A 72,089-nucleotide genomic window follows, 5' to 3' on the forward strand; every position below is an offset into this window, starting at 1 on the left:
GATCTGCCCTTTTTGTCACACGGAGACGGCATTTTGGGGTACTTAAACGGCTAATTTTGAAACTACCTTCCAGAGTGGGAAAGTTTGGAGACGCGACTTTCACATCTCCGTGTGTATAGCAAATGTCGCCTAATTTGCTGAAACGGTGATGTCATAGTCCCATCGCCCCCTCCAAACTATAGTGTTAATGGTTTATTTCACCATAACCACTTGCATATAAGTATCACAGCTATTTTATATTTGCACATAATGTCTATAAATCTCTTATCCAAAAATAGCCGATCTGCAGGCCACATGCGGGCTGCATATCGCATGAGCTTGTAGAGGTTGAGCATGAGCTTGTAGAGTTTCTGTAAAAAATAACAAGTCTACAAGCTGTGAGCTTGTAAAACAACAATTGTGATTTGGTGTAGAGGGGGAAAGGAGAGGGCCCAGTATTGACCCGTTAAGGACTAAGGTCAGCAAATTACATTATTACAGTATGAGTGGTTTCAATGTCCAGGTGTCAATCTACCATCTTTAGTCAAAAATAAACCTATACTGTTGGGGCTAATTATTCAATACAGACATTCTACTGCAGCTGTAGTCATGCCAGACATGCAACAGCACTCCTTCAGTTAACAATGTTTTATTTGTCCTTTGATGTTGTTATAGTGAACAAAGTGTGAGCTTGTGTTGGGGTGTGGCAGTGCATGCCAGCAAGGCAATGGTCATGAACACTGAAATAGCTGTTTTTCTATATTTGTCCTCACGTTAAAGTCTCAATAAACACGTACGCATTCATGTTCATAGCATCTGGCTTGGTTGTAAAAAAGAAAACAAACCTTAATTGTGAGATAATACATTTTGTTTTGTCAGTGGTTTACCAACTTATTTTTAGGGCACCCACTTTTTTCAAAATTATATATTTTTTCCTGTCCAAAGGACTGTAAGAATTCTCATGCCCTTCGGCCAATAGACAGTCCTGGCCAGGGTCCCTCCAAGGGATGACCTTGATGACCTCCTCACCAGCATACTTTGAAGGAACTCTGGCCAGTGGAGCTTTTCCAAGCCATTTGTAATGCAGGCCAGTGTTGTTTTTGGCAGCAAATTTCTGTTTTAATTTTAGTCATAGTCTCTTGAATAGTTTTAATTTAGTTTTAGTCACATTTTAGTCACCTGGAATGTTTTAGTGTTTAGTCTAGTTTTAGTCAACTAAATGTCATTAGTCGACTAAATCAACTGTAGATTTAGTCGACTAAAATCTTATGACATTTAGTTGTATTGTAGTTGTAAAATGTATTTTGGCGCGCCTTGATGCCGTCGTAATGACTGGTTTTACACTTGCTGAAAATAGCCGATCTACAAGCTCAATCGCGTCGCAGCGTGGCGCGTTGTGAGCTTGCAGATCGGCTATTTTCAGCATGCAACCAAGTGTAAAATGACTTATACTGGATCTCTTGTCCACTAGTCCCCTTCCTAGGATTTTAGTTTTTAGCTGTTGACAAAATTGTCAATACATTTAGTCTTAGTTTTAGTCATCACAGCTTAGTTTTCATTTAGTTTCCATTTAGTTTTTGTCAGTGAAAAAAGGTAGTCGACGGACATTTTTCGTCTTAGTTTTAGTCGACAACACTGATGCAGGCCTCCGCCTCCTGGCCCTGGAGAAAGAGAGCAAGGTGTATAACTCTCGGTGGGCCAGACTTGCTATCCTCAACATCTTGTTGTACAGGATGGAGAGACGCAGCAGCCCTGTGGTCTACAGTGACTGCAGGTTGTTTGAACATGTTTATGCTATCAGGACATGGCACGCCACGTACCTGATTGCTAAACATACAGACAGGCTGGTCATGGCAGTTCAAGTTCCCTAAAGGTTATGGCCGTTGAGGTGGTCCCCAATTTTAAAAAGGGAAACTTTTTGGATTTTTATATAGTAATGTTTCGTATGTTTCTGTTCCCTCAATCCCTAACATTGTTATTTTAGCCAAATTAGGCCCTATGTTCCCTTAGCCCTATGTTCCCTCATCACATTTGGGTTCAACTTAATTAAGTTGCCCGTGACCAAGGTTTTTGTGGTGTTGTGTGAATTTGTAATTTTGGCCTATTTGGCGTTATTCAGGAACAAAGGGAGTCTATTCAAGCCTGAAGAGGACACTGGAGCAGCACAGACATTTAGAGCCTTTTATTAGGTTACTAATAATTAGGTTACTACTTTTATTAGGTTACTAACGTTTCGACCTTTGCGGTCTTCATCAGAGTCATGATGAACAGAGTCAGACTCTGATGAAGACCGCAAGGTCGAAACGTTAGTCGTTCTGTATACTTAGCACCTAATAAAAGGCTCTAAATGTCTGTGCTGCTCCAGTGTCCTCTCCTCCTTCTTAATCAGTTATTCCTTAGCCTATGACAAACTCACACAAGGTTATGTCTTTTAGATATCTTGCTAAAAAATATCTGATGACAGACAGACAGACAGACAGACAGACAGACAGACAGACAGACAGACAGACAGACAAAACATTACATATGGCTGAGGGAACATAGGCTCTATTTGGGGATGGGGGAACATAGGGTTGAGGGAACATAGGGCTGAGGGAACATAGGGTTGAGGGAACATAGGGCTGAGGTAGCTCTTGTTCAACTTTTAGTTCGCTATGTATGGACCAGAGCTAGGGCTGAGGGAACTTGAGTACTCCCGTTTGTGAAACATAGCCTTTTCTTGTTTTTTTTTACGCATAGATGTATTTTGTATTCTATTAGATTTTTCTTTATTTTTTAAAAAGACCATTCCCGCTTTGAGGAAACCAGGTCATATCATTCATCATGGATGAATGACCAATCTTCAAATCACCACGTGGAGTCAGCGGCCTCATTGAACTGGATGACGATACCAGTTCTTGAATGTTGGCCGATGTCCCAATTGCCTCTGTAGCCCGGCCCCTACATGAACGAACTAGTATCAGGTAATGATTTGTGTGACAATTAGTCTGTTTAGCCAGACTCTCACTAATAGATTGTATCATATGGATAATGTGCTACAGGGAGAACAATATAATAATTATTTTAACAACAAATTGGCCACCTTGCAAAGAAGTTGTTCTCATCCTATATTAAAATTACCTAGAGGGTGGGTTGGACGGTGGGGTCGACTGTTCAGGGGTCTGCCATGCAAATCCACACACACCAAGCTGGGCCATGTTGTGCACCCCAGGGGCACAGAACAGATTCATGCCAAACTTCGCAGAAACACAGTTCAGGGGTCTGGCATGGCATGATATAATAGTCAAGAAATTCCTTGGGCCTACAGGTGATTATTTTGTGGTATAGTGTTGGAGTTTTAGTGCTCGTTGGATATCACTCAACGGCCCTGCGAATTTGCACATAATGCAGGAGGCAGCAGGACGTTGCTTTACTGAAAGCGAGCGCTTCCAAACTCCATGTTTTTATAGGCAATGTGAAATTAGGCTGCCTTTTTTTGGCCAGGGCCCACTTGGTGGTGGTTATAGGTTACCCTAGTAAAGTTACACAATTATGTTAATTAAGTGGGTAGAAAAAAGAATGTAAGCCAACTCGGCTGCAACATAAATATCCAACATTGTAAATATGAAATTGGAATGTTATTATTAAGGGACCTGCAAGCCCGAAGGGACTTTTGGTCGTATTTGTCTGTATTTTTCTTCTCATTCTTCCACCACAAATAGCAGTTCTGGCTTAACCGTGCAGTAGTTTTTTGCAAATTTGGCAACATGGTAGAGGGATATGCCAAATGGTGAGGACGCGAAGCCCACGACCATTGGCCAAAGGTAAGTGTGCCGCTATAGCAATCAATTGAAAATGCAAACTTTGAACAGGCATATGTCATAAACTGTTTGACCGTCAGCAATAAAACTTTGATACGCATATTGCGTCTCCTCATGTCGAACAACTTTCGTGTTCTGACTTTTGACCTCTGACATTTAGATCTCGCAACATTTTGAATTATATGAAATACAGTTCAAATCTATCTCCTCCCAGGATCTTTGATCAAAATGCATGACATTTCTACATGCGGCCTGGGCCAGCCGAGCGGTCCAGGCATCTAGGCTGGTAATCCAGCCTGAGAGCATGTCACGGGTTCGAGTCCCGATCCCGACGACCTTTGCTGCGTATCTTCCCCCCATCTCTCTCCCCCTTTCCTGTTTAACTACTGTAAAATCTATCAATAAAGGCATAAAGCCCCCAAAAATATCTTTAAAAAAATATACATGTATATATTCTGCACGTGAACTTTGGATCTATTTTGACCAAAAATCGGGAGTACATTTTTTTAAGTGACTTTTGAATGAATATTGCAGTTTTATGAAAATTCTTCTTCTGCCCATAATACATGCATGCAGAGTCACATGTTTATGAAACTTTATAGTATGGTATAGGATCATGCCAAATAGCACTGAAACCAGTCTTACTCCAATTCGCCAAAGGGGGGCGCTATAGCAATCATTTAAAAATGAAAACTTTGAACAGGCATAACTCATGCCTCGTTTGGCCAAAAGCCAAAGCACTTGTTTCCACATGTGCCTTGACTCATGGGGAACACATCTGCCACTTTAACCAGTAAGCTCCATCCTCAGATTTTGCACCATTTTGAGCAGAGCAAAAACGCTTATACCTGATTTAACTGTGCAGTCGGTTTTCGCAAAACTTGGCAATATGGTAGAACTTAAGGCTAAGACACGAAGCCCACGACCATTGGCTAAAGGAAAGGGTAGCACTTAACTGAAAATGCAAACTTTGAACAGGCATAGCTCATAAACCTCTCCTCATGCCGAACAACTTTCGTGTTCTCCTCTAACCTTTAGATCTCCCACCATTTTGAATGATATGAAAAACTGTTCAAATCTATCTCCTCCTGGGATATTTGATCAAAATACACGGAAATGTAGACCTACACTTGAACTTTGGACCTATTTCGATCCAAAAGAGTACATTTTTTAAGTGAAAAATGTTTCACTTTTATGAGCCTGTCTCTCTGTCTGTATTCACAGTATGTAGAATAGGTACATTTCAAACGAAAGCACAAGTCAATACAAAAACTGTTTTCAACAGGGTCCACCATGCATTTTCAATTCATCAGAACATTTCTCGTACAAATATACACTTCTATCTGTATGTAGGCCTATGTTTGGGGTACGAACAGCTGCAATACCGCTGGGTGACCTAATTAAAGTGGCACTGTTGAGCAGCCTAAAATGGCTTATTGCTTAGTCCCGTCTTATCACGGCTTGCAGCTATATTTTTTATTATATTATTATTATTCCAATCTAATTTGTCTAATTTGACAAAAGGACAGGCACAGTACAATAGGCCTACAAGGTCTGCTAAAAAGATGAAACCATTGGTGTCCCCTCAGGTATTCAATAGATAAATATATGCAAAAACATCATGGGAGAGGAGGTTACTGGGCCAGTTCAATTCGGCACTCGGCAGTTCCGAATGGCAGCCACCTGTGTCCTGTGTTCTCAACTTCTTTCAGAGCAGTTTTAGAGAAGCCTGGTAGAAGCGTGTTCAGAATTATCTCACAGACACAGACTCATGCTGGAGCATGAGCTAGCCTACGGTCTGCAGACCCTGCAGTGCTCCCCTCACTCCTGGAAAGAAACAAGACACTGGCCCAAGAAAGACACTCCTCCCCTCCTACTTGCACATTTGGAGCTTTCTCTCACTTCAACTAGCCTATGTTCTGTGATCCCCCGGTCTTCTTCGGTGCATGTTTCACTTCATGGGAGGATATCTCGTCGCTTATTCTTACCATGACACAAGCCCCTGTAGGATCGAAGACGTGGTGGTCGCCAGACCTCTAACGCAAGTGGAACTTCAATGCCTAATAATCTTTTCCAGTTTTTTTAATTTGGTTAGATGAAATATGCAATGTCCGCAGGAGAGCCGGGTTCTTTTTCTGCTACATCTTGTTTTCTTTTTGGCTTCCATCCACGCCGAAACCTCCGAGTCTGGCACAGTCCTCAACCCCCCCAAAGAGAATAAAGGTCAGTGAGCTCAGCTACAATTTTAATGGGGTTTGCAGTGCACGCGTGCAAGTGCATTTGATACAAATGCATCACTTATGTCATGTGTTGTTCATATTTTGTAAGTGCATATGCATTGGAACTAAATGTTGAAGCAAAACCACAAATTCTATTCAATTCTATTCTAGGTAGCGTGTTGCAGGCAGAGTCAGATGTGTCCATTGTCCATCCAGTCAAGATTGATGAGGATGGACAGTTCATTTCTCACTCCCTATCTCACTACTTCAAAGGTGGGAGAGTCAAGCGTGACCTGGGACCATTAGAATCAGAGGGACAGGTTCATTACAGGGTCAACTACAACGGCCGGGTTTTAATTTTCAATTTAACTGAAAACAATCACCTGGTTTCAAATGACTACATTCTGGAGAGAAGGAACGGGAGTCTGAACAGGACAGAGCATCGTTTCTCTGTGAAAAACTCCTGCCACCTCCTTGGCACCGTGAAGGAATCTGATGCGCATGGAATTGCTGCCATCAGCACTTGTAAAGGATTGGTAAGGAACCCTATATTCTGTTACACTGTACATGCATAAGTTACAGCCAACACCTCATTCATTAACTTCAGATTTGTGTGAAACTTTATTTCATGTTCAATGCAAGCTTCCTAAAAGCTATAGCAATATGAATACTGTACCTCCCTGAAAGCCCCGTTGTTCCTGGCATGATTGTTTTGTTTCTTTTCATGGAGAGAGGGGCATCACATTGGGGAGGCTGGTATGTGGTTTAGCCCGTCACAGTCTGCTAAGCAAACCCTTCCAACTGACAGTGCCCTGTCTGTTAGTTTGCCCTTCAAAGACTTCCTGAGACTGTTTGCAGAACGATTCTGCTGCAGACCCACTAACGGCTGTCGCCTCTCGTCCGACTGTGAGCTTGCATGTTTCTCTATCCTTCATTTCTCAGTGTTTCACCTATGTTCCTTTATTCCCTTCAGCCCCTTCATCATCTCAGTGAAAGCTAGTCAGCCGAGCACTCACTGACTCATTCATTCCTTCACTGACTCAGTAACTTTCACCATTCATTCATCAATTTTGTTTGTTCTCTCACAACCTCTTAACTTGCTCCTTAACAACTACCCATGTGCATAGATTTTTGCACTATACTTAGATTTTTTTAAACATTTTTTTTAACACATTTTATTTGGAGAAAATCCTGAATCCCCCAAAAAAGAAGACAGACAGACAGACAGAGGGAGGAGCAGGGGATATTAGCCAACCCCCTTTGTTCTTTCCCACTTTTACTTCCAATGTACTGCTTCAAATAATAAAAGCACTTTCATCTACAAAGGAGAGGAAGACAGCTGGTCAGCAGAGAGCGAGAGAGGGAGAGTGTGGAGCACACTGACCATAATATCCAGAGAGAGTGATGATGTACAATAATGATTAGAAACATCCAACTAGGAAGAGGATGTGGAAGGAAGGACTTCCCCCTCTGAAAGGATCAGACGTGTCAGTTTTTAGCTCACGGAGAATGCCTCTGTGTGTCTGATTCAGTCACAGCAGGAATGCCTATCCTGCAGGGTCTTGCCTCCTGCCCGTCAGTCATGTTTGTTTGGCTTGAGGTGCCTCATTCTGCCAAAATCTTGTAAATAGACTACATCTGCTGCAACTAACTTGCAATTCAGCCTGTTGACTGAGCAAAACACACACACACACACACACACACACACACACACACACACACACACACACACACACACACACACACACACACACACACACACACACACACACACACACTGTAATTTATATGTGTGACCTACTTTACAATCTCTCAAGTAATCCTCAATGGAAACTATTACCTTCACTCAATGGTTCTCACAGCGGTGTGCTGCCGTTGTCGGAAGCACAGAGGGGTTTGCTCTATAACCCTATAAACCCGCCCACCCCCCTGATCCACTAGGGAAACTACACCAATTCATTAAGGCATTTATGTGCTCATTGGAAGAAGATTCATGGCAGTGGAGACCACAGTGAGGCTGCTGAGCAGTAAGATGTAGCCAGCCAGATGTGGGAGTGAGAGGAACATTGCCAGCTGCTGTTGAGGTCAGTCACCCCCTTGGTTTCAGATAGAGATGGAGTGCTTGGAAATATGAAAATAAACCCAAGCCTCACATACCAAACCTTACTTCCAATACAGCAATACTTTAATGCTGCATGCATGGTTGAACTGATCCCCCTGTAATGTTTGCACAACACATGTGCCTTGAGAGTAACGGCATACGTGCTTTATACAGCCAGGCTGTGATTGGACAGAGTTGGAGAAGTGGTGTTGGCAGTGGATGGGAGTCAGCTTAGGTGAGCACCACAATGTTGTTGCCGTTAATAAATTACCACAGTTGAAACTTCTGTTTCCAGCACACTGGTCTGGCCAAGAAAACTGTTGCGCACCGAAAATAGCCAATCTTCAAGCTCACAACTCTGCGTCACGTTGTGAGTTTGTACATCAGCTAATGTGCACGACACCCAACTATAACTCTGGGGCTTAAGGTTGAGAACTGCGCTGATATCATCGCAGCTCGCCCGTGGGGAGCTGCGTTGACTTGCATTCAAGGAAAAGTTCACCAGCAGCATTATTGTGTAGAAAACGATGGCCAGAATATCTGGGCGGTGGTTTACTGTGTCAGGATCTCCTTTCAGTGTAGGAGTCCTTGAAAACACGTTTTCAATGGGGAGGGTTGGGAAACCCTGAGGCGACGCACAAAACAAGTAAATGCAAGTTCTTCTTCTCATTATTTTGGCATTAGCCTATCCTTTTCTGAAATGCATACTTCTTTACTCTGTCCAGATGTGAGCGATGATACTGTAGCTCTTAGCTGCAGGGTAAATACATAATCATCATGCTCACTTAATCTTTTTCTTTTTAGATTTAGTATGATTTCTTACAAGTGTTATAAGAAGTGTCTGAATGCCAAGGGCCTACGAGAACACACGTCAGGTTTGCCGTTATTGTTGAAAAGCTCTGTGTTTATATATAATGTGATGATCCTAGGGAATAAGAGCCATCCATGTGTCCCTGTGATCACTGCTCCACTGTGCAGCTAGGGAGCTGTGTGGCCTGGTTGGCCTAGACTTACAGAAGCAGGAAACAGCGGTAAAGCAGTACCACATGGCCTACCGAATTTAGCACACAGGCCTTTGTTATGGTAACCTCCCCTAGAACTGCCACCTCACATCCTAACACGCTTCCTCTGTGTCAAAAGGAGGGGAGATCCTGGTCAATTTATTGTAGGGTTTAACCCCTTTAAACCTTATATACATAGTTGAGTCCCTCAGTGGTGTATACTAGGCCCCCACCTGTTTTTCGGAAGCGTTGTGAGCTTGTAGATCTGCAATTTCTGGCTGAATGCTTGCCCCACAACTGTCATGAAGTGGACTCTGTGCGCCCATCTCATTCTATGTCGGTTTTAGTTGGCAGAACACTTGGGATTTGGAATGAAATTTCTCAGACCGCAATAATCTTCCCTACTTTGTTGTGGGCGCCGTCAAAACTCAAAACAAACTCTGGTTGCTGTCCTATCAATTTGCATGCCATCGCTGAGCATAGACATCACTCAGCGGTCCCACGGATGGCAATTTCGGGCTCACAAGTAATACCGTAAGTATACCGTACAAGTGAAGCCAAACAGGAAGCAGTGTTGCACAGTGTGACTGCGTTTGGACTGCAGCTCATGTACATCATCCAAAGCAAATGAATGTTTGGATGGATTGGTCTCTCCCTGGCAGTCCTCCATGGTTGATCTACTTTCTACCACCTGGTTGTGTCTTTCTGGATTCCATTCAAATCATAACATTTGAAAGTTATGGGAGTTGGAGGCAAAGCTTTCTGCACAGATTCAATGTCATGATCAACATCTTTGTATTAATAAGAGAAAACATGATTTAGTGGATAGTAGAACAACATGCTAAAATCTCATAACATGATACAGTGTTTCCCCTAACGAGAAACTGATAGTGTGGGGGGAGCTTTCACGCATGCCATGCACGCTTGTGAGTTTTTTGTGGTCTTTTGCAGTTATTTGCCTTTTTTGGGCCTATTCGCAGCTGCCTACTAAAAATCATACTGTGGTGGCTGGTCATGATTGTGTGGTGGCCCACCACACAATAATGCATATAGGGGAAACACTGATAGCTTGTCATTTTCTGCGGAATTGTACAATAGATGAGATAATAAGCAATGAAGAACACAGCTGAACATTTCTTCACACAGGCTTTGTGTAGCTGTCTAACTAGCGACAAGCATATCAGCCTGCATGCTTTGTGGATGAGTCCATTACACAGCCTTTGGATGCCTGGCCATAAGCCATGCTCTGAGTCAGTGCTGTCCTGGAGAACCCTTTCTGTCCCATCTCAAGCATTATATCCAAGCCTTAGAAAAGAAGAACACAAATTCAGCTATATGGACAGGACTTTGTGATGCACAATGCTTCACACAAATATTGCAAGAGGTTGCAGTTTGCTTTTCACGAAATGAAGTGTCTTTCAGGCAATTTCCCAAATAAACTATTCTGGCAGAATCTCTGTGCACAATCTCATTGATTTCAGACCCTTTGCAATCATTCTCAAATGTATTATTTTTTAACACAAAAATATTGTGCAGGCCAAGTCATATTTTAATATCTTATTTATTTTGATAATTGTATTCCAAATTCCAACTATTGATTCATATCCCCGAGTTAGCCATTAAATTAGAAACACTGGGACAGGTGTTGTACTGTAGACCATCCAAGGGGACCACTGCACACGAGTTTGCACTTTGTGAACTCCCTGTATGGAGAAACAAGAAACCCTCCCAGACCTCGGGAGAGTCCTAAATAAACGTTTAGAGAATACAGACTACATGTGCAGAGCAAGAAATTCAAGCATAAAACTCAGGTTGACCTAGAAACAAGAGCAGTGCATAAATTCAGTGAACACTGAAACAGCGAGGCAGTGCCTGGGACAACCACAAACGCTCTCTTGGCATTGCTTGGCTTGTTTCCTCCACATCTGTCCTTGGCTTCTTGACCTAAACACTGGAGTGGAATCCATGCTACAACAGCCTCTGGCTGACACTCGCGCTTCTAGACTCTAGAGTTCTGCAGAATTCTTTGCAATACCCCAAAACTGCAATAGTTTTTTTTTGTACTTGTACATGTGTCTAACTAGGTCATACTGTGTAACTTTTTCAATTAAACAAAAGTTAGTTTTGATATAATCTTTTACCGGTAGCCTATATTTTTCACAATAATCATTTCACATAAATATTTAGTAATAAGTATAGCGGAAACAAAAGCGAACAAGCGACATAGCAGCTAGAAGCGCACAATGCGGTACATCATGATGAATTGAGAGATTGATGAGCTATTTTTGAAAAATAAATGGAGATTTCTGCCTATAATCACATGCCCGAAATAGGTTTCGGCATGCAAGTGTAAGGATGTAGTGCACATACTCGATTTTTATTGAAAGTAAATAGCAATAAAATCAAATGTGTGTCCCTTCCCACCGGCAACCAGCCATTGTGAGCTGTGCTTTTGCACACCTTCCCTCCCATCTGTCTCTGCGTTGCAACAAAAGTAAACCCTGAAATCTGTCCTTCTCTGGGACTGTGCATTAGTCCGACATCCCGTTAGTCCGACTACGTGGCCGGTTAGGACTCACCATGTGGCTTCCATGTACGGTTATGGTTAGTGATTGGGGATAGGGTTAGTATGGTCGGACTAATGAGCGGTCGGACCAGTGCCATGTTACCCCTTTCTCTCCTCTCTTTACCAAGTTTGTTTAGTGAATGAGGTGGAAGCTGATCCTTTCACAGCCTGGACTTGTTCTGACATAACTTGACACACACGCACACACGCGCACGCACACACACACACACACACACACACACACACACACACACACACACACACACACACACACACACACACACACACACACACACACACACAGAGCCACTTAAGTTTGGCCCCTCTTAAACCGTATATACTTAGTTTACCCCAGGGGTCTATACTAGGCGCCTCCTGTTTTCCCTCTACACTAATTGTCTTTGCTGTAAATTGCCTATATCTACAAGCTCACAACGTTTGGGAACGTGGCAACGTTTTTGCTGAATGTTTGCCCCAGAACAGGGACGCAAGGGTTCATGATGTGGTTAAATTTGCCTGACTAAATTAATCACTGTGGTTGAGCAAACCTGCAAAGGGCAGGAGAACATTTACAATGCATGTGGATGTCTTGAAAAAGTAAAGACATGAAAGGGATAGGAAATACCCTGCTATTAATCTCTCTCTTTCCATGTTTATCTCTCTCTCTCTCGCTCTCTCTCTCTCTGTGTGTGTGTGTGTGTGTGTGTGTGTGTGTGTGTGTGTGTGTGTGTGTGTGTGTGTGTGTGTGTGTGTGTGTGTGTGTGTGTGTGTGTGTGTGTGTGTGTGTGTGTGTGTGTGTGTGTGTGTGTGTGTGTGTGTGCGTGCGTGCGTGCGTGCGTGCGTGCGTGCGTGCGTGCGTGCGTGCGTGCGTGCGTGCGTGCATGTTTATCTCTCTCTCTGTGTGTGTGTGTGTGTGTGTGTGCGCACGCGCGTCTTAATTTTTCAATGCTCACAATGAGCTTGTAGACACGCTATGTTTGAATGATGAAGTATTGCAAGTTTCATCAAAAGTAAAAGTGAGTGCTTCTCACACACCACTGGTGTTTAGTGGAGATCATAAAGGCCTGCGCCAGTAGGAACATGCATGGCATGCATCAGAGACAGACTGTGTAGCACTCCTGCAGCAGACAGAAAGAGAAAACGTGCCTCAGGGAGTGTGGGCGGGGAGGGGAGGGGAGGGCACGTTGGGATAGATAGATGGATGCTCACTCTGCTCTGTTCATAAAGGTATGGAAATACTGAGTGACTAATGACGGCTTCCATGCTGATGGAAATTACTCAGGAATGACGCGTTATGTGGGTGCTGCTAACAAGAGAACTCCTGCCCTCCAGCTTTTAGGGTTAGGATCATGTAGTCAAATCCTTCCCTCTACTTTTACCTTAAGAGTTTGCTTGATGGATTATGGTAATTATTCTGCCCATATAGGCTAACGACACATAATCCAACACTGCTTTGGTTCTGTCATAGGCTGGTCATTTCAGCATTAAAACCGGGAAAGCATCCGTGTCATTTTATACTTTGGCTATTCAAAAATAGCAAATTTGGTGAAAGTGCCACGATCATGCCGCGATTTGAGCTTGTAGATTTATTTTATTTTTGAAAAATTGTGAACGTGTGTGTGAAGCTTTGAATATATTTCTTTGCTGCTGGGGGTCCCTAGAACGTTTGAGATGGGGGTCGGCGGCCAATACATATAATTTTTGGGGGTCCTGCTCCTTGCCATGAAAAGGTTTGCAATCCACTGACATAGCAACCTAAGTTTTTCAGAAAACATTGGTGCAATCAGCCTCAGGTCTTAAATTGCTTAATGACTATATGTAACACTTTTTTCTGCAATGCTACTCTTTCCTTGATTTTAACCCCCCCCCCGTCGTTAGCCTCATAGCATAATTGCCTAAGTAATTTGTGGAATGTAACAATCATTCTGATAGGCTAAGGACATGTCATAGGCAATTAGGCAAAATGAAGCAGCAGTGTTAGGAGAGTAGAATTTGACAGAAATGTCGATTTGGTCAAAAGATAACTTAGGCAATTATGCTATGAGGCTAATGTTATGTTACTCTTTTCACATTTACAGCGGGCCTTTGGCGTATACTGTTGTATGCACCTTGATTAGGGCTGGGCGATATGGACAATATTTTTTACCAAATACCTGGATGTCAATATTGTGTGGATGACTTGTTGCCTTCACAAATTATTTACACAATGAGTTGTTTGATATAAAATAATAGTCAGTAATGCCTAATAAAGGCAAATAATCGAACAGCTGGAGCAGTCAGGTTCGTTCAATTATGTTGTAATGTAGCCTTTCAAACCAGGAAAAAACAGCATTAATACACAAATGTGTGTTTGGTAGAGTATACCTCTGTTGTAATAATGCTTCTTATACCATTGGAAAGCATGTTTATTTCCCCTTTTTAAATAAGTGCCCAATTTGTAAGGAATGTGAATTTGTGGGATGAGCAGCACAGCAGAATAAGATGTTTGGCATTGATTGGCAGATAAGATTTGTCACAGTTTTCATGGGCGCAGCGCAACCCACATACTCAGCTGTGCTGCTTATTCCACAGATTCCTTACAAAGGGAAATAAACAGGCTTCCCATCGGTATAAAGTTATTTCCAAGAAGCATTGTTACAGAGATATCTACCAAACCCATATTTCTGAACCTTTTGTTTGATGTTTATAGGCTGGTGTCGGTGTGTGTCATCATCAAACCCCCACCTTCGACAGTCAGCCTCTGTAGACATCTTTAAAGCACAGCTCAAGTCAAGACATACTTCTACACTCTTGCTTTTAGTTGAGCTTTTAAAATCTGTTATTCATATCCTCACTGTATTGCATTACTGCTATTATTATGTTGTTTTATACCTTCTTTTCTTTTTTTCTCTATTGCTTTGTAAAGCACGTTGAGCTGCATTTCATGGCATTAAAGGTGCTATACAAAATAAAGTTGTACAATTATCATATCACAATATTGATCAATATATTGCCCAGCCTTAACCTATACCATGATATATTCCCCTTATACTGTAGATTTGCATGTTATATTAGGTAGGCCTACACTACACACCTACTGATTCCTATTCAAGGCCATTCTCCATTTTAAATAGAGGGGCCTCTTTGCCCTGCCAGAGGGGCACTACTTCATAGAGCCAGTCCAGAATCATCATGGCGATGTGGTGGGGGGTCCGGAGCCCCACATGGTCTACCCCAGAGTTACAGAAACGCATAGAAATAAACGAAGCCCCACAGCCCAGGACACATCCAACCCCTGTGGAGTTAAAGGTGTGTATGGGCGTGCATGCGTTTATGTGTTTGTTTACTGCAAAATGCTGAATGTTAATTTAACTTTGAGAGTGTAAAAATGGTGTGGTTTTATGTATTTGCGTGTGTGATCACGCACACACATTGCAGCAAATGCTCTTTGCTCTCTTGAACTTTTGAACACAAGCCTAGCTTGTAGTCTTTACTGTACTTGTATTCTTTTGTATTGTTCTTATTTAACTTTTAATATATGTTATTTAATGACCTCTTCCAGTAAGGAAAGGATTCCAAATAAGCCTGCTGGCTTCTTCCTTTCTCCGCACAGTAACTAGTTTTCTTATATGTATCGTTTCCATTTTTGAGTGGTGCAGCCACTCCAATGCACAGCAATGTGTGTCCCTGGCTGGCTGGCTGGCTAGGTCTGTCTCTGGGTCTGCCGTCTGAGCACGGAAATAGCGTTATAGCATTTGTTCACCACTTCAGACGGGTCTGATTTTTATAGCAATGTGCTAATAAACAAAGCTAAACTAGGCTCTTGTAGGCTAATCTGAGTTTCCAGAAGTTTTACTTTTCACCAGGCAAGCGACATGATGGGGCATAAATTAGGGAAGAATGTTTCACTACCCTTCGCCCCATCTCTGTGCTGCCCTGCAGATGCTGCCAGTGACTCTGTCCAGGTGGAGAGGGAGAGGGAGGCCTGGGAAAGGGACCATGGGCACTCTGAGGCCCAGCAGCGCTCCCAGCGCTCGATCAGCAGGGAGCGTTGGGTGGAGACCATGGTGGTGGCCGACTCCAAGCTCATCGACTACCACGGCAGCGACAACGTGGAGTCCTACATTTTCACCCTCATAAATATGGTGAGTGGACGGATAATCGCATCACCATATTCACAGTATGACGTCAGAGCAAAATGGCTGCTGTATGAAGATGGCCAATTACCAGTACTCACTATAATGGATGATTTCACTCGATGATCAAAAAGGATTTTGTATAATGATTTTGTGATTATTATTATTACTTATTGAGTGAAAGTCTGTCTCTAAATGCAACAGTCCCCCATCTTTTGTTGAACTGAACCAATGAGAGTTAAAAAGTATCTAAGCATGTCCTTTCCTTTGTCAGAGTATCCGCTGTACCAGTCTGTCTGTGTCCCTTTTGTGCCCATATTATGGAGATGTCTGTATCTGTCAGTCTTTTTCCCTTTTATGCCCATATTTGGAGTTAAAAAGTGATATGTAGCAATGATATATAGCAACCATAACAAAGATTGCCTATACACCGACTATTTAGCCCTGTGTGGTGGCCCGTGTCGCCAGAACAACCTAGTGACAGGCTAAAGAAAAGAGTGAGTACCGGTAATTAAAGAGGAAAAGACAGGTATTAAATGAATAATATTCTGTCCTTACAGTGTTGTGCTCTATACCGTAATGTTGACAGGTGGCTGGGATCTTCCATGATGCCAGTATTGGGAATGCCATTCATGTCGTCCTGGTTCGTCTCATTCTACTTCAGGGAGAGGAGGTACAGTATGCACCCATTAGCCCTATTCATTGGTCCCTATTCTGGGCATGTCATAATAATAGGCAAACATTCTATCAAAATAGCAGATCTATGAGCTGGTAGAGCAGAAACTGTAATGTGCTGTAATAGTTGCTCAGATGTTGATGTTGATGATAGAAAGTGGCCCGGGCCTTAGATGCAATTTTATGTTCTTTTGAATGGATCAGGGCCCACTTGAAAATGTAAAAAGTGTTTGAGGCCAACCGATAGGCCGTGTGCATTTTTAGGCCTCATACACACATATTTGGTCAAACCATGTGACTCCCACTAGAATTGCATTGTGGCAGCCATTAATCAAAGACGGAACACAGAACATTTGTTTGATACTCGTGTATGAGGCCTCAGAGCATGTATGATCAATCAATCGATTGTGTTCCCGGCTTGGATCAATAGAACTAATAGAGTATACTTTAAGTTCTTTTTTTTAACAGTATTATAATGAAAACTCACTTTTCAAGGTTTTAACAAAAAAAAGAGTGTTTTGCCAATTATTTTGGGGCCCACATGCAACATCTTCCCTGCCCACTGGTTGACAGCCACTGTACTCTGTACTTGTGTTTGTTAGAAAGGGTTGAAGATAGTTCACCACGCAGACACCACCCTGTCCAGCTTCTGTGCCTGGCAGAAGAACCTCAATCCACAGAGCGACACACACCCTGCTCACCATGACGTGGCTGTGCTGGTCACCAGGTGAGACACACACACACACACACGCACGCACGCACGCACACGCGTACGTCCTATATTCAACATTTACTTTCAACAAGCTTCCAAATGTTGATTTGCTATTCTGAAAATAGCAAATCTACAAGCTTACAATGAATCACAATGGCTGAAATGTGTATAGGGCTGAAGTGGTTAAAGGAGCACTAGGTAACATTTTGCCTAATTTTAAAATATATGTATCTACATACAGTATTTTATCCCTCATTTCCCTCTATCAGCCACAATATTATTGTGCTGGTGTGTTTCCTTGCATAAAGGCACTCTTAAAGTGCTGAAATATACTCCATTAAAGTAGAAATATTGTGTGTGTGTGTGTGTGTGTGTGTGTGTGTGTGTGTGTGTGTGTGTGTGTGTGTGTGTGTGTGTGTGTGTGTGCGTGTGTGCGTGCGTGCGTGCGTGCGTGCGTGCGTGCGTGCGTGCGTGCGTGTTTAGGAAGGACATCTGTGCAGGCATGAACCAGCCCTGTGAGACCCTTGGTCTGTCCCATCTGTCGGGGATGTGCCAGCCACACCGCAGCTGCAACATCAACGAGGACTCTGGCCTTCCTGTTGCGTTCACTATTGCTCACGAGATGGGCCACAGGTGTGTGTGTGTGTGTGTGCTATGTGTCAGTTAAAACAAAACAAAAAACTGAATGATCAGCCATTAAACCTGGTGTCTCTCTTTTGGGCATGTCATTACATTACAGGTGAAACTTCTCAAAAATAATAGCCTAGTCCTACGTATATGATGTCTATTTCATTTCGTCGTGCAGCAAAAATATCCTATCTGCAAGCTCACAACTCGTCACATCCCAAGATGTTGTGAGCTTGTAGATCGGGTATCTTTGTGATATAAATAGTCATGCGACAAAGTGCAGTGGTAAAAGTACCTGCCCACCACCACGGAGGTTGTCGGTTCGAATCCACCGTGGTCGAGCGTCTAGTAGACGAACACAATTGGCCCGTGTTCGGGGGAGGGGTACTGTACCTGTCGGGAGTAGTAGGACGTGGGGCTCCTCACTGGTAGCTGAGTCAGTAGGACAGCAGTGAAACTGAGAAAACAGCCAGCATCTGTGTGCTGGCTGTTATTCTCACTTTCATGTTGTGGTTGAGTCATGCACCTTAAGACTGTTGTTTAATCTGGAGTGTTGCAGGCATTCTGCATTGCAGTGCTTTTTCTCAGTACAACAGCAGTGACAACACAAAAATGTGTTTGGGGGAGGAATCAATTGACATAACACATCCTGTAGCTGTCATCCGCTGTCGCTGTTATTGCGGTAAAATAGTTTTATATGTTTTGGAACGATCTCAAGCGGCCATGTTTGGTTGTGTCCGAACGCAGCTTCGGGATCCATCACGACGGCCAGGGGAACGACTGTGAGCTGGAAGGCAGGCACCCCTTCATCATGTCCAGACAGCTGATGTACGACAGCTCGCCGCTCACGTGGTCCCCCTGCTCCAAGGAATATATCACACGTTTCCTGGAGTAAGACCAGATACAAGCCATCACAAGACCCAAGAGCAACATGCTTCATTTACTCCCACTGTGTTTATACTGTGTTTCTTTCTCCTGTAAACTTGCAGGTTTCATCTGGTCTATTAGATTGATGTCTGAATTTGTTTCGTGTGTGTGCTTGCTTGCTTGCTTGCTTGCATGCATGCATGCATGCATGTACAGTGTAAGTGTTTGTGTGGGTGGATACGAAAACACCAGGGCATGTGTTAGCAAATAAAATGGCATACGAGACATTTAACAGTATGTCTGCTACTAATTCCCAAGTCACTATGTGTACAGTCCTCCATTTAAACAATCAAAGTGCATGTTGTTGTGTGTTGTCCCCCCCTTCTCTCTCTCTCTCTCTCTCTCTCTCTCTCTCTCTCTCTCAAGCGTTCCTTCTCGTTATTGCACCATACATTATAATAACAAACTTTATTTATGTAGTATCTTTCAAAACAGAGTTACAAAGTTATTTACAGTTAAGCTAAACAGATAAAATAATGTAATAGCTAGTCTGTAGAAACAGTTTTTTAGAAGAAGTGATTTAAAGGATGAAAGTGATTTTTCAACCCTAACATATTCAGGCCGGTCCTTCCAGATTCTAGGGGCCCTGGTAGAAAAGGCATGATCGCCCATGGACTTCAGTCTAGACTCTAGAATGTCCAGCAGGTGGTGTGTGGTGTAGCGGGTGCACTGAGGCTCATAGGGGTTTGAAAGATCAGAAATGTACTGGAGGTAGCAGTATGTCATCCATCCAACCTCGGACCCGTGTTTCTCTGTTCTAGCCGAGGCTGGGGCTTCTGTCTGGATGACCGTCCTTCCAAGAGGGACCTGACCACTCCGCTGGCACGCCTTGGTGTCCGCTACACCACCCACCACCAGTGCCAGCTTCAGTATGGTCCCAATGCCACCTTCTGCACAGAGGTTGATGTGAGTATCGTGTACATGACAGAGACATGCTAACACACACTAGACCAAATTACATACACAACTTTACATCTCAGCCGTTTTAGCGGACACTCAGTGTGTCTTTGAGACACTTTAAGATGGTAGTAGATGGTAGTATGTGAGACTGCAGGGTTGTCTGTTCAGAGGTGCTCCCCAGGGCTGTCACCTTCACCCTATGAACAATCTTCCCTTTCAAATAGGTTGTTAAAGAGTCATAGAGCTCAGTGATTCAAGGACAAATTAAAATTAAACAAACAAACACTTTGATCTTTCGAGTGGAGTTGGAGGGTCATTCAATCATTTCAGTGCCAGGGGGGAGTCCAGGGCATTCACTTCTAGTCATTTTTACTAGTTGACTAGTTGCCTAGTTTACTAGTCGACTAGGCGACTAGTTGTTTAACTACCTATTATGTAAAAAAATTATTTTTTTTTAATAAATATTTGTACATTAAAAAACTGTGTACATGGTGACTATAACTATAATCTACCTGATCTTGAGGCCTACAAAATCGGGTAAAATGTTTTTTTTTGTTTTTTTTTATCAACTAGTCAACTAGTACCAACAAGGTCGACTAGTGGATTTACTAGTAAACTAGTCGACTAGTTGCTTAATGCCCTAGAGTCCAGCTCGAATGGAAGGATGTTACTCCAGAGGTTAACTTAATTTAAACTAGAAAAAGTGCCCTTCTGGGCACAGGTCTCCACCAGGAGGATAGGACTGTGTGAGATGTTTGGCAAAATGTTTAGGAGTAATATAAACATGTTTGCCTTTGATGGCAATTGGATGACTTGAGGCATTTTGTTCCAAAAATGTGTTTTGTAAAAATCAACCTGTTGGTGGCGCTATAACAGGCCAATGTGAAAAGGGTGGGATATATTCCTCAGCCTAGTAAGAAAATGTGTGAAAGATTTCACGTAAATTGCATGCTGCGTTCATGATTGCAAAGTTTGGCATCGACCAGGTTAACGGTGCCGGAGATTAGCTGGTAACAGACGGACGGAAGGACGGACGGACGGACACACACACGGACGGACACACACACACACGGACGGAGTGCAAAACATACTCTCTCCCCATGCCTTCGGCCTGGTGGAGACAATGAACACTCAGGAATTTACAGTGGAGTGGAGTGAAGAACATATGCTGGCTTGTAGGGCTGACCCCTATATTGAATGATACTTGGGGTTAAAGTTAGCTTAGGATTTGAATGAAGCTTCACATGTGTTTCTTTGAATGAAGGGCTCACATTACCTGGCTTGTGTTACTCTTTCAGAATGTTTGCCAAATACTTTGGTGCTCAGTGAACGGCTCGTGTCGCTCCAAACTGGATTCACCCATAGATGGGACCCGCTGTGGGCCTGAGAAGGTAGGCTGATGGCAATGTTTGGGCTTTGATCTCAGTCAGTATTGTTGGTGCAGAAAGAGTCCATGGACATCAGCCTGGATATGGCGTTGGGAATAGGAATAGTATGGAATAGTATGGCATAAACAATTTAATCAAGCCTTTCTAACCAAGACTGAAACATAATTTGCAGGCAAACCACTTTACAAATTACAATCTAAAAAAAGAAAAATAATTAGAATAAGATAAACACAAACTGTTGAGTATTTCAAAGTGTTTTGAAGTGGCTATTGGATATAGTGGTGTAAAGTACATATACTATAAGTACAAGTAGTAGTACAATTTTGAGGTATTTCTTTTACTTTCTTCAGTACCGTAATTACAATTTTCAATACTACCCACTTCATGTCTGTGGAAAATATTGTACTTTTTAGAAAAGAAACACTTCAGCCCTATATACAGATTTCGGCCATTTGAAAATAGCCGATCGGCTATGAGCTTATTCACTAGCTTCAGTCCTGGGGATGTTTCTTTTGGGTCCCGAGCTAAAGCGTTTGGGAGCCGCTGCCGTATGCTTGTGAAAGATGTATTGAACAGGTCCAGTAATGTAATGTAATGTGTGTTTTCCTGCCCAGTGGTGTATCTCAGGAGAGTGTGTGATTGTTGGTAAGCTGCCAGAGACCGTGAACGGAGGCTGGGGCCAGTGGAGTACCTGGTCCCACTGTTCCAGGACCTGTGGAGCTGGTGTGCAGTCTGCAGAGAGGGAATGTATCAGCCCCAAGTAAGGCCTGACTCTGGACCTACTGTATCTTGCAACCAGCTATCAGTTCCATTCTCATACTCTTTTCTTCTTTCATTTGGCCAGGACCTACCGTATACATTGCATAATATTCCTTTGCCCACAAACCAAAACCAACCAAAAAATATATCTTAAAAAAAAAGATCATCCATTGAATTCAAAATGTCGCCTGTCTTCTCTCAGACCAGAGTTTGGGGGCAAGTACTGCACTGGGGAGAGGAAGCGGTATCGAACCTGTAACACCAAGCCATGCCTAAAGGAGACGCCCACCTTCAGAGAGATGCTGTGTAGTGAGTTTGACACCGTGCCCTACCAGAATGGACTCTACCAGTGGATTCCTGTGGCCAACACCTGTAAGATTTCAATGCAACGCATACAGTGACACTACACAAAGATTAGGTGATCCGAATTGCCTTTTTTGCCGTTATGTCGTATACTGTAGACTAGACGCATTTCCAGACAGCGTCACCAGGTGCGTAGCGTGGATGAAATTATTGACTGGGCAAATTAGCGGGGAGAGCGCATCTCCGGCCGATAGGTGTGAACGATTTTGCCGACGAGCTAATGGGGGATAGGCTATCTTTTTTTGTTTTTCTTGTTTCTAAACTCCAATGGACCCTACACCGGTGAACGTCACACTGATAAGAACCAGTATGCGTGCGCAGGGCCAAAATAAACCGACCGCTCATTAGATGCAATGTAAAAGTGGTCACAGCACTCTTGTGTAAAAATGAATCCTATCAAACTTTCAGATGCTGTTTTCCTCCCAGTGTGGAAGAAGAAGGCTAAGGATGTCTGTTTACTGTGATCTCTCACTCTTGAAATATATACCTTGGTGGTTTATGTTGTGTCAACTTGTGTGTAAACAAAAATAGCGATTCTCAAAGCATTTCCCCCCAAACCCCATCCCCAGTCGCAGAGGGAGCGCTCCCTATGATCGCGCATCTGTATCAAACCTAATTTATACTCCGACGTGCGACGGTGTTGCGCACAGAGAACGGCTGAGAACAGCAGACCTTCAAGTTCACAGCGGCAACATCCGTGACACGATGTGAGCTAGCCCACACGGAAAGAAAATATATGTACATATATTTTTGAGTGGTGCAAACCACTCCAACAACCAGCTTTGTCTGTATGTTTGTGTACCTGTGTACGTGTCCGTGTACCTGTGTACGTGTCCGTGCACAGGTGAGCATGGTTACCATGGTCACTGACATACGTCAGACCACAGCTGATCAGGCTATATAAGATCTTGCACCACTCAGTTCACACGGGTGTGATTTTTTTTATATATGCTGCATATATGTACCAACATATATGCACATATCTGAAATTGGACCCCTACATATATGTCTCTCAACATAATATATACCGGCTATATGTCAATATATGTATATATATGACACATCGTATATGCACATATACTGTATGACACATCATATATGCACATGTATAGCATACATGTGCATATATGCTACACATACATGTGCTATACACATACATGTGCATATATGATGTGTCATATATGTGCATATACGATGTGTCATATATGTACATATATGTTGAGAGATATATATCTGGACCACTTCACCACTTTTATATCTGTAGGGGTCCAATTTCAGATATGTGCATATATGTTGGTACATATGTGGCATATATTCCATGTTTGCTTGTATGACAGCTGTATGTCAGCACGCAATACTGCTGCGGGGTGAAGTATACATGTCTCGCTAGGAGCGTCTCACCAGCCAACACACAAAAGGAGGTTGAATGAACTGAAACCAACGCTCCCCAAAACAACAGGTTTGGGGTTCTGTTGGTAATTGATTATAATATGAAACGTCACCTGTTTGTAAACCAAAATATCTTGTCTTATTATGCAATTGGTGAAAATAGGTGAACATTTGTTGTAAGCTTGTAGATCAGCTATTTGTCAGCAAAGAGATTTGATTAAGAGGGGGGAAAGAAGGCGGACAAATACAGACCCCTGTCAATGAAGTATGTAGGGTTTGCTGTAAGTGGTAAGGAATGTTCACAGCTGAGTGAAATCACCCGGAATTATCTAAGTGTCGAATTCTCTAAATGCTAACGATAGATGCTTCATTGCTTCCTTTCTTATGTTATTTACACTGACTGGGCCATCCTTTATGAAAGGAAAGGGCATATGCCCCCTAAACGATATTATAAAGGCATTTCCGAAATAGGACGAGTAATTCGTAAGATATTGCATGCATAAGCTTGTACTGTAATCAGATTTAATATCATTCTGTCCTAACTCTGTTTTGAAATACTGTCTATTAAAATGTACAATGGGAAATGAGAGGAGACCATTTTAGATGGTTTGTATTCATACATATTTTAAATTTAAGAATGATGATATACAGTATAGACTCACTATAGAGCGTCACAGTCCCGCCCCCTTTCATGACGACGAGAGACCCGGAAAAGAATTTGCCGTTCATTTTCCTCATAGACTTTTCAAAAAGTATTTATTTAAAGACGCTGCGGACGAAGCCAACTCAAAATGCATATCATATACTGTATGTATATATATATATATCTTATAATATATCTTATTACATATATATTACATATCTTATAACAATCATGAATCACATATAATACAATCAAACTATGCATATAACTTATTAAGAATAAACTTCAGGATTCACATCAACAGACACCTTAAAAATGTGCATGATGGACATCATGGACACCTCCAGCAGAGGGCACCACATACACAGTGGTGGACTCAAATACTCAACCACATGTACTTGAGTCAAAGTATTAAATACTCCTGGTCAAATATTGCTCCACTAAAAGTGAAAGTCGCTCTGTCAAATTTGTACTTAAGTTAAAGTACTGGAGTACTTGCGTATAAAGGAGCATGGTTGCTATGGTCACTGACATTACGTCAGACCCCAGCTGATCAGGCTATATAAGACCTTGCACCACTCAGTTCACACGGGTGTGATTTTTAATTTATGCTTTAATCCATTTCCCCCCCTCCCTCCCCCAGTGAACCCCTGCGAGCTGAACTGCCGACCGTTGAACGAGCACTTTTCGGAGAAGATGCTGGACGCTGTGACGGACGGAACGCCATGCTTCATGAACAACAACTCCAGGAACATCTGTGTCAATGGAGTGTGCAAGGTAGTGTGGCTGGGTAAGGCTGCCACTGGCTGGGGAGGATTACACTGCAGTGCTGGACAGTAACTAACTTGAGTACTGTTACTTATAAGTACATTTGTGGGGTATCAGGGTTTTTTTGTTTTTGTTTTATTTTGCAAGCTGAAGACTTTGAAATACTCTATAGTGAAAATAGCCGATCTCCAATGTCTCTGTTGTGAGCTCGTAGATCTGCTTTTTTTCACTTTAACAAAAAAATGACAAACCATCGTGTGACAAAGTATAAATTAGACATCAGTGTGTTTGAATGACACAGAAAGGGGAAGAGAAAACTCCCTTCTTGTGTCTTACTATATTTTTCGTGAACTTTTTAAAATCTCTCTCTCTCTCTCTCTCTCTCTCTCCCTCTGTGTGTGTGTGTGTGTGTGTGTGTGTGTGTGTGTGTGTGTGTGTGTGTGTGTGTGTGTGTGTGTGTGTGTGTGTGTGTGTGTGTGTGTGTGTGTGTCAACTCCAGGAGGTAGGCTGTGACTATGGGATAGACTCAAACGCAGTGGAGGATCGCTGTGGAGTGTGTTTAGGAGATGGCACGAGCTGCGAGATGGTCTACAACACATTCGACGGGGGAGAAGGTTTCGGTGAGCTGGCCGACAAACAAATAATATTAAAGCATCCACAGCAAAATCCTGAGTGTTCATTTAACTCTGAAAATCTAATTAAAATGCAACCTAGTTCTCAGTTTCAGCCAGGTCACGTCGGGTTCTGTCCGTCGATTGATGCTAATTGGTTTGGGTTGGGGTTTCGGGCTGTGCCAAAAAAACAAAAACAAAACAAAGATATGCAACCATCGAGTGAACATTTTGAATGGATAAACGAGGTCTTAAGACCTAAGCACACCAGAGGTCACCGTGCAACGCCTTGCAACATGCAACTACTTGCAACCATTATTCCCAATGGCATTTGCAAGGAGTTGGAATCCAAAGGTAGGTACGCACATCTCAAAAAAACTTTCAGGTGCTGAACAAAAAGATACGAACAGGAGAAGTAGTAGTCTGCACACTGTTTCGTAGCTCCCACAGGAGATTTATTTATTATGGATGACAACGTTTCGACCCCTTATGGGTCTTCGTCAGGTATGATATGAAGGAGTTGCATTGGTGTGCATTGTTTGTTTTGTTGGTGTGGTTTGGGCCTAACACTCCAAATCTGTATGGCCATCAGCGTGAGAAGTAGCAGTAGTAGTGTGCTTTACTTCAGTATTTCCAATACTTTTACTTCTACTCGACTACATCTCGGATCCAAATATTGTACTTCTTTTACTCCACTACATTTATTTGAAAACTTCAGTTACTTTTTAGATTGAATATTATTACAAACCATACATTAACCACTTCAACCCTACTGTATACATGTCGTCCATTTGAACATAGCCGATCTACAAGCTCACTGAGCTTGTAGATCTACAAGCTCACTGAGCTTGTAGATCGGCATACATTTGGGACATTCATTTGGGGCATATACATTTGGGACATTCTGTGAGTACTTTCAACTTTTGGTACTTTAAGTACATTTTGATGCTTTTGTACTTTTACTCAAGTACATTTTGAATTACGGACTTTTACTTGTAACGGAGTAGTTCTACATTGCAGTATTGATAGCATACTCTTACTTAGTAAGGAATTTGAGTAATTTTCCCACCACTGCTCACAACAACCCAAATACACTACCGTGTCTATGGGTTTGTAATTTTTCCATTGTAATTCTGTGTGTGTGTGTGTGTGTGTGTGTGTGTGTGTGTGTGTGTGTGTGTGTGTGTGTGTGTGTGTGTGTGTGTGTGTGTGTGTGTGTGTGTGTGTGTGTGTGTGTGTGTGTGTGTGTGTGTGTGTGCGTGCGTGCGTGCGTGCGTGCGTGCGTGCGTGCGTGCGTGCGTGCGTGCGTGCGTGCGTGCGTGCGTGCGTGCGTGCGTGCGTGCGTGCGTGCGTGCGTGCGTGCGTGCGCGCGTGCGCGCGTGTGCATGTGGTCAGTTATGGAGCCGATACATCTCAAATAAACTCACCTGCTGGAATCAGAGTTATATAAGAAGTTAATGAATTGCAATGCACGTCACTAACATTATGTGATTATGTGTCTTTCTCTCTCATTCGCTCTACTTGCTCTCCCTCTCTTTTGCTCTCTTTCCCTCTCTCACTCTCTCATTCTCTCTCTCACCCTGTGATGTGATTTGAGCCACTGCCTTATTAAATTGCTCAGCCATTTCGGCAATAACAGAAAACAGTCTTTTCTTTTTCCTTTTTGGGCTTGGGTCAGGCTCTTGCTCGGGTCAGTTCGGGTCAGGTTTGAATTTTCGGTCTGTTGATAACTCCACCATGAGCGAATCCATTTGACTTCGGCTCAGTTCATAAATGATCATAAATTAGGATCTGCTGAAAGCCATGAAGAACAGAATGCAGCATGGGATCACCGATCTGTAAAACCAGCCAACTAGAGTAGTGGTATAGATTGGAACTGGCGACCCCAAGGGGTCCTTGGGTGGATTGCTGGGGGGTCCCCACTACCTAAACGATTTATAATGGACCATTACCGGCCTGCAACTCTGAGAGTATACAATTGGATTGTACACTCTCAGAGTTATGGGGGTTAGGGTTAGGGTTAGTGCATATTGGGGTTCTGTGAAATTAAACGGTTCGAGAGCCACTGACTGAACTAGACCTTCTGGAGCAAACAGCGGCATCATAAGAGATTTTTGATGAATACCGGTAGCTCGGACCTCCATGGAGGCTGTGAAAGAGGGGGCGGGGGGATTTTTCGTTCCTTTTAAAAGTGATTTCAGACAGTCTGAAACATCAGCATTACACCATTTGTGTTGTTTTCTTGTTGTCATGGCAACGAGCTCTGTCTCTGCAGGCTCTGCAGCTGGTTGTCGTCTTGCGCTCGGCTGTTGTATGCGCGTGCGTGTTTGTGCGTGTGCGTGCATGCCAGTGCCAGTGCGGGGAAGATATCGTCGGTGTCGGATGGAAACCTTGTATGTGCAGAACGGTTACTTTCCTGAAAATGGCCAAAAAGAGCCTCTGTTAAAATAAGTTTATACTGTAGATTGGTTATTTTCGCAACTTTTGTGTAACACTAGTATGACGAAGTGGGGGCTGGGGGCATTCAATTTTATGTTTGTTTTATATATATATATATATATATATATATATATATATATATATATATATTTAAAAAAACATAAAACATTGAAATACGGAGATGCAGGGTTTCTGCTCGACAGCTTAATGTGGTGGTTGGCTCACTGCAATGGGTGATGTGTGTGAATGCCACTCTTGTACTTGGAAAACAAGGTCTCAGGCTTAACACACTGTAAAAACACACACATAACTCCCAAACAAAGCATTGTATTCTTACAATTACAATTACAATTTAGGCATTTAGCAGACGCTCTTAATCCAGAGCGACTTACATTAAGCAATAACAAAAAGCATGGCATGGTATTCTTCCACTGTTTGCTTGTTTTTATGTGTGTATGAGGTGTGTGTCTGTGTGTCTCCACAAAAATAAGTAAGCCTTGTCGTGCCATGAGCCATTCGATTTATAATTTAGCATTTTATTAGATTTATAAGTTAGCATTGTATGTTGACGTAGCAAATAGCACTCTATAACGTATACTCATAGCTTCACTGCACAGCTAATCTACAGATATTAGCTTGCTTATGATTCTTGATGACTATTTCTATGTATTTGATGCATTATCTTGTATTGTTGTTCCTGCTTACTGTAAATCGCTCTGGATTAAGAGCGTCTGCTAAAGGCCTAAATTGTAAATCCGCTGGACATGATGTAGAAGTACACCCCCTGAACATGACGCTAGTATGTCACAGGGACCAAACCGACCCTTGATGCTGAGTGTCAAGCAGGGAAGCACTGGGTCCTATGTATGCATTTTTCTTTGGTATGACCTGGCCGGAGATGGAACCCTGACCTCCCAGTCCCAGGGTGGACACTAACCACGAGGCCAGTGAGCTGGTTTTACCCAGGGTGGACACTCTTAACAACGAGACCAGTGAGCTGGTTTTACCCAGGGTGGACACTCTAACCACGAGGCCAGTGAGCTGGTTTTACCCAGGGTGGACACTCTTAACAACGAGACCAGTGAGCTGGTTTTACCCAGGGTGGACACTCTTAACAACGAGACCAGTGAGCTGGTTTTACCCAGGGTGGACACTCTAACCACGAGGCCAGTGAGCTGGTTTTACCCAGGGTGGACACTCTTAACAACGAGACCAGTGAGCTGGTTTTACCCAGGGTGGACACTCTAACCACGAGGCCAGTGAGCTGGTTTTACCCAGGGTGGACACTCTAACCACGGTTTTATGCACAAATTGATGCCCTATACTAAAAATAGACGATCTACCAGGTCACACATGAGCTTGTAGATCTACTATTTTTGCTCATTTACATTTTTTTTTAATGAAAGTGTGTCTGTGGGTTTTATAAATATTGAACCAATGGAAAGTATTAAGAAGAACTTGTGACTAAATAATAACTACATTGGATCCATTGGAACACTGCTTATTTTTTCTTTTAAAGTAACAGTTTTGGACACAAGATAGTGTGTGTGTGTGTGTGTGTGTGTGTGTGTGTGTGTGTGTGTGTGTGTGTGTGTGTGTGTGTGTGTGTGTGTGTGTGTGTGTGTGTGTGTGTGTGTGTGTGTGTGTGTGTGTGCGCGTGCGTGTGCGTGCGTGTGCCCCCCTCACAGCATCCTTTCCAGATAAGCAGCCCAGATGTGTTAAGACTTCAAAAGACTTTAGACCTAGGGCAAAAGGCGCCCCCCTCCTGCACACACACACACACACACACACACACACACACACACACACACCTTCCCACAAACATCATTAAACACCAGAGACCAAGTCATGACTGCTTTCTACCTCCCCCACCCGTACACACATACTATAAAATACAGAGACAGGGCAGCGCCCCCCACGCTGAGTACACACACACACACACACACACACACACACACTAACCAGCCCCCCCCCCCCCCCCCCCCTGCAGACCTGGCCCACCCTCTATTAAAGATCAGAGAGAATCAGTCTGGGATTCTGCATGCTGTTGTGAGTGTGGCAGCAGTCATGGTAGGTCCTGCATCACCGTGCTCTGACCGGTAACAAGACAACTCACCCCTTTTCTGTTTTCCTCCCGGAATTTTCCCCAGTGAGGGGTGGGAGAGGCTGGACAGCAGACAGCTGGACTTTGAATTTCTCTAACTATAAACTTTCACGACAGCAGACAGCCTAAGTACAAAAATTATTTATGTAAAGGCTACTACAGTGAAGCCGGTTCACGGAAGTTGTTGTAGGCTATGTGGGGATTATCTGACGAGGTACCATTTGAGTGGGCAAAACCTTACATATACTAAATAATACAAAATTGTTTATGGTCAATATAAGTAAAATAATATAGCCTTTCCACAGGAGTATCCTTTTATATTTTTCCAAAAAGAATACAAACAGCCAATAGCATATTACAAAGTTATCCCCCTCACTGGGGAAAATTCCGGGAGGAAAAACGGGCAAGCACCGGGGTGAGTTGTCCAGTATTCCTCTGACCTACTGTGGGACCAGGCTGTATGACTTCAAGTCAATGTCACCATTCTTTCCAACCTTTGCCTCGTTTATGATGGATGAATGATAGATAGATAGAAAAAATTACAGCGTTATCAATTTTTCGGAAACATCAACGTGGACTATACACAAAAAAGCTGAAGCTTGTTTCCATTGTGGTCCACCTTGAGACATAGAACGATACACATTCATACTGTACAACTACAAACAACCATAAAACATTTAAAAAAAAATCACACTTGTGTGAAGTGAGGGGCGCTCTTATCATCATACATCACATTCTGTGCTCAGCCAATCAAATCATCACAAATGTTATTCCGGCCAATCAGACAAAGCTGGGCATAGTGGGGCTAGCACCCCTCAAAAAGAATCCTTATATATAAGGCTGCGAGCAATACATATAGGACAAGAGGTACCATAAGTCTTTATGAGAAGAATCCAGAGCAATGGAGGGGGGGGGGGGGGGTCCTAAATGAAAATATTATTTTCTATACTTTACACTGCCCTCATGGTCTCTCTCTCTGTCTGCACAGGTCTGTACTGTAGGCTACATTTCTCGTGTGCAACAGTTGACCGAACAAACCGATTTAATCCATTTTAATAGTGAAATATCAGATATTTAGTTGATAAAAAAAATCTGTTAGATATTATTTCCCTGTTCTGATTCATTGATAAAAGAAATACAAAAAGATATTTAAAAAACCCTGCTTGTCCATGATTCAATTAACCTAGAGGTTAGAGCTTCTTAATGTCACCTTCGATACATTTTTGGTTAATTTCCCAGCCCTACTTTGACCTCCCCATCTCTCTCTCTCTCTTTCTGTCTCTCTCTCTCCCTCAGGGTACGTGGACGTGGGCGTGATACCCGAAGGGGCGCGGGACATCCTGGTGCGAGAGGTGGAAGAGGCGGGTAACTTCCTGGCTCTCAGGAGCGTGCGGTCAGAGGACTACTTCCTCAACGGCAACTACATCATCCAGTGGAACGGCGAGTACGAGGCCGGCGAGACCACGTTCTACTACGAGCGCAGCGGGAACATGGAGAACCTCACCGCGCCTGGTCCCACAAGGTCACCTGTGATGATCCAGGTACTGTGGAGCAGTGGGCAACCAGAGTCAACCGGACCCTACTTTGAGAAACACTGTCCCTGACCTAGACCCTGCACGATTGCCCATGTTTTTAACAATATTTGGTCACAAAGTGTGAAATCAATTCAATAATGAATTTGAAAAAAGTTTATTAAACACAGGGACGTCATTGGAAGGGAATGTGTTAAAGTTTCTACTTGAGGACTTTTAACTTATAAGCAAACAAATTAATACAATTAACACTAACACAATTAACATTAACACAATTAACACTAACCTCACAGAAACTATGCTTAACCTTAAGCTCAAAACCACGTCCACCTGGGCTAAACACGGGAGAGAGACATAGAAATGACTAACACACTCTAACATGATGTAAGAAATCTGTTGTTGTTGTTGTTGTTGTCCAGTTGCTGTATCAGGAGACAAACCCGGGCATAAATTTCGAGTACAGTGTCAAGAAGAGACGAAAGACAGGAAACGAGGTCATTGATCCTGTCTACCGCTGGAAATATGGGGCGTGGACAGGCTGCAGCACCACCTGTGGGTTAGGTAGGTATTGCAGTTACATGAACCCTAGCATCCCTATTCTGGGGCATTTTCGGTGTAACATTCATTGCCATTACCAGATCTTCAAGCCCACAAGCCGATGCGTTGTGAGCTTGTAGATCGGTTATTTTCGTTGAAGAGGGAAAAAGGAGGGGAACTATGGGTCCCCAATCAGTGTTTAAGTGGTAAAATAAATACCGTTTGCAACATAAGGTGGGGAGGATTTTTGCAGCATTTCACTATCGATAATAATGAATGTCACCTGGGCATAGTTATATGCTATTTTTGTTCTGTTCTTTGCTGCAGGTCAGCAGCACCAGCCCATACGCTGCTTTGAGATGGACGTAGGGGTTGTGGACGAGTCTCTATGTGATCCAGAGATCCGGCCAGAAGACAAACACAGGAAGTGCAAGAACATGGAATGTCCAGCAAGGTATTTGATAAATACACCTAATATGCCACTTTATTATTGGAGTATACTATACAAAAAGTTAATTATTATTTTTTGACTAGAAAAAAGAAGAAGATGAAAAAAAGTTGTAACGCAGAAAACTGTGGCCTGTAAAATGATGTTACCATAGGTGTGTGTTGCTGTTTGATGACGTTGCATAGAGTGGTCCTGATGGGCAAAAGAAGGGAGGTGGCTGACATGTGCCTGAATAATGCATTTTATATTAACTGTACAATATGTAAAGACATTGAGGTGCCAGTTGTTGGTGCCAGTCCAAACAAAATATTGAAACAGGTTAAAAAAGTTGAATGGCGCGCATATTGACACGTGAGATCATTGGCTCGACTAGAGGCTCACTCAGACACGCCTCACAAGCCTCAATGGTGCGCCTGCGTTGACCTGTTGTTTTGCATATTGTTAACTTTGCAACCACATTCCTACTCGCTTCATCTTCCTGTCCGACCTTCTATTCCTTCCCCCCTCAGATGGTGGGTGGGCGGCTGGCAGCAGTGCACGGCCACCTGTGGATCAGACGGGGCGCGCAAGCGGACAGTACTGTGTGTCCGCACTGTTGCCGGGGAGGAGAGAGTGCTGCACCCCATGGACTGCAAACATCTCCTCAAACCCAAACCTGTGGTTCCCTGCAATAGAGATGTGCCCTGTGGACAGGACTGGGCTGCTGGAAACTGGGAGGAGGCAAGTGTTTCCTCTGTTTCCTCTCATCCTCTATGGTTATTACATTTTCTATTTTTTTTGTCCTATGTTTATCCTTCAAGGTTCAAGATTATTCATTTGTTACATTCGCATAGATACTACATTGCAGTCATAGATACTACATTGCAGTCAGTGAAATTCTTGAACTCTGAGCTTATAGCATGTGTTTTTCACAGGATTGCCGTTGAAGTCTTCAGCTGAGATGGCCTATGATTAGCTGAGACAGGGGGAACGGAGCACATGTTTTACTTCACGAGATAATCAATTCTGTCCATCACAAGCCCATCTGCTGTTTGGCGCGGGCACTCACTCAAAAGCTTCAGGGCCTAGTTTTCTGCGCACCTGCCTTGTTGTCTAGTTATTTAAAAAGGCGTGCATTTGTTGTAAAACATTGCACATACCGGTATGCAGGATCTATAATGTTAAAGTACAAGTGAGAAACCAGTAAAAGTGAGAAAAACAGGGATCGCCACCCCAGTTCCCGACGACGCGTTTCGCCCCAGACCCGGCCGCGGGTCTGGGGCGAAAAACGGGTGCTGATTCTACAAATGTCTTCTAAATCCTAACAGTTTTCTGATTTCTATGTCAGTGTTTCCCAGAATGATATGTATTTGGCCACCGAAACCCCATCTGAAAATATTTTGTTCCAGGGACCCCCAGAAGCAAAGATTTAAAAACATTTGCTGTGAGAGCATAGACAGTATATTCAAGATTCAAGATTTGCACACATTTTCACGATTTTTCAAAAAATAGAAGATCTACACGCTCGAAGCGTGGCACAGAGCTTGTATATCTGCTATTTTCCAATAGCTCAAGTTTAAAATAATGGTTAAAGTGGTTAAAAGCGGCCCGGACGGTTAGCTCAACCGTCTGGGCACCTAGGCTGCTGAGCCAGCCTGACGGCGTGCCGCGGGTTCTACTCCCGATCCCGACGGCCTTTGCCACGTGTCTTCCCACCCATCTCTCTCCCCATTTCCTGTCAATCCACTTTCAACCTATCAATAAAAGCAGAAAAAGCCCCAAAAAATATATATCTTAAAGTGGTTAAAACTTAAAAGCTACGGTGACACAGATGCGTTCCATGTTGTTCCAGATGTTATTTGTGGACTGTGTTCTTTCATCCCTGTAGTGTCCAGTGACATGTGGAGGCAGTGTCCGCTCACGGACCATCACTTGCACCCTGGCACCAAAAAGGACCTGCAACCTCTCCACCAAGCCACGGTCCAGGTCCCTATGTGCCCTGCAGAGCTGCCCTAACTCCAATCTCCGCAGACGACCTGGCTCTCCCCCTAATTTCCGACGCATCAACCCACCGAAGGTCCACTCCACCAGGCATCCCGTCACACAAACTCGGCACCCGGAGACGACGAGAACCACGACAACCACGGCAACAACAACAGAGAAGCCGACGAGGAGCAGAGGAACCACGACCGCTTTCATCCCCACCGCGATGTCCCGCACAACCCCTGAAATCATAGACACGGACGATTACGAGTTCGATCTCGTCGTGAGAAGAAAGGGCAGCGGGCGAGGCGAGGACGAAGGTTTTCTCCCGACTAAAACCAGTCCCGGCGAGAGGGATGACCACCACAAGATAAATCCAGGACAGAAAGACCCAGAAAAACGGGAGGAGGAGGAAGAGGCTGGGAGCACACCAGACGTGCCGGTGTACACCCCCGGTTATGACTACGTTGTGGAGGACAGACCAGTGGAGGAGGAGGCCATTATTGACCTGGATGTCAGCACCACGGCAGCATCACTTAGGACTACTGTTACACCGCTCACCACAGTAACGACACACACCGTTGCTACATCCGTGCGGAAAAACCCGCGTACCACTGGAGTTCCCACCACAACCACCACCCAACCCACGTTACATACCAGTACCGCTACATGGGCCGAGACCACTCGTCGCTCTCCCCTTCCCACGCCTTACGTCCATCCATATCTCCGCTGGATTCATAGACGACTCCGCAGCACCCCTGTGCCCACAGAGCCGTCGCTGTTGGGCACATCCAAAGCTCCGTACAAAGCGACACGAGCTCCAAACCTCTCCGTGAAAAGGGCAGTCGCCGCCACAGTGACGCCCCAATCCACTACTGTGAAGATTATTAAACTTAAGAAGCCTGCTGAGCTTCCCAAGAGAGGCGGCTCGGTCCCTCGCTCTAAGAATCCCACCCCCCGCTCCAAAGGCTCCTCCCATCGCTCCAAGAGCCGGAGGCAAGAGCAAGACAGTCCCGCGGTCACCTCCACCAGTGGCTATGGCAACCTGATGGCCAGAGAGACGGTCAGCATGGGGCTCTACTGGGTCGCAGGGAACTGGAGTGAGGTGAGGTCCATACTGTATGCTGAGTCATCTCTATATTTCGCTTACTTAGATGGCTATCAGTCGGATAACTCACGATTAGATTGAGAACATTAATAGCGGTAGCTTCAGTCTCAGAACATTATTCATAAAAATGTACAAACTAAATACAAGTGAGGGAAAGCGGAGAGCCTACTGATGGTGCTGGGTGGGAGCAAACAAAGCACATACAACATTCAGTGGCTCTGATGGCAACAGGACGTACAATAGACGTTATGCATAATGCATAACCAACATAACGTCTTTGACTGAGGTGAGCACAACCATAGACCACCAATTTGGCCATGGGCTTGATACATCACATAAAGTTACATCGCTTGACACTTACACAGTGCTGCACATGCGCGCAAACCCCTCGAGTCTGCCTGAACTAGCTCACAGCCTAGGCATCATTTAGTTTTGGTGTGATTTGTTGAGATCCCTGACTCAATTTGGCATTTGTAGCGCTCAAAACACATGTATACGGTATGTCTGCGCTTCCCTCTGTGCGAAGATCAAAGCATCTGTCCCTCGTGCTGTCCCTAGTGTTCTACATCATGTGGGATCGGTGCGGTGTGGAGAACCGTGGTGTGCAGCTCCCAGCGTGCTGAGGACTGTGCCAATCTGAAGAAGCCAGAACCCGCCCGGACCTGTCACCTACAACCCTGCGCATCCTGGCTCAGTAGCAACTGGAGCACGGTCAGTAAGCTTAGGCCACCTACTACAGACAACTGGATTTGAGGATTATCACCTTTGTGTTGTGTTTTTGTTTTTGTTTTGCCATCCATTTTGAACGATTTAAACCATTGTTTCCCAAACAGTGGGTCGGGACCCATTTGTGGGTCAGAGACCATTTTCTTTGGGTCATGACTCGAGTAAAAATCCCATTTCTTTTCCTACATTTAAAAAACAATATTATAAAGATTTTCCCCTGTCCCAATTTTTTTTAATGAAACAAAACAAACAAACAAATATAAGAAATTCCATAAATTGAAAAAATATATTAATAACTCTTTGGAAGCCATGCCCGAGATCCCGAGATTTGATAAATTAGCCTTAATACAGAATATTACATTATTTACCTTATCTTAGCTTCATCGCTAGCCACCGCTAGCATCCATGTAAGAAACAGCCAAAATCCCCGCGTGCACGCCGTCTTTAGTGACATTTTGGCTCATTGCGAACGCAGTGATTGCGAACGCAGTGAGCATTTACTATGAGACCCAGCAGATCATGTCTGTCTGTGTGTCTGTCTGTGTCACGCTGTAACACCACCCGCCCGCCACCAGAGGGCGCAGCTGTATCACACACAAAAACACACACACATGCACGCACGCACGTGCATCGCACGCACACACGCACGCACGCAAAAAAAAAAAAAAAAAAAATAGCTCTGTGTGTGTGTGTGTGTGTGTCAGACTGCCACAACAGCTGCGTTCGCTTCCCGCGTTCACGCGTCTTACTTGTAATTAGATGAAGTACCGTGATAAAACATTAATTCGAGCTCCCGCTAAACAAAACAATGATCGGCTCGCTAGTAGGCCTCTGTGGGCCTCAGTAGACCATGGGGTATGAGTACTTTCAGTTCAGGCACAAGAACAAGAGCTCTTCTTCTCTGCTCATGCTGCACATTTAGCTGGCACTCGGCACCTACCGCCCCCTATGGGAATGGGCGTCCAAAGAGTTCACCTGAAATCTATTATATGGGCCTATGTGTCGAGAGATCCCCGCCAGCCTATAATAAAATTATACAGTATGTCAGATTTGGACATGTTCTCATCACAATAGAGGGTATGCGCATGACATCATCATCATACCCGGAGATTATGCAGGAACGCCTAATGAGTTGAAAAAAATAATACTTTTTGGCCTTGACAGCCCATACACCCAAACAGAAAAGTCCTATCTGATTACGTTAAACTCACTTTGCCACTCACTTTATGCATGCACGTACCGTCTATTGAACAATATCTGTTGAACAACGATTCAGGAATGAGCATGGATGCTCCTTCGCCCTCATACTGTTCGTGTTTGGACAGCTGTGCAGTACAACCGCTGTCTTCCACTGTGCCGTGTCTTTCTCAAGCGCACCCATGCAATGGTGGTTGAGTGAGGAAAAATTCTCATTTCCCCATCGGGATCTTTCCAGCCAGTCCAGGGATTTGAGTTGGCAGCCTCCCGGGTGCAAAAGCAGCTTTTCTAACCCCCAGGCTCGGGCTTCATCTCCTATTCTGTGCTCTGCAGTGTTCAGAGGATTGTACCGTGGTGGGCCGGAGGCAGCGTGACGTTCAGTGTATTGACTCCCAGAGTAGCCGTCCCCTCAGGCCGTTCCACTGCCAGGACCTGTCTTCCAGACCGTCCAGCACCATGGCCTGTCCCTCCAAAACTTGTATGGCCTGGAACACGTCGCCCTGGGGACAGGTGGGGTGCACTTTAATACAATTCAATAGATTCGTTCAGTTTGCTGAGTATGAGCTGCGCATTTAACTGAGAATATATAAAAACCTATATTTAGAAGTACTAATCTAGGTTAATGGAATAATGGAGAGGAAGGATTTTTTTTCTTTCTTCGTTCTAATAGCTTTTTAATAATCGTCTAAATAGAATTGATTAGTCTGATAAACAGCGTAATCCAGTATTATACTTCTTTGTACAATGGTGGTGTACAAAACTAGTGAATATGATCTACAAACTCACAATGCGTTGCAATGTGGCACATTGTGAGATACTTGTGATGTCGATATATAGCCCAGCCATACTGCTGAGATTGTGCACAATAATATATCTTGCTATAGGCAACCACAAATGTTTTGATTTGAAGAAGCTGAAAAGGCGCCTCATCACTCTTGTTGCTCTCATTTCATGATATACTGAGTTACATGTTCCACATTGTTGCTCTCTAGTGCAATGGTTCTCAAACGTTTACATTTCAAGGTCTCCCCTTAACTCTGACAGTGTACAAATGGAACCAAATGGACCCCGTTGGGGTTCCATTTGTACACTGTCAGAGTTACAGACTTGAAAGGGTCGATTTAGACCGAGCCAGAGAGTCCCTGGAATCCACTTTGAGAAGCACTGCTCTGGTGAGTGAACTGAATCATCACACGATGCCCTGTTGACTTCCTCAGTGCTCGGGCAGCTGTGGTGAAGGAATCCGAGAGCGCCTGGTGTTCTGCCCGGAGCCCCAGCGTTGCAGCTCCCCACTGAGGCCAAACAGCGTCGAGTCCTGCAGGCTAAAGCCCTGCTCTCACTGGGACCCCCAGGACTGGGAGGAGGTGAGGGATCATCCAGTGTCATCATGGGTGCCCATTATGACACTGGAGGTTTTTAAAGCGTGAAATGTTTAAAGGAGCATTCAGTGATTTGGGTGATTTGGAAAACCACCCAGTCCGCCCCGGGAACAAAATGTGCACATGCACACGCTCTACAGTGGGGGGAAGTGCAACAGCATGTGCACCAAGGCCCGCCCCCACACATGATTGGAGGAAGGCCCCTCTCATCCTGATTGGATGAAGGCTTTGCCACCTGCCACCAAAACTGAAATTAGGGTTTGTTGACCCCAAGGGCTCACTGGGGACAGGGAGGAACTCCTTATATGGTCAGCACACTCTATAGTAGGGAGGATTATCCTAAAAAAATAAGTGATATTTGAATGAAGCGAAATCACTGAATATACCTTTAAATCCTGTGAACAATGTGTAGGTACGCCGATGGTTGCAATAGTCATGGAAAGCCAGTGGTGGACAGTGTACTGTGTACTCACATTTTCAGTAATATTGGAAATGGAAGATCTACAAGCTGGTTGTGAGCTTGCATATCTGCTATTTTCATTGGATTTGAAATTAGGTTACAGTAATTCATAATGTACTGTTTTGTAGTGGAGTCCAATGTACAATATTATTATATTATTGTCTTATTGTGTAGTGGAGTGGAGTGAAAGTCATAAGTATCTAAAAATACAAACACTCAAGTAAAGTACTGACTCTCAAAAAATGTACTCGAGCAAAGTACCACAGTAAAAGTACTTTGTAACTGTGCACCATTGATGGAAGTGGACTAAATAGTGTGTGTGTGTGTGTGTGTGTGTGTGTGTGTGTGTGTGTGTGTGTGTGTGTGTGTGTGTGTGTGTGTGTGTGTGTGTGTGTGTGTGTGTGTGTGTGTGTGTGTGTGTGTGTGTGTGTGTGTGTGTGTGTGTGTGTGTGTACAGTGCTCTGTAAGCTGTGGCGGTGGTGTGCAGCATCGTGAAGTGAACTGTGTGAGTGAGGAGGACTTGGCCGTAATGCCAAACAGCCTCTGTGAGAAGATGGACAAGCCAGAAACACTCAGGAAGTGCAATATGCAGGAATGTAAGACCAATACAGGTATGCCAGCAACACTGCGTGCAGATATGACTTCAAACCAGTACTTTTTGCTTCCATTGTAGTTAATACTTTCAGCGCCATTGCCGACAATTAAAGTCAATTGAAGCCTAATTTTGATACTGACGCTTAACGCCATTGCCGACGGCCTTCGGCAATTGCGCTTTTATGGCGCGTTCGATTGCTCGAGCCATAATGCTACTCACGTTAGCCGGTTAACTAGCTGTGTTGTTAGCACAGCACTGGATCGCCCATCTTAGATCGTCGTCGCCATAATAATCCATTCTATCCATTTCTTTCAATCGCCTGTATCTCCTATTCCTTGTCTCAGATGGCATTTTGGTCAAAACAGCGTTTCTTTGACGGCACAGATATGACTATCTGGAGCTCTGCAGAGCTCCGGTCTGGCTTCAGATGGTAAACAAGGCCTGTCCGCTCCGTGTAGCTTCCAAGGTTATGACTACTGCTCATGGACCGGAAATAGCGGCTTTTCAAAATAAGAGCTCAAATTAAAAAAATGCTGGCGTGAATTAGATCCTAATTTTTCAATAAATGAGTGTTAATGAAAGATTACATAAAATAGCTTGTAGATTGGCTATTTTCACCACTGTTGCTCAACAAAACATAATATGTTTAACAGTTAACAGTGATTAATTGGACAAATCAATTTTGTCAATTGTAAAAAAAATCTAACTTTGTTAGAATTTAGAATTTTTTAGAATTCGATTTTATTTTATTTTATTTTATATAAAATATATTATTCGATTAACCTACATGAGCCAGATTAAGTGGTGCTTTATTGGTTCAAAATAACATATTGACATATGGACATAATGGACATATTTCCAGTTAATCGCCCAGCCCTCCCTCTGTACCACATTCTTTCAAAGACATGCTAACAGTCCCCTGTGTGTGTGCATTGGAAGCACATCTGATGTGTATATATTCCAGTGTTGGAGTGAAGCCTCTTCTTTGGTGTTGTGTGTTGAACAGGTCCAGTGTGCAGGAAGAACAGCATGACGTCCCGCTTCTGTGACAAGTTGAAACTGTTGGGTCGCTGCTCCCTCCGGTCGATCCAGAGACAGTGCTGTGTCACCTGCGCGGCGTAGACGGAATCACGCACCCCCATCCTACGACGTCACGTACTACCCGACGTACTAATGGTCCGACATGCAACAGTCCAACAACATGCGTGGCAGGTTAAGACTCACCAGTGCCTCCTGACATGTGTGGCCGGTTAAGACACATGCGTGGCAGCTCTGCTATGGCCCCATTCTAAACTACAGTAGCTCTGCTATGGCCCCATTCTAAACTACAGTAGCTCTGCTATGGCCCCATTCTAAACTACAGTAGCTCTGCTATGGACCCATTCTAAACTACAGTAGCTCTGCTATGGCCCCATTCTAAACTACAGTAGCACTGCTATGGCCCCATTCTAAACTACAGTAGCTCTGCTATGGCCCCTTTCTAAACTACAGTAGCTCTGCTATGGCCCCATTCTAAACTACAGTAGCACTGCTATGGCCCCATTCTAAACTACAGTAGCTCTGCTATGGCCCCTTTCTAAACTACAGTAGCTCTGCTATGGCCCCATTCTAAACTACAGTAGCACTGCTATGGCCCCATTCTAAACTACAGTAGCTCTGCTATGGCCCCATTCTAAACTACAGTAGCTCTCACTGCTATGGCCCCATTCTAAACTACAGTAGCTCTGCTATGGCCCCATTCTAAACTACAGTAGCTCTGCTATGGCCCCATTCTAAACTACAGTAGCTCTGCTATGGCCCCATTCTAAACTACAGTAGCTCTCACTGCTATGGCCCCATTCTAAACTACAGTAGCTCTGCTATGGCCCCATTCTAAACTACAGTAGCTCTGCTATGGCCCCATTCTAAACTACAGTAGCTCTGCTATGGCCCCATTCTAAACTACAGTAGCTCTTTGGATTAGCTGACAGTACTATAATCTCTCCCCCATAGACGCACACTGTTCTCTAAAGCAGGGTGATATTTAATTTTGGAGCATCCTTGTAGTGTTTGCCATGCATATATCAACGTGCAACTTCCTGCACCAGAATACCTTTTCTCAAAGTGTTATCAGCTGTGCTGTTGTTTTGTCTAAAAGTTGCATGGGGTATGCAAGGATTCTTTACTTAGTTATTTCTTTTGGAAAGGTTATTTTGTTTGTTTTTTAATAATAGCTCAAACTAAACAGTAGTGAATGCATGTTCAAAGTACAGCAAAATTGTTACACTTAATCCCTTGTTTTATACTTAGTCGTACAACAGTGTTGCCCAAATACAGAGAAAATAGCTGTGACGTGTTGTGAGCTTTCAACAGTTTGCCCAATAACAGGGATGCCAGGTTGTTTAATGGCTAAAAGCGAGGTATCACTTTGAGAGCAAGAGACCCTTGTTTTCTGCTGTATTCCAATTTCAGATCAGGGTGGCTCGAACCACAGTTGTCCATTAGCCTTTCTGTCTGAGAGGCACAACATTTAAGTGAAATAATTGCTCTGTTTGCTGCTTTCCTACTTTGGTGAATGTAGTTCAGAGTTCTCGACTAAATGTGAGTTTATAGAGCGGTTCAGATGGATAAGCCACCAGTCAGTATTATTAACCACTTATACCCTATATTTTGTTGACCGGATGGGGTCCCTACTTGGCTTTTCCTCCACTACACACCAGACCTCTGACATGCCCAGAATTATTAATTGTCCAGTACATGATTATCAGTTGTTGTTTTTCCCCCTGTTTCCTCATTGAACGAATTCTAGTCAAGCAACTATTCATCTGCTCTTCAGACATAACTCATGATGTAGTACAAATGGCACATTTGTATTATTTGGTTACAGAGCCTACTTATGCCCATTTTATACTTAGTTGCATGCTCACCGAAAATAGCAGATGTATAAGATCATGTCGTGAGCCTTTAGATCAGCGATTTTTGATGCAAGACACGCAACCAAATATGAACCAGGCTTTGTGATGTTTTCTTTTTTGACAATCATCGTTTTTGGTGTTCTGCCATTGGGGGAATAACACATGGTACTGTACCGTCTTTCTCAGTTGGAGAAAAGGTATGTGGATCAGTGGTGCTTGTGTTACATGCTGTGGTACTGACAAACAGTCTTTTTAAAGGCCTGGGTTTCATATTTACTACTATTGCAAAGTAAACTGGTGAATATACGACTGTAAATATAGCATTTTGGCATTCCTCCCTATATACTGTTAATAATAACGTCCGTTTTTTATACTACATATTTGTTTTGTTTTGTTTTTCTGCACAAGTAGTGCTCTTGTTTTCAGAGATGGTGCTGTGTGTTTAAACTAGGGGTCTTCAACAGGGGGTCCGGGACCCTTAGGGGGTTCAAGCTCACAACACGTCTGCGACGCGTTGTGAGCTTGTAGATCTGCTATTTTCAGTGGTTTGGTGTAGACTAGAGGGAACAAAGAGCAGACAATTAAGTACAGAGCCAAAGGTGAAATTTACAGAATAATTGAATCATTATGTCCAATATGAATGAACATGAATCCAATATGTAGTGGGGGTCCCTGCTTCATCTCTCTCTCTCTCAGTAGGGGTCCTTGGTCTGAAATATGTTGAAGACCCTTGCTTTACTTGTAGTTCAGCCAGTCGACTGCAGAACCCACACACAGTTCTGCGGCAGCGGTACCAACCTGTGGTGCTCCTCCTCTTTTGTGAGACTGACCAATGAGAATGAGGTGTTGCGGGTCATCACTCTCTGAGCCAAACAAAATTGGCCACTATGTTTATGATATTGTACAGGCTTTATTGTTGTCACATATGCTTTACCTCTGCATCTCCCACAATAAATGCAATGTTTAAAAGTGTTTGTGGAGACAAAAGCCTGATTCCTTATTCTCTTTTGAACGGAAATGAACCTCTTCTGTGCTTAGAATCAGCATGGCATGGTACTGGTTACTAGTACTACACAACTAACATTTAAAGTTAAACGTAGCATTCTGCTGCTTGTCGCTCGCTGGTAAACAAAGTCCAACAGAAAACAGCCCAATGCGACGACGCTCTTCATTCCGCAGTTATTTTACTTACCCTTTCAGGTGTCCTGGTCCCATTATCTGGAGGGACAATCATGTTAGCTGCTTCAATCCCATGTCCTGGAGCGAAGGTCGCGCTGTAATTGGCCGGTTGATTGTCAGACAACCGCTGGTGTATGTTGCAAGTGACGGTATTGGTTGCAGGCTCGCATGGAAGGTTGATGCCCAGAAACTTACCAGACACACCAAGAAAGATACCTAAGAAATACAGGCAGAAGGCAGGCAGACGTAGAAACTGACACAAAATACCTCGTCCTTAAGTAATGATCGATTCAAATTTGATGTGCTATTTCTGCTATTTTCTGAAATCCTGTTCCATATACCTTTAACTTTAACGCAAACATTCCGATGTCATAGCAAGTGCAACACAAAAATGATGTGTTCACATCGAGGACGTTGCTTCTTATAATGATATCATGATATTATACTAGATATTGTCTGGGATTTTTTAGATTAACGTGGTGAAATGGCACTTTGAGAACCACTTCTGTAAACTGATGAGCTGAACTTCATTGACAGTTTTGCTTCTCTGTTATTTGCTGTTACCCAGCAGATATTATATCATTTCTGATGATCATTCATCAATAATCTTGATGTGTAACTGTATAATATCGATACCGAGGTATTTGGTCAAAGATTCGATTTTGTGTATATCGCCCAGCCTTACTTCCAAATTGTCCTTGGAAACATAATGGAGTCGCTACACCCTGACCATTAGTGTTGTGTCCGATGACCCCTCGGGTCAAGGAGGTCATTCTCACCTGCGAGTGGCAGATGCTACTAGATGTGTAACACCACTACACCAGAGCCAGCAGCGGCAGGCTCTGTTTCAAGGATCAGGTTCATCTGGCCCAGATTTCCCAGGCTCCTCTGTTCCAGATCGTTCCAGATCGTCAATGGACGCCATTCTGCTCCACACGCCCCACTGCTGTCACTCAAGCCGGAGCAAGAGTTAGTCAGCAGTAATGGAAGGAGTAACTGAACCCTGGGCCAATGTGGAGCGCCATGTCCTACATGCAGCCCCCAGTGTGAGAGAGTGTGTGTGTGTGTGTGTGTGTGTGTGTGTGTGTGTGTGTGTGTGTGTGTGTGTGTGTGTGTGTGTGTGTGTGTGTGTGTGTGTGTGTGTGTGTGTGTGTGTGTGTGTGTGTGTGTGTGTGTGTGTGTGTGTGTGATCATGACGAAGCAATCTCCATCCTGTTGGATTACCTAACCGTGGCCTTCTTTCTGTTATGTCAGTGTGTTGGCTTAATTGAACCTCCATCCCCCTTTGTCTCTGAGATGTAATTGCGCAATGGAAAGAATCTTTACTTTTCCCCTCCTCTTGCTCATTAACCTTAATGTTACACAATGTTTCCCACGTGAAGGCCAGAAATGGGATACATCTGGCTTTCTGTATGGTTTCATTCCATTTAGAACAACAAATTGACCTGAGTTATGAATTGCCTGATATATGTTAGAATATGAATCATTTTGTGACTTTGTAAATTATAAACAAAAACGGAACAGGCTTGCATACTGGCAAAAAGGAGTTTAGGCTCTTGGGATGCAAACATATTATTTACATGATATTGGTGCAAAGGTGAAAATCTTTTTTGATAGATAGATTGATTAAATACTGTATTAACACGACAGGAAATACAGTCAAAGTTAATTCTATAAGGCAAAAAGCCCCAGGGCTTGTTTCCATTGTATTCAATTGATCAGTAATACATAATCTAATTCTAGAGTGATACTGTATGACAATGTTGGGTTGATTCCATGCCTGTTTATTATTGCAAAGCCTGTGTTTTTCATATTGTATAGATAGTTTCATTGCAGGCCCTTTGGCCACAACAGTCCACATCATTGATGGTTACCAATTCCCATTGATTACCATCAGTGGGTTGTTTGCCTACTTAAAGGGATATTTCACTTTCAAAAAATATTTTTGTTATTTTATCATCTACTCAGGCTTTTGTGAACACCCCTGACAGTTTTTAAGTTGCTCCATTCAGTATTTAGATATTTGATATTCATTTTTGCTGCCCCGCCCCTTCCTATACAAACCCACTGTAACTTCAAACGTGTTTTCATTTATTTTTAATAATTGTTTTGGGTGTTTTCTGTGCTTTGTATACCCCAAAATATATATATATATATACATTATATACCGGTATATATATTAAAAAATCACACCCGTGTGAACTGAGTGGTGTAAGGTCTTATATAGCCTGATCAGCTCTGATCTGACGTAATGTCTGACGTAATGAAATCACACCCGGGTGAACTGGGTGACCGTAGCAACCATGCTCATTTTTTGAGCACAGACAGACAGACAAAGCCAGTTGTAGGAGTGGTTTACACCACTCAAAAATAAATGAAAACAGTAAATTAAACTTGTTTTCACCGGCTGCCAGGCGTGGCTGCACACATAACGTTGGGGCAGGCCCGTCTAGAGTTTAAATGGACAGGTATCAGTCAAAAGGGAGACATCGAAGAGGAAGGATGGATGGGGAAGGATCACATTCCCGTATATGGGCTTAATATCCCTGATGATGTCATAGTGATGTAACGAGACCTAGGCACAATATATGGGGGCTTTCCACATGTATGGGGATGGTGATGTCATAGTGATGTCACGAGACCTGGGCACAATATGGGGGCTTTCCCCATGTATGGGGATTTTAATATCATCCCTGATTATGTTATAGTGATGTCACAAGACCTGGGCAGAATATTGTGAGTAACGACTGTCAGTGACAGATTGAGTGACGTGATGTGACGTGACAAAAATGCAAGGTTTCATAGTTATTGCCGAATCTTTTTACCGAATCTGCGACCTTCGGTCAATACAAATTGTGTCCAAACATCACGCAAATCGGTACACATTATCTCTATAGTCAAGTGATCAAGATGGATCCGTCAGATTCTTCGTATTCCATCCATTGGCGAATTCCGGAAATTGCTGGCCCACAATAACCGGTGGACCTGTGCTCCGAGGAGCACTTTTCTTTAGTTGGCTTTGTAAACTATAGGATATAGCCTCACCATGTCAATGAAGAGGACCAGTGATATTCAATTCACATGAAATGTCAGTTCTTATGTCATTAAAGGGGAGTTCCACTCATTTTCAGCATTTTACTATGTCATTAATATAGGTCCTACCTTAGAGTTGTTGTGTGGGTATATTAATGACAGTAAAATGTTGAAAATGAGTGGAATTCCCCTTTAACTTACAGCAGGGGTGCCCACCCTTTTTTGACTTGAGAACTACTACTACTACTACTACAAAATGACCAGCTCAACAAGATCTACCCACCATTGCTGAAAATAGTTTAAATATGTACCTGAGGTTGCTTTAGAATAGTGGCGCTGGCATTACATATAAGACAAATGCACTTGGAATGGGAATGAGGAATGGGAATGAGGGGGAGAAATCGAATAGGTACGTTTTTTTGTATTTCATTTATAATGCTACCGATGTTCACAGCAACACTCTTGAAAACAAAATATTGCATTGTGGATTTGAACTGACAGGCCCTTTTTGATGTCAATCAATCAAGTCACCTTTAATTCAAGTGGCAGATGCCACTTGAATTTTATTTTTATATATTTAATTGAAATATTCTTTAGGGGCATGTCATGTGATCAGCCTTTGTGATCTACTGGTAGATCGCGATCTACCTTTTGGGCACCCCTGACTTGCAGTATGGCTATTATGTCACTGTTTAGTGTTAAGCAGTCTATTACATTCTCAATCATAAAACCATGTAATAATGTGTTGTCCTGGGGAGGGCTCTGGACAGGACACTATGGGTCAGCTGATCCAATGTCTGACCTGTAAATAAATTCCTCTGCCCCACTGAAACTGACACGCAGCAGAAGGACAGGATGATGTAAGGGCCCATGCAGGATGGAGGGGATAACATGACAAACATCTATTGCTCACTGTAGTTGGTATAGGAAACAGCAACCTCATCCTGGGTTACCAGACACCCCTCTGCACGCAGGGCCAGGGACAACATTAAACATTTACATTTGATGACCAGGAGAAAATAAAGACGGCTCCGCTACAAGCCAAGCATATGTTAGCCAAGTATCCTGCCGTAACACAAAAAGGATGCACATGAAAAGTTTGAGGGTGCAATTACAGAGCAGAATGTTCTTTTACCCTGACCGCGGCTTTACCTGTCAAATCCATGGTGTGAACAGTGGCTTTGTGTAGGAGAACGGCAAGCGGAAGGTAATCTGTGCACCAACTGGGCTGGTTTGAAGCGGGGAGAGGTCCAGTCTTAAGTGGCTCTCATCTGGACCCCATCAGCCCGCATGACCCGCCCCAGGCAGTGAGACTGGCATCCCTGTAGCAGGCCTGTTCCTTTATTAAAGGCTCTACCCCCCCTCTGACCCAGCGTACAGAGCAGGCCTTGGGGAACACAAACAAGACATACACACACATGCACACACCCACAAAAACACAAACACCCGCGCACACACAATGCCCATAGGTCAATTTGTTTGTTTGCGAGCGGTGCGTTTGATTCCCTTCGCAGACCACAGCTCAAGTCACCCCAAGTGAGGTGCTTTTCCTTCTTAATTGCACTGTTTGAAAAGGGAGGGGCCAATGTATGTACGGACAATGGAGCTCAACAAAATCAAACACACGTGGTGGTGTGACTAAGGAGAATGAGGTTCTGCAACAGTTGAACTTGTTTTTCAGCAAAGTCACTGAACAGTCTCCTAATAACACTCGTTACGCACATACGTGCATGGCTTCTATTTTGAAGTTACCTCTGCCCGGCCAGAAGGGCCAGAGGCGGGCGATTATGTTTTTGCTCCTATCTGTGTTTGTGAGCAGCTAATCTTGAGCACCGATGGGTGTGAATCTTTGAACGCACACTCCTAGTAGGCTAAGGAAGAGGAACCTCAAATCAGCCTCATGGTGGCACTATAACAGGCCTCTTCACATTTTGGCCTTGCAACTCCACCCATTTCTACCTGTCGAGCTAAAACACACATTTTGCTAGTACTCTGTGTCTGCGGTTATGGATTTATTTGTCCAAAACTCACAAAAATCGGCACATATTATCTCTAGTGAAGGAGCACAGGGAGAGATAAGGGTGATTTCACGCGGGATCCGATGGTAATTCCGACGGAGCATTAGTCCGACATGCGGAACAACGGTCGGACTAGCGCTCGAACATGCGCTGCTCCCGTGCTTGCGGTTATGGTTATGTTATGGTTTGAGGTAGGTTGTCAGTCTAATGACTGTCGGACCAATAATAGTGCCGGAACTAAAGCCTGTACCCTTTCACGCTAATTTGTCTAAAATCGCCAAATTTGCACAGATGCAGCCCAGGGCATGCTCTAATGATTTAGCTAGGGCGCCCGAGCCGGCAACCTTCAGGGTCGCCAAACTTGCCAAAATCCATATGGCCACCATTAACAATCGATCTAAGGCAACATTTTCTAAATTTTATTATGCTTTAGGTAGCATGTGACGTGTCAAACTAGGGGGTTTTCATGATTCTGAATCCATTCCACGCATTAGTTTTGCACAAAAAACAATCCTTGGGCTAAATTCGGCCACTTGCCCAAATGTGCCCAAATGTGCTGACCTCGTCACATTTGTGATGACGGCTATGGCCGTTTATAGCCCAACGAGTTGGTGGTGGCAATATGGATTTGGCCACTGTGGCGACCCCGAAGGTCGCCGGCCCGGGCACCCTTAGCTAAATCATTAGAGCATGCTCTGGGCTACATCTGTGCAAAATGTGGCGCTTTTAGACGAATTAGCGTGAGATATTCCTATGCTCCGCACTACTCTGAAATCATGTGATCAGGATGTATCAGTCGGATTTTTCATATTCCATTCCAAATGGCTGCGATTCGGGATGGGGTATCATTAGGATTTTATTAAATGTAAGAAATGTATTATTATAATATTACACACAAACGTTTCGAGGAAGCAATCTGATTGGTTGAAACAGCCTTCTAGCCGTGCTTCAAACGAGCATGATGGAACACCTAATCAAAACAAAGAAGTCAGCTGCTCTGTTCTCCCAGAGCGCAGCAGACTGGGTTGCTAGGCTAGCGAGTTTCTTGGGACATTTGTGGTCGTAGTGGCTACATTTGTCATTAAAACATTATGTTTTTTTTAGCGATTAACTTAGTTGTAAGGGTAACTGTTATAAATGCAATATTACACTCGAAGGGGTGCTTTAACGTCATTAAAGCACTTCTGTGTGCTGCCTTTCGGAACTCTGAGTTCCTGCAGCATCGCAGGCGTGCATTAATGACGTTAAACCACCCCCTCTCGTGTAATATTGCTTAACCTCTCATACGTTTAAAAAGCAGTAGCAGTTAAGCACAGTCGCACAGTCCGCAGTGGGTATTCAACTCGGCCTGGCAGAGATCTGCACTCAGAGGAGCTCACTTTTCTAGTTTTTTTCATGAGATACATCATTAGCATTTAAACATTTTGGCACAGAGCGCCACAGGCTAAAAGTAGCCTAGGCCTAAAATATTGTACATTGTACAATACATTGTACTACAGTATGTTGGAGCATGGTTCGAGGTGTTCTATTAACCATTTAAAACCCAGAGGCCACCATGGGTCTACATTCTGTCCTATACTTGGTTGTAAGCTTGTACTGTAGATCAGTTATTACTGATCACAGAATGTTCGCCTGTTTTCGCCAAATATTCGAATGATGCTATAGGGTTCATGTGGTTAATACACACACATACATCCTAGTAGAGAGCACATTACTTTTGGTGTGTCCCTAACATGTACATACCTTTCTTTGGTCATGCCTTTAGAGTTAGTTCAGATTTTTGGACTTAAACCTGTAGGAAATACTTGCCATTAATATAGTGCTTGCAAAGGCATGCATTGAGTCCCGTGGTGAGAGTGTTGGAACTATATTTTGTGTCCAGTATCACTATGCCAGCAGCAGCACAACAAAATTGTTCCCGCATGTGACAGAGGGGTCAAAGTTGAACGAAAGTTGCGCTATATGGTCAACAATTATATGCCGCTAGTTTTGTGGATTAATATGAAGCACAGCGTTAGTTTATACAGGGACACGTGAGTCGCATGCCAAAGCTGTAATCAGCGTCAGTCATTCCTGTTGTCATTTCACATCTCAGCTGATCATTTTGTCACACATTCATACTCCAATCAGAATTCACGCTCAAGCATAGCGGTCCCTTTAAATACGGCTTGCATTCACTTCACCCTTGCTTGTCTTGCTGCCGCCTCGCATCTGCTAATGCTTAGGGCCTCCTCCACCCCAGCCTCCACCTTTTGATCAGAGCCTGGCATAGGTTGAAACACTTATGATTATATCTGCTGTATCTGCTGTTCAAATGTCGATGATTTAAGACATGTCAACGTATTGCCGTGTATCCCTATGGGGCTTTTGCTATCGTTCCCTGATTTTGCTTAGCATGCCATGCTTGCTTCAACAAAATCCAGGGATCATCTCCCTAAGCAGAGCCTTTAAAGCCAAGTTTAGCTGTATTCCATTTGTTGCAATAAATGGTTAATCTACTTTGACGTGAGTGTTTCCTGTCTAAATTATTTTTAATGAGTGGCCCCCTGTGCCCCCAGCAAATGACCGGAACTTCTATTCACCAAAACCAGACCAGGACTCCCACTATGGGACTCAGGCAATCAATTCATATCTTTGCAACCACTATATTAATGGCAAGTATTTCCTACAGGTGTAAGACCAAAAATCCAACCCTTGAACTATCAATACGTCATTGCATATTCACAGCTTTGGACAAATATCATATATAAACATGGAGAGCTTTCCATTTTCATTCGAACGTTATCAAACTGACCTGAATAACTGAGTCAAGTTGGCTAAACCTCATCGTGCGGGAATTAATGGACATTTGTATTTCACTCATAAACCTGAGTGAACCTGACAACTTTACCAAAATAAAGGTGTCAAGCTTGCCTATCTCAAGAACATGTCGTTCATTTTCATACAACAATACTGAAATGACTCGAATCGAGTTGCTTCCTTGAAAATCAAACTAACCACACAATATTCTTTGGAAGTGAGTACTGTGAGTCATATAGCCTATGAGCTGAACATGGCAGACTGCCTGGATGGCCAATTCGGGGGCATTTCATTATAGGTGACTATTCAAAATAGTAGGTCTACACACACACACACACACACACACACACATTAACTGTATATGATGATTTCGGGTGTGTGACAGTGTTTTTCAAAGACAGTTGGGGAGACTGTCTGTTACACACGCCAAAGTGGGTCAGTTAGACTGTTCTCGAGGTACAGTATAAGTGGGCAACAGCCATTAAGACATGCAAATCCCTTGGCTCCTTCAAAACCGCTCTCAAAGGGCACCTACGGACGGCTGCAATTCGAAACTGGCCCCCGTAAAATCTGAATCCCCCCCGCCCCCTTTCCCCCTTACTGTATATGTTTCTTTACCCTTGTTACCTCCTTATATGATTTCCTGTTTTTGAGTGGTGCAAACACTACTATATAGACAGCTACAGTATGTGGGTCCCTGGCTGGCTGGCTGGCTGTGTCCGAGCACGAAAATAGCGTTTGGTTGGTTGTCACCACCAAGTGTCACTGTTGCGCTGCCTAACACACACACACACACACACACACACACACACACACACACACGCACACACACACACACACACACACACACCACTGGGCACCACTCACTTCACACGGGTGTGATTTATATAGGCCTATAAGTTTATATTTGTACGTCTCTAAATGTTCTGATGAATTGAAAATGGTGTACCCTGTTAAGTGTAATGCTTTATCAGTGTCGTCCACAGTAACAGTCTTTGTATTGAGTTGTGCTTTCATGTGAAACCCATTCTGCAAACTGTTAATAAATAGGCTACTTCAATTAAGCAATCAATCACACACTGTGCATATATAGATATTAACCACATCAACCCTGTATCTCAATCTTGGGCTAATTTGTTCAAATTTGTCAAAATATGTATAAATCGTTAAAAACTAGTGAAAATAGGAGATCTACAATGTGTTGCGATATGACTCATTTGTCATATGAAGACATACCCTATTGGCCTGAATATATAAAGACATTCAATGTTATTTTTCCACAAATGAGTCTTGAAAAATGGGGGTTGTCTTATAATCAGAGTTGTCTTATATTCGGGAAAATACGTGCTTACGTGTTAAAAAGGTCTCTCTTCTATGTTTTTTTTCATTTAAAAAAAAAAAACAAATCAAACCCTGCCTATAGGCCTAGTATACCTAACTGAATCACCCCACCCTGACTCTCTCCTCCTCATTGTCCGACCACCACCAAACTTTGCCCAAGGGTACCAGTCACCTTTGAGGCTCTCCATCTCACTCCTCTACATGATGTCAGAGCTGATGATAGCATTCATTGTTTTAGAACTGTGCTGAAAACTGATCTGCTCAGACAGGTTTTTACTGTGAATGCCCCATCTGGAATCCGAGTACACTAAGACCTGTGAGATTACAGTGAACCCAGCTTCTTCATTTTATTTCATTCCACTAGATTTTTGCTGTTTTCACCGCTTTTCTACCAGGTTTCTGCTTTTCAGCCAGAAACCTTCTATATATTTCATGTTCTTTGAATGAATGCCCTATTTCATATTCATACTTTTATACACAAAAGTGAACGTATGTCGTGATGCGATGCATTTTGTAATAATTTTGTAAAAATAAGGAAACCAGGTTGAAAGTTTCAATGAAACTGGTGAAATCATGTGGGTATTAATAATTTCACTGGAATCATTGGAATATATGTTGTTTAAGGTGTCCAGTGTCCACACAACAGTGATGAGATTATACTTCATAATGACGTGCTTTCTGCTTTTGAGGAAATAAAATGTGAAAATATGAAGAAAAAAAAGGCAGATGAACAGATGTTAAACTTAAAGATGATAGAACTATTAAAACATTGTACTGTACTGTACTGTACAGTACCATACATGATACAGTACAGTATCATGGGGTACAGCTTTTCCTGTCTCTTGAACATTGACTCACTGTCATAAATAAATCAAATATGCCAAAAGTCTTAAACATAAAACTCTACTCATAGCCATCGTCAGTGTGCATTTATCAATGCACGCACGTCTATCAGTTACATTTGTAAACTCTCCGAGTTAAATGAACACTGAGAATTTCACAGACTGTGCAGAGCCTATAAGCACAGTCCAGGACTTTGTGGGAGAGAAAGGAGATGAGCCATGAACCCGCTGGCACCTTACAATACAGGAACAGAATGAATCATTCCATGCGAGCCCTCTTGATTCATAATCCTTTTTGGCAAAGTGTGGATGAGTGAACCCAAATCTCAGATGATGCATCTGAATTTGGTTTTTTAGGCAACCGCAGCAAAGCCGTGCCTGAGCCTCCGCCTGTATCCAGGGATCAGAAACACATTTGTCTCCTCTATTGCCTGTTGCCTGTTTTTGTTTTGTTTTTGACTTTGAAAAGCAATTCAGAGACACATATCAATAAAGATGTGCTAAAAGCTAAAGCTATGCAGCATTCAGGGAGATGAGACCGTCTCCGGTCCCTCCAAATCTCCCTTATATTGCGTCTAGAAGAAAAACAACGCAGGTATGGCAACATTAGAATTTGCTCTTCGCCCTCTAAAAAGAAATCCTGCAAATCCTGCAAAGTCTGTCTGCATCATCACAGGCCTGCATCCCTTTGAGGCACCTTGGAGGACATTGCTGTCTCAGTGGAAAGAACATGAAGAACTCTCAGTCTTCCTCATAGTTTTAGCCCTCAAACATAATCTGTACCCCGGACACCAGGTACAATGTACAATTGTACACAGTACAATCCAGTGTTCATTAAATGAGTGTGTAGTTACAAATGTAACCAAATGGATTATGGATATTTAAGGGTCCACTGGAGAGTTATAATGCTCAATTAACATTAAGAATTTCTCTGTAGTGCATCTACAGTATATGACTTGTATGTTTGAATACTAATTGAATTACAATATGGCCTATGTCCATAGATGGATCCACACTGACTTCTATTTTCCATTGTGCTAGTACTTTTAATTTTAATGTATTTCAGTTAAAGAGGAAACAGTTGAACGAACGGACTAAGAAGAACTGAAACTATTCAAAGAGGGTTTGAATAGTTCCCTTACTCTCCTGGAACTGTACGACCCGTAACACAATGAATGTTAATAATAGAAATGTAACAAATGACTTGTAACAATTACGAAATGTACTGTGATGCCCAACATGACCCACCTGTTTACCGAAAAATAAAAACAAAGTTTCAAAAAAAAAGAGGAAACAGTTCTTCACACTGAGGTGCATGCTTGTATCTTTATTTTTTGGTCAGCATACTTCATCAGGGCAAACCCTTCAGTGTTGTTTTCCAGTGCTCTGGCACCGACCTTAGCATTCTGGATGTTAACATCCATAATATAACATTATTACAGTCAGATCAATAGTCAATAATAATTGATGTATCTATTTCTGTGCAATTCTGGTTATCACTGAGGGAGGGGACACCACAAAGGAAGCCCTGATAAGAAACGGTCTGTTTGTTGGAGCAGATAAAGCCAGGCAGCTAAAGTTAAGACCAGACTTAAGACCAGGCCACCGTTCTGGCTGTAGATCGTCGGCAGACATTAAAGCAGACGCTAAAGACCAGGACTTAGGGAGAGAAGCAGGGTACAGGACAGGCCTCTACATTAAAGAGCCAGCTGAACAAGGAGGACTAGATAAGGCACACATTCAAATCCAGCCCCTAATCTATTCTTCCTAGTTATTTTTATGCTAGCTAATTAATGTCATACTGGTGAGCTTCTTGTTTATGCCCATAATGACTGGCTAGCCACAGATTTTGTAGCGATTGTAGATCAAGTATGCTCAAATCATGTAGGTACTTTAAATTACAGACCTTTTTCTTTTTCTATTTTCTTTATACATTTTGGAAGAAAACAACATTGAGGTACGTGCCCACACTGTCTAGGTGCCCGCTCTTCCGGTTGCCACTCGGACATTGTCCACAGCCCCTACTGTGTGCTTTTCTTGCGTTGAGTGGCAATGGTGCATCATGGTTTGTAAAAGAGAGTGTCGCTGGCGGCAGGCCATTCAGACACCTGAGTCACAGAGGAAGGCAGAGGTCTGATGAGTGAAACTGGAGACCTTCATTGCATTACAACACCAGAGGAGAGATAAAACACTATGATAGAGGACCGTGAGGGAAAGAGAGAGGCCTCAGTCCGATGCTCATGATAAGCCGTGCATTCACACTGGCACCGGCAATGGTAACTCAATATTTTTTTATACATGCACTGTAAAATACTGAGTGTTTGATTGAACTCTGAGAGCGTGCAAATGGAACCAAATGGATCTGTAAGGGTCATTTGCACGCTCTCTGCGTTACAAATGGCTAGATTAACACTGAGTGCGTCCAATTCAATTTGTGTTAATTATCTCCTCAGCACAAGAGCGAGCGGACATGCTGCATGGTCTGTGTACCCAACACACACACACACACACACACACACGCACACGCACACGCAGACACAGACGCACGCAACATAACACATCTAAACCAGTAGTTCTCAATGTGGGGTCCTTGAGGGGGTCCAAAGTTAAATGACTGACAGTTATTCTTCACCAATATTACATGTACAAGTGGATCTGATCAAGTTTCACTGTTATATGCCTACAGTACATAGACAGTGAAGGGGTTTTGGACCATATCATACCAAAACACGTCTGTCCCAGAGATCAAATACATTTCAGCAAATGGCCTAATAAATATGAAATTGGGGGTGCTTGAAATTAAAAAGGCTCTCTGATCTAAACAACATATGTCTAAGAATGCAGATAAATACAACAGGAAACTGCCATAATTGTACATGCATGTCCCAGTCACGTACAGACTAGAATACAGTAAAAGTCAAAACACTTTTTAAAGCCAAACCACTTTTTGGAATCTGTCACTCAGGGTAACATATACTGCCACACTGTGCTTCTGTCCTGGACCATCTAATCAGATAAACCCTCATATCTCGTCCTCTCACCCTTTCATGTACCAAACTCCCAAGGCCCAGTGTGGTCAGCCAAATGTGCTTGTATGTGTGTGGGTGCGCGTGCACAGTCGCGCATGCACACACACACACACACACACACACACACACACACACACACACACACACACACACACACACGCACACTCGTACCCACGCACAGCCAATACTTGCTCCCATATGTGAGAGGGGCTGTTGAGGAAGGGAGGGAGGGATCAAATAGCTAACAGAGTCACATAGCTTCACAACACACACACACACACACACACACACACACACACACACACACACACACACACACACACACACACACACACACACACACACACACAGCTTCATAGTAATTTTATTCTTGTGATCAACAGTTAAGGAGATCAGGCCAGGGATCTTTATTTCAAGGACTATAAGCATGGAAGAAAACAAATCTGAGAGAGTGAGAAGGAGAGAAAGAGACACACACAGAGAGTGGTCTTTCCTTCATCCCTCCTACCCCCAAGACCGTTACCTCAGTGCTCTCCAAAGGTGGAGTCATTTAGGGAGAGAGAGACAGAGAGGGAAAGAGGGAGAGAGAGGGGAGGGGGGGTGGGGGGGCGGAAGAGAGTGAAAGAGTACGCGCCACAATCTCCAACCCATCCATGAGGAGAGAGGGAGAGCGAGAGACAGAGAGAGAGGAAGAAGACAGAGGGATTATGTGACATGCACTTGGATTGACTAACATTGTACTTTAAGTCTCGCGTCCTGTTTTTACGCTTCAGAGTGCAATCTGAAAAGGCTCTGTGGTGCATGTGGAGTTTTGGCTGCGTTCTCACAGGTAGTACAGAGCTGCATGCTGATATATATAATGTGGTGCAACTTATTTCATTCCAGAGCAGTGGAACTTAGGAGCAGACATAACAGCAAACCTTCCTCCTGGATATAATCAGAAGCTTTTTTTTATTTTATTGTTGGGAGTTAACATTTCCAGATACTCTCTGGAATTGCAAAGGAGCCACTTGGTGAAGCCAGCAATATAATGTAAACTTTTCAGGAATTATGGCGAAAGACAAGAGCATAAAGTAAGATATGCCATTGGAATACACACCGCATATGAATGCTATAATTTTCTCTATATAATATTTGTTCATTTATATTTTATATTGTCTTTTTGTTCTTTTTCACAAAAGAGACTTCCACTAGATATTTGGAAAAGCAGCGCAAAATTCGCCAACCGTGGAACTGAGAGCGGAATAGCAGTCAAAGCAGAGACTTCTGAGTGAAGGGCTTTCATACAGGTGTCGAACCAGTTATTGTTATTGTGGAAGGGAAATATCTGACCCCAGACCGGACCCCGGAGGGCTCCCCTCCCTGCCCTCTTGGCTTCCCCTTGCCCCCAGCAGCATGTCCCAGGCTCTGAGGCTGCCTCCAGTCCTCCACACAGCACACTACCATGATCAGATGGGCTGCTGGAAGGAGTAAGGCTGCCTCCGCCTCGTCCTGCTCTAGGGCTGGGTTCGGGGCTCACACCGGCTCTGGAAGCAGCACCGGGCTGAGGCCACCGTCGCTGCTCTCCTCCCTGTCTTTGACTATCCTACTGGGCCTCGTGCTCCTCAGCCTCTCCCTGCCCGGAGCCGTCTGCCACCGGCAATACAGAGACAGACTGAGGCGTGTCCTCCCACGGCAGGAACACAGGGCTCCACTAAACATTTCCGAGGCTGGGGCCAGGCCCGCGACCTCCAGGGGTCCCCCGGGCCGACCCGGGGGGCCACAAGGGAGACACGTGCGCAGCTACCCTCACCTACAGGGAGACATACGGAGAAGGAAGCTCTACTCTTATTATCAGAAGTTTTTTCTGAGGATTGATAAGAATGGGAAAGTCAATGGGACCAAGAACAAGGATGACCTGCTGAGTAAGTAGCCCACTGATTCTCATGTGTACACTCAAAGGAGAGGAATTTGGAAAATTGGGTATTTTGTTCTGAAATAGGAAATGGCTTTGGGATACGTGTCTGGTGTGACCCCGTCTTATCTCGCTTGCCCTTGCTTTCTTGTCTCTCTACATGAGCTTATATCCAAAACAAAGCATAACAATAGCACCAATGGCTTCATTCATCCCTTTCCCGGAACAGGAGAGAAACTAGATCAAAATAAATGTGTAGAAAATTAGAACAAAATTGTGAAGATAACAGTAATAGATCTCAAGCAACACCACATGACATTACTATTGGGATATAGAATTTATTGAAAAATGACCACCCCCACAACACACACCTGTGTTTTCACAGACCGCCAGTGCCAGACCACCAATCGTATACCTGTTTAGATGAAGAGAAGCTGATTAGAGAAGTCTTTTAGTTTTGTTTTGTTTTAAACCAGACATCCTACAGATACCTCCCCTGTCCAAACACTCGGCACAATGATGGTAGCTCTCAGAGGGCTTAAAAAGGAGCAGGGGGCTGATAACCTGGCCACTATCAGGCAGTCTTCACAGCCCAACGTAAACAGTTCTGATAAGAGGCACAGAAGAACAGGGGTTGGGGGAGGATATGGATGTCAATCTCATTGATGGTTCTCTCTCTCTCTCTCTCTCTCTCCTTTCGCTCTCTCCTCTCCCACTCACCCTGCCTGCCCGCCGACATCATCAAGTTAATTACATGTCCTCAGTCACATATCAGACGTCTTGTTTGAAACAGTTGAACTTGTTCAATTCCACAACCGTGTCTTTAGAGTGATTACATGTTGCCCGCTTGCTTGCAGCATATCAGTCTGAGAATAACATTCTCATTAGTGTCAGAGTGTTTCCACTGAGCTACGTGTGTGTGCATATATCTGCCAGCGGGCACTCACATGCTCCAGTGGGTGTGTGATCATATAGCAACCAGGGGGACACATGTGCTTACTTATTGTTACCACACACACTCACGCATGCACGCACGCACGCACGCACGCACGCACGCACGCACGCACGCACGCACGCACACATTCTCCCTCCCGCTGTCTCTCTCTTTCTACCTTCCTCTCTCCTTCTCTCCCCCTATCTTCCTCTCCAGCCCATATATTGTATATGGAACCTTTTAATGTTTCCCATGGGAGTGCTAAACCGCACATTCAATCAAAGTGACTTATGGGAAATGGCACGGGAAGACAGAATGTCAAAGGAGCTGTTTGTTTTGACAAGGTCAAGACAGAAACATCTCTACTGGCGATTTTATACCGTGAAGCTTGGTTGGAAATCTAAAAGACCTATACCCACTTCATGGTCACTTAAATCCCATCACCAAAAGGAGGCATAACTAACTAAATAACCTTAACCCCCCCTCAGTATAACTTTGGGAGCTGATGTATTGATTGATGTGTGTGTGTGTGTGTGTGTGTGTGTGTGTGTGTGTGTGTGTGTGTGTGTGTGTGTGTGTGTGTGTGTGTGTGTGTGTGTGTGTGTGTGTGTGTGTGTGTGTGTGAGTGAGAGAGAGCGAGCGAGGGGGCTTTGGCGGTCAGGGGCTTACAATATCTCCTCACCGCTCTCCTTAGGAGAACACCGCCTTTATCAAAGCTGAGCAAGTTTGCCCAGGAATTTGAATGGATTTGAGTATTATGGAGGTTAGTGACAGGATGAGCTGGGGGGGGGGGGGGGTGGGGGGGGGATTGGGGGGGTCAACTATAAGCGTACAACTTCATGAATGACACGGCTGAACATCATTGTGGCCACATCAAAGCTGCACGTCTTCGGTATCAATGGTGGTGCCATCAGAAAGCTGTGTCCTGAGGGGGGTGCGGGGAGACACAGTGTGTGGATTATGTGCACCGATATCAGGTTCACTGGGAAAGCGATACTACACAAGAGCTCCACGATGGCCCCCGGGGCTAGACATGATCCCAGGGCTCAGGTCCTTTGTAGCCCCTCGATGGTCCCTTGAAGTGACTGCGGCTACGTTCAGGTGGTCGTCTCGCGGTGTCCTCAGCCAGACGTTACATGGCACACACAGGAACATGATACGTCCAGCAAGCACGGTGGTACACTTTTGTAATTGGGGCGTCAATATATATATATATATATATCTGATATACTTTTACCGTGGCTACGTTTGAAGATGCTGAGGTGTTGGCACAGTGAGGACCCATGGCCCTTCTGTCTGTTAAAGAGGCAGTATGCAGCCTCCCACAGATTTATGGGGATGCCAGCGAAAAACTGTCCCACATGGCTTTCCAACCCGTCTGCACTGAGGTTACAGAGAGAGAGAGACTGAGAGAGAGAGAGCATGTAAAACAAACCCTAACCAGCTATCTGTATAGCCTAAGTGCATAATTAAAACATCCATGATTCACAGTTAGATTTGTGTGAGTACATGTTGCTGTTTTAAACATAGACACGGCTAGCAGCTCTGGGTGGCTGGTGAAATATTGCTAAGTAAGACAAAAGTTTGGCGGCAAGAGAGTTTGGGTTAATTACCCACGGCTGTAATGGTGTGAGTGTGAGCCTGTCAAGATAGTATGTTTGCTTGAGGCGTGTGTGTGTGTGTGTGTGTGTGTGTGTGTGTGTGTGTGTGTGTGTGTGTGTGTGTGTGTGTGTGTGTGTGTTGTAAGGAACGCGTCAGGCCACCAGTTGTAGTCCTGTGCTTTAGGGGCCATGTGTGCAAGACGCCTCTGGACAGGGCTCATGTGGTTGAGCTGTGTCTGTCTGTCTGTGTGTGTGTGTGTGTGTGTGTGTGTGTGTGTGTGTGTGTGTGTGTGTGTGTGTGTGTGTGTGTGTGTGTGTGTGTGTGTGTGTGTGTGTGTGTGTGTGTGTGTGTGTCTGTCCGTGTGTATGCATATCCTTTAATCAAAGCAGCAGCCCATTGCGCGCGACACAAACAGATGGTGCTCTTATGGAGGTTTAAACATAGAGATGTATAGCTTTTCATGGCAATGGAGAAGAGGATGGATATCCCCCCTGTGTAATTACACTCAATGTGGTCCTTATCAAACGGTGTTCCCCTAAAGCTTTATTTATACTTCAGCCCCCTCCACATTTCAACAATACCAGAATGGCGCGACTTCAAATTCGACCGGAGCACTCCCTCGGAATGTTTTGGAGACTTTTATTATTTAGGTGTAAACTAGGAGTTACACAGAATAACAATAAAGCTGCAAAACACATGCTTTTGGCATCCCACTGTGGAAAAACCACCTTTAATTCTCACTGGCATTGGACGCCTTTCATTCCACTACCAACGCACCATTTACTGTAGTAACTCCAAACAGAGCGTAGCAAATAAGCCACACGTTACGAAAAAGCAACCAGCATGCAACAGGGGAAATAAATGCTGTTGCCTCAGTTGGACCTGGCTGGCTGACTCTGGGCCAAATTTAACACATGTGGTTTATTAACAAATACCCCAATTCAACAGTACACATAGGTGTGCACGTTCCATGTTGATTGTGTGTGTATTGTTGTAATTTAGAATATACTATCAAAGCAAATAAACATGTAGCATGTTCTTTTGTGTGTGGTGGTGTTTTCCTGCACTTGAAGCCCTATACACATCACCCGCTGCCTGTGGGTGCAGAGCCAAACACATGCAGAGCCAAACATTCTACAGAGAAGAATGAAAGCATACTTTGAAGCTTTGCAGGCGGTTCGTGGAAGGGGCAAGTGCACACTCACCTGCTGCAATATTAACTGTGTGTGTGTGTGTGTGTGTGTGTGTGTGTGTGTGTGTGTGTGTGTGTGTGTGTGTGTGTGTGTGTGTGTGTGTGTGTGTGTGCGTGCGTGCGTGCATGTGTGCGTGCGTGCGTGTGCCCGAGAGCGTGTTATACGTATGTGAACACTGTGCATCTATGCCCGTGCATGTGTCTCGCCCCTGCCTCCGGTGGACGACTTTGATCAGTGATCATTACAGCCTTTCTAATCCTCCCTCCACCCCCAGTCTCACTGTCATGGCTCCTCTGTCCTCCTCTGTTCTCCCACCTTTCATCCATCCCCATGTTTACAGAGCAGCCAGAGACTTTGCCGTAGATAGTCTTACCTCCTCACTCACATAGCCGACACCCGATCCCTTTACAGAAACTGCAGCTCCTCTCAGATCTTCAATGGCCGCTGTGTCACAGTCCCCATACTACCACTGCCTTGCTGCTGCTCCGGCCCTCACTGCCCCAAGGTGCCACCGTTTGAACTAGAAACCGATACGGTCAAGACCTCACTGATGTGGAGGGAAGTGGCAGTGTTTTTTAAGAGAGGGATTGTTCTTCGGGGGGGGACACACCTGTGCGATCGGCCCTCCGCACATATGCATGGCTACCCTCCCCCCCCCCCCCCCCCCCCCCAACCCAGGAGAGTGGGTTTGACAGTAAAACAGGCTGCTACACAAACAGTCATCAGACTGAAGGGGAGGGAATGGACGGCTGATCAAAGGATGTCGTCGTCTCTCCCATGGGTTCACACCCCCGTGTGCTGCCTGTCTGCCTGCCTGCCACACTCTTTGAGTGCGCGCGCATACACACATGTGTGTACACACATGTGCGGTTATCAGGAGGATAAAGCAAAAAAGAAAAAAGGAAGGAATAAAAAAAAACATCACCGCACAGGAAGTGAGGAAAGGAAGTCAGGGAGAGAGGGAGGCAAGAAATCCCAACGTGCCATGGGAACCAGAGAGGTTCAATGCGCACACACGCGCACACACATGCATACGCAGACATGCACGCACACACGCGCGCGCGCGCACGCACGCACGCACACACACACACACACACACACAACTCCAATGTCAGACGAGACAAGTGGGCTCTCTGGTCAAAGGACACATTAGGGGTGATTTATAAAGTAGCCGATAAACAAGCATACAATGCCTTGGTTTGTGACACATTGTGAGCTTGTAGATCTCCTATTTTCGGTGCACAACATGGCGTGCAACCAAGTATAAATCAGGCATTAAACTGTTGCATCTCTCTGACCTCTGATACAGAGACCACACAAATAACCATAGCTGTCTGCTAGCAACAGCATGCCTTGTTACTGGGGTATAAATTAGCCTCTCTAATAGCCTTTTGGAAACTTGAATTATTTGCATTGGGGACTTGGTAACCTAAATACCGAACAGAACAAAAACAACTGAAGAATTTGTCTGGTGCTGACCTATTAATTCTCAAGCCGAGGGAAACGTACAGCTGGAATCTGTTACGCAGGTGTAGCTTGAAAAGTGGCTTTTGTGAATGTTGTGGAGGAGAGAGATTGCGAAGATTAGCTGAAACATAAGAGTGCTCTGTTGAATGCCCTGCAAAATGGAAGCAGCAATTTAAAAACACGCATTGGGCTTGTTCCGTTCCTTTTTTTTTTTACCTAAGGGATCAATCTAACTGCTCTCCAGTGTCTGTGCATGGCCATCTGTGGGTTTTCTGCCGTCTTTAGCTAATAGCGCTGGTTGGCCTGTCATCCCTTGCCAGACAATATGGATTGTTCTATGCACCCTTATCTACAGTGACTATGGGCCAAGATTATGTTTTATAGCCTTTACTTCCTCTATCCACTTCCTCTGAGTTCTGGATCTGACTGTTTCTATTCCTGTGAAAACAGTCTATTCCAGGGATTCTCAACCTTTTTGATTTCAAGGACCCAGTTTGATATAAATTAGTCTGCCATTTGTTAAGATACTTTTATTCAGGCTATTAGACATTTAAAATATGTCTATGCGGCTAGGCTGAAACCGGTTATAACTGGTCTAAAAGTGAACATTTTTTTATATAATTTATTTATATCTAGACCCTTAAAAAACACGGACGTCTAATATCGGTCTTTGGCTCACTGGGCTGGATCCCCCTGAATGACCCCAGGTCTACAGACCCCACATTGAGAACCAGTGGTCTATTTCATATACAGTAAATAGTCAACTTGGATTGCCTCAAACCATATACAGTATTAACACATTTATGGTCATTGCACTGAGGACAAGACGATTGGCGTTGTTTTCTGGTGGTCATTGTTGACATCAAAACAATATTTATTAATGTTTGTTTTTGTTTTGTTTTTCTTTGTTTCTTTTTAGACATTCTGGAAATCACATCAGTGGACGTGGGGGTTGTGGCCATCAAAGGACTGAACAGCAACTACTATCTGGCTATCAGCAGGAAGGGAGAGCTGTATGGAGCGGTTAGTATCCGGGTCAGAGGTCAAACTGGACACTTCAGAAAGAGCGATAAAGAGAGAGAGAGAGAGAGAGAGAGAGAGAGAGAGAGAGAGAGAGAGAGAGAGAGAGAGAGAGAGAGAGAGAGAGAGAGAGAGAGAGAGAGAGCGAGCGCAAAGGAGGTCTTATCAATAGTCCTGGGTCACCTTTGGATTATAAGCAGGTCAGAGCACATACATGAAGACAACTCAGAAAGGCACAATAAATTAAGTACACACCATGTAAAGTCCCAGCCACCAATGCTAAGACATATGTTGAAAGAAAGAAAGAAAGAAAGAAAGAAAGAAAGAAAGAAAGAAAGAAAGACGGGGAATGAAAGCACTTAAGGCTTATATATAGGTTGTTTAGTCAAATTGTGAAAATAGCCAATCTCCAAGCTCACAACGTGTTGCATTGCAGCCTGTTGTGGGCTTGTAGGTGTGCTGTCCTGTTTTTGTCCAAATGTCCGTCTATTATGACGTTACCAGAATAGGGATGCTAGGGTTCATTTGGTTAACCTCAGCTCACATAGTAAAATGTGTAATATTTACTTCTTTCCAGAGAGAGTATGGCATCGATTGCAGACTGAAGGAGCGGATTGAGGAGAATGGCTACAACACGTACGCTTCAGCTGAGTGGAGGCACAAGAAGAGACAGATGTTTGTGGGTCTGAATGTCCATGGGAGGCCGCTGAAGGGGAGGAAAACACGCAGGAAGAACACAGCCACCCACTTCCTTCCACTTCCTGTGATGGTGTGAATTGGTGATCTTGGCAGGATCTGGCCAGAGAGAGAGAGAGAGAGAGAGAGAGCGAGAGAGCGAGAGAGAGAGAGAGAGAGAGAGAGAGAGAGAGAGAGAGAGAGAGAGAGAGTATTCAGCACTGGACAGCAAGTTTCTGAACACTGGCAAACTGATATAAGTAGACTTTCACTGAGACATCTCTCTTGTGGAAACAAGGCACTAACACGGTTCGAAAACAAGCGGTCCCTAATGCTCCTAACTTTGGTTGAGATCGTATTTGTTTCATGTCGAAGAGAAGGCGGTATCTGTGTTTTCTGTGGCACAGGATGCAATATTTATCCTTTTTTCTGTGCCAAATGGTTTGCACCTGGACCAGAGGATCTGTGTAATATGGACATAATAATATAAGATAACAGTCCATGTTGAAGAGCCGGGAATCATAGCTATGTAGGTGTAAAACTGTCTCAAGCTGTTATTTATAGTTTGGGCTCTCACTGGAGAGGCAAGCTGTTTCATAACAAGAAGAGGAGGGTTAGACGATGGATAACACACAGAAAATAATGGGTCAGTGTATCATGAAACCATTAAACAATAATGAATACTTCACATTTAAAGTCAATGTTTGATACTTAACCACTGTGTTTTGACTGTATTGAAATGATTTATTTATTTTGAGAAATATTTAACTGGAGGGGGACACTTAGAAGGCAACAATTAATTTGCATTCTTTACTTTTTATAGTCTATTGTGCAAAAATAAAAATTACCATTTTCCTCCTATTACAGTCCTCTAAATTCTTTCATTCACCATAATGCACAGTTTACAATGGAATGGTGAACATTACAGGAGAAGGCCATGTTTTCTCACCAGCTCATGAGACCCCTGAGGGTTCAGGTCATGGTAAGTCTATTCTTATCAGGCTCTGAGAGGTAAGAAGGGACAAGAGGCAACCATTACTGCCTTAGCCCAGGAATATTCCATGTGGCAACCATTGCACTAATGATTAGAGTTCCCAAACAAACTGGAAACATACAGACCGACCACATCAAAATGGGAGGGAGGTAACTTCCCTGGTATGGGCTGTAGATGCTGACATAATTTCCTGCTATCACCCCATTACTGCGTAGCGGCAACATTCCCAAATGGCAGCAGGCCCTTGGTTGTGGACAGATAGGCACACCTGCTGAACAATATAACAAAGAAATATGAAAACACACTTTCAGTGTTTGTCACAGGGGAACGCCATGTCAGTGAAGGAGCCTTAAAGAATGCTCACATGCATGTTAGGTAGAGAGTCCACGGAAGAAAATGAAGTGGAGAGGGGGGGGGGGGGGGGGGGGGAGGAGGGAAAGAGAGATCAGTGATATGACCTGTGTCTGGCCACCCACTTCCTTCAGTAATCATCTACAAATGGTCTAATCAATGACAGCTGTCTTGATGGCAGATCAAAAGACCAGGGGGAGAACATTAACACCACAGGCTTCCGGGCCCCGTGGTCTCCTAACCCGCCCCTCTGAACATCTATATCTCAGTGAGTGTGACTGCTAGGGAACAAGCAGTGAGGCAATGAGGAAACATTAGCTGTAGATGAAAACCTATACCTAACAGTATTTACCCCCAAAAATGTTAATAACTAGGTCTAAAAAAGAGGTCAACGACAGGCCTACAACTCATTATACCCACAACTAAAGGGCACATGGGCATACTGCAGTGGTTCTCAAACTTTTACATTTCAAGGACCACCCTTAACTCTGACAGTATAAAAATGGAACCAAATGGACCTGTTAGGTTTCATTTGGTTCCATTTGTATACGGTCAGAGTTACAGACTAAAGGGTTCTTTTAGAACCCCCTAAAATAATCCAGAGAGTCTCTGGACTCTGGACCCCACATTGAGGACTACTGTATAGTGGCTTGGCCCAGGGCAATAACACACAAGGTGACCATGGTATGCAAAGTCCACTGCAAGATGGACCCAACAATTAAATACAAAGCAAAACTAAGTACGCCATGTTCCACCCCCAATGACATTGCAGCATGGGGTTTGGCCTGATCAGCTGGCTCAGTAGCACTGTAGCCATAGCTGCAGCCACACTTTTTACTCCACTAGGAATGGACTGACCCACACAAAAACAATTAAGCTAATTATTAATATAACAGACAATTGCATGTGTAACCCCACTGTGTTAAGTGTGCAGTAAGGTTACAAGTAAATAAACAGACTCCAAATCAAATAAACAGCGTGATTGTTTGGGTGTGGTTAACGGCAAATTAAATAAACCTATGTATGTAGCAAACTAATGAGGTTAGCTGTGAGAGAATGAATTCGGATATTACTGTGTCGCTGTGGCCATCACAGTGAGAGAGAAGCTAGGAGAGTCAGGAAGGAAGGTGAGAGGTAGGAGGCTGCAGTTATGCCTGTATTCCAAAATTCCTCCAAATCAGCCTGAGACCGTGATTCCTGGCCCTGCGGAACAGACCCTGTAAACTACAGTACTCCAAATAATCCAGAGGTCAGGGAAGCATTTGCTTTAAGCTATACACACACATATTGTCCTTTTAATGATATTCCAAGGAATCACCACAACGAATGACTAATGCTATGGAATGCCGTTGGCGTTGTGCGTTCATTCCAACCATAGACCGTAAATTCCAACGTAACAGTCTGGCCCTGTGCCTCATGCCAACATATGGAATTCAGTTTCATGACAATTTCTTTGCACTGAAATTAAATTGGCATCTCCAGTACCACATTATACTGTATGATTATATTAGTTTTGCCCATAATTACTCTATACAGTGAGTATAAGCAATATTTGTAACTGTAGTAACCCTCTTAAAAGAGTGAAAATCAACTTATCAGCTTGTTTATAAACCTTGGTGATTGAATATGGTCCACATTCCACTGAAGACCAAAGCTTGTCATCTCATCCTGCACATTCCCCTAGACTTGTGAATGTTTGAACTCCCTCCAAGACACTTGTATGGAGAGAAAAACAGCAATAACAGCAAATAGGGGCAGTAATCTTTTATCAAAGTGGGTCTCCACATTTCTGGAATGGGAATGCTCTTTGACATAATGTGATCCAGCTTTGGGAAACAAGTGGAAAATGACTGGAGGCTAAAAACAACTAATGAATACTTACACTGAGACTAGAGGTCTGGTGCAACACATGTTTGTAGTGGGCAGCTACTGAGTGAGCAGGGTGAGAGAGAAGCACTTCTGAAGAGTTCATCATGCTCTGTGATTGATCCATGCATGCATGCATGCATGCATGTGTGTGCAATGTGCATGCATGCACAGGCATCAGGCATGTCATGTGTCATTGAGTATGCACGTATACAAGCCACCATGCCATGGCATTAGGCAAGTATGTTGAGGAGTGTACATGAATTAAATCAGGCACCAACACAACATACATTGTCATATCGAGGTGGTGCTTTTTTAATTATAACAGCATAATTTAAAAAATAGATACAAGGAAATATAAATAATATAACACTAGTGAGTAGTCTGTGATTACAAATTCAGACCGTGGTTTTCAGTCAGTCAGTCAGTTATGATTTTGAAGTCCCACTCCCCGCCCCTAGAGGTCGACAGTCCAGCCTTGACGACAGTCATGATCACGGATGCCCTGTGACCGTGTAGATTTGTTGTTAAAGGAAGTGGCCCTTGTTGGCGAAAAAACAGAAAACAGTTGTGTGTTTTCATGTCAACAACATGAAGGATAGATAGGGCCGCGGGCGTGCTGTCTTGCGGTATATCTAACTCCAGTGGTTCTACCTATATAACAATCGGGTTGGTTTGCCACTTTGTCTGATCCGGGCGGACATTATATTCAAAGCAGCGAATGCTGTTGTCCTCCTGACCGAGTCGCAGCGAACGACGGGACAAAACGACGATCAAAGTCATGAACGAGAATTTCGACAGAGCTCCAGGCGCGGGACGATCCCGAACCCCACAGCCCGTGATGAACCCTGCAGATGGAGACCGGTTCAACCCCAGGGAGCCGCTCAGACAGCCCAGGACCACGCCGCCCTTACTGGACAACAACATCAACACCACCAGCAGCAGCGACTTGTTAGCTGGAGGAGGTAATAACACGGTGCTGCTGTTGTCTGTGTGCCTGCCAAACATGTCTTGTTTATTTATGGTCGCGGACGCGGGTTATAATTACGCATTTCCAAATGATAAAACACTAGAAACCCGCGCACATTGTTGATATTTGAAATGTCATTTTTCGTCCTTAAATGGACAATTCGTAATTTTCTCTCTCGAACGACGTGAGGTTATAGTTAAGTTCAATACACACAGGCCACTCCCCTGTTTATATTTATCAGAATAAACGCATCATTTTGTAATTGTTGTATTTAGCTATTCTAAGTTCTATCCAGATGTAGATCTACTATGTAACGTAGCCCAGGCAGTGGTTCTCAATCTCAACCCTTTCACTTCAGGCCTCGACCCCCCAAATTAATCATCATTTGAACTGGGGGACCCCCTTCCCCCACCATGACAAGCATTTGGAATGTAAGAGTTGGGGCATTACATTTCGTTTGACTCGGTTCCACAGGCCTATTGTGAAAATAGCAGATCTACAGCTGACAACGCCTCCCAACGAGGAACTGTGAGCTTGTAGAGTAGACTATTAATTTTGCAGTTTGCTTTTTGCCCTCCTCTGGGGGTCCACTCCAGAGTCCCGACCCACAGGTTGAGAACCACTGACTTAGCCTACCTTGCCTTTAGCCATATCAGCTAATGAGAGATATAACTTTGGCTAATGTTAACGTTAGCATGATTGTGACACAGTACACCTGTTGGGTCTGCCACAGCAACTAAATAAAGCTCTCAGTCTCACAAATGGTGTCACATGGTTAGTGACGTGTTGCTTCATATCTGATAAATATAGACCTACTCTAAGTTGGCCAAGTGGCATTCGCTCAGTGATGCGCTGTATAGGAGCTAACACATTAACTTTCTTCAGTAATTAGTCATTATGTCATGATCTGGTTGGGCCAAAATTAAGCAAAACATGTCCCCCTGCTTTTAGACACTAGAAGACAGACGAAACCCCAACCTAACACATACAATAGCAGCACTGCTCCATCCAAAGGATGTAATGTGGACAGCCTGGTGGAGTCATCTAACCTGTCAGCCACCGCTCCTGAGTTTGTACCAGCAGGATTTGGCTATTATGAGGTAAATGGGATCATGCAAAACCATCACTGACCTACACAACCATATTCAATTAATAATACATGTGTGCCACCATTTTAGCTGTTGTTGGGTTGTTGACCAAGTAGCCTGTAGTTGCACATACTGTACCTGGAAACCTGTCCTCATCATAATAATAATAATAATAATAATAATAAGTCATAACCCATCCTCCTAACTATTAGAAGCAGTGGGCAAATATTGAACAGTGCCTGGGGAGCTGTTTGGGGTTCAGTGTCTTACTCAAGCAAGGACAACACTAAGCCCTGCTCTGAATAAACTAATTCAAAAGAAAATCATACATGCCTGTCTGCCTGATGTAGAACCCACTGAGCGTTCAGAGGACTGACCATGTTGATCTTGGCAATGGCATATGCACTTTTATGTATTTATTGTTATAACTGATTTAGAATGATTCATTCAGTGTCTTACATTTAACTGATCACCACCAACCCTTTTCATAGGAGCCTAATTCTTATGATGATGCTGACAGCGAAGGCTATTACAACATGCCAGCTATTACGCTGTCTGACATGGTGGAAGACATCCTGGGCCACCTTAGCTCCTCGCCAGGCTCCTTTGAGTCGGACATTGACGATATAGCCAGTACACTCAACTCCTGGGTTACCACTGAAGACATGCTGAAGGAACTGGTGGAACTCATCTACACGCAGGTGAGCTGATGCTTAGGCATAGGCATTGACAGAATGTTGTCTCACAGAATTTTCAAATGCTTTCAGAAGCTTTAAGTTCCACCTAACAGTCTGTACAGGATGTGCTGAACAGTCTGCAGCCGATCTCCGGCCTCCCCCACTTCCTGATTTGTCTTTGCAAATGCGTATA

The 72,089-nt window shown here is 43.8% G+C and overlaps 3 protein-coding genes across 3 annotated transcripts in view; all 3 read left to right on the top strand.

Annotated features, from left to right (window-relative positions):
• Positions 1-3,745: 3,745 nt before the first annotated feature.
• LOC306934323 (A disintegrin and metalloproteinase with thrombospondin motifs 12-like) lies at positions 3,746-41,274 on the top strand (the record flags this gene model as incomplete). The annotated part of the gene is made up of 24 exons (XM_079516894.1): positions 3,746-3,782; positions 6,170-6,534; positions 14,780-14,954; positions 15,588-15,790; positions 16,371-16,454; positions 17,059-17,183; positions 17,652-17,801; positions 18,543-18,686; positions 19,484-19,628; positions 20,921-21,013; positions 21,625-21,770; positions 21,972-22,141; positions 24,808-24,941; positions 25,432-25,552; positions 31,383-31,627; positions 32,038-32,179; positions 32,483-32,609; positions 33,113-33,323; positions 34,471-35,670; positions 36,232-36,384; positions 37,930-38,106; positions 38,814-38,960; positions 39,893-40,046; positions 41,037-41,274. The coding sequence occupies 24 exons, from the start codon at positions 3,746-3,748 to the stop codon at positions 41,150-41,152; spliced, it is 4,764 nt and encodes a 1,587-aa protein (XP_079373020.1). The 3' UTR covers positions 41,153-41,274.
• A 17,335-nt stretch (positions 41,275-58,609) lies between these two features.
• On the top strand, positions 58,610-66,707 carry LOC306933559 (fibroblast growth factor 22-like; the record flags this gene model as incomplete). The annotated part of the gene is made up of 3 exons (XM_079515820.1): positions 58,610-59,069; positions 65,175-65,278; positions 65,853-66,707. The coding sequence occupies 3 exons, from the start codon at positions 58,610-58,612 to the stop codon at positions 66,048-66,050; spliced, it is 762 nt and encodes a 253-aa protein (XP_079371946.1). The 3' UTR covers positions 66,051-66,707.
• Positions 66,708-69,676: 2,969 nt separating this feature from the next.
• The window catches only part of paip1 (poly(A) binding protein interacting protein 1), a 12,523-nt gene continuing 10,110 nt past the window's right edge, over positions 69,677-72,089 (top strand). Inside the window, exons 1-3 of the mRNA XM_079515371.1 lie at positions 69,677-70,126; positions 71,083-71,231; positions 71,711-71,920. Coding sequence (XP_079371497.1) covers positions 69,943-70,126; positions 71,083-71,231; positions 71,711-71,920 — 543 coding nt within the window. The 5' untranslated portion in view covers positions 69,677-69,942. The remainder of the gene's footprint in view (positions 70,127-71,082; positions 71,232-71,710; positions 71,921-72,089) is intronic.

The sequence above is a fragment of the Electrona antarctica genome (assembly GCF_951216825.1).
Source record: "Electrona antarctica genome assembly, chromosome: 12".
Classification (NCBI taxonomy): Eukaryota; Metazoa; Chordata; class Actinopteri; order Myctophiformes; family Myctophidae; genus Electrona; species Electrona antarctica.